Raw genomic sequence first — 72,089 nt, 5'->3', positions numbered from 1 at the left:
GGTGGTGTTGTTGATGGAAGCTAGAACCAAATGATGCTTGAGGAGAGAGGATAGGGGTAAAAGGGGTTTGGGTAAGGTCAAATATACATTTAACAAATTTAATTACAGATCAAAACGGTAAACCGTCATTATACTTCATAAAATTTTATCATGGTAAAAAGTTAGCTTGCTAATGAATCATCAAAAGTTTGCCTTATATCGAGAAGACCATGCAAAAGTTAGCTTATTTAAAACAAATTTTTCCAAATAAAATTCATATCTTGCAACAAAAATGATTTGTGTTCTTCATGAAATCAAAGAGACGACGAGGAAATGAAATTAAAGAACTGAAGGAAGGAGTACCATAAAGTACAACAACAACAACAGTAGTACAACAACAACAACAACAATAACAACAACATCAATAGCAGCAGCAGCAGCAACAACAACAACAACAACAACAACAACAACAACAACAACAACAACAACAACAACAAAAAGCATATCATGCTCAGACTTCATAGGAGGTAGTGGTGGTGGAGTCTCCTCCCATATCAGGGTACTTCAAGGGAAAAGCATGTTGAGCTCTTGACTAGATCAATTGCTCGAGTTTTTCAAACCTCATATTAGGCTCAGTCTTAATGGGAGGTGGTGGAGTCTCCTCTCATTTTTCTTCTAAGGTATCAGTTTTGGTGCATTTTGTCCACACTCATGCATACTCTGAGAAACATCCCAGGATGTCATCCATCCTGGACTACTCCAAGTCAAGCACGCTTAACTGTGGAGTAACTAAGGAAATGAGCTTCCTAAAAGAAAGATGCATCTTGTTAAAATGAGTAGTCTGCTAAATCTCTTTAAAGCAATCATTAGTGTATTATAAGCTTCTCTAGAACTCAAGGATTGGGCCATTATGTACTTAAGGAGGACTAGCTTCACTAGACTTAAGGGTTACCTTTGAAATTGACCGGGAATAGCTCATAGGCTAAGCTTTAGAATGGACCGGTAGTATTAGCACAAATGCTTGACTTTTAGATAGAATGGGATTAGCACATAAGCTTGACTTTGGAATTGACTAGATAAGCCCATGGGCTTAACCTATGCTAGGGTTAATATAGAGATGCAAATAAGCCTAGATTTCGACATGAGCTAGGCTTACATGGGTTTAAGATGAATGCATGAACTCTACTACAGATGGGCCTGAAATGATACGAAATGGACTTAGATTGGGTTGATTGGACTGGGTTGATAAGTTGATTGAATTGGGTTTAGAATTTCAAAAATTCATTTTATTTTTCTGAAAAAGATCCCTTTGTTTTTATCTTTTACTAGAAAATATTATGATGATTTTGAAAGAGATATTTTTGGAGCATGTGATAGGATGATAAATTTTTTGAAGAGATAATATAGAATAGAGTAGGATTGATTTTCAAAAAAAATAATTATAAGGATATGTTAGAAAAGATAGATAAGTTGGGCAAAGGGGATAAGATATGATATGCATGATGACTAAAAACTCTATCATGATCACTTATCACAATGGACTAAAAAGATAGACTCCATCTTCGATGTTATGCCTGAAAAAGATTTGACTTTTATATTTGACTCAAGTGAGCTTTTTTTCTAAAAAGATGACCTAAAGTTATCATGGATGATAATGTAAAGAATCAAAAGCGGTATAATATTTCATCCAAATAACAAATGTGCTTGGCGTAATAGTGATGCGTGCCTAGGAATGACAACGGGTCAGACTTGGACCGGATTATGTATAATCCAACTCTGACCCTAAAAGAAGTTGGATTTAAATCTGACTCTGACTCTGACATCCGACTCCGAAAATCCGAATCTGGCCCGACATAAAATCTGAACATCCAACTCTGATCCCAATCCGACATCCGACATCCGACTCCGATAATCCGAACATCCGACTGTTTTTCGCACGGTTTTATATTATAAAAAAACTTATATAATAAAAAAATGTAATCATTACTAACAAGTAAGCAGTAACAATCATATATTCATATGACAATAATTTCAGTTTAACTAAGCAGAAAAAATCAAATAGGTAAATACATGATTAAAAAGAAAGGTACATAAAACATAAAGTTCTGTCGCGTGACACATGCATACTACAGTGGAGAGTACTGTCATGTCATGTGGCACCTCCACCTACGCATCTTTCCTTTAATAGGAACGCCTTTGAATATAAACTAAGACCAATTCCCTTGAAAGTTAATCAAAGTGAGAGAATACATACATTATAAATTAATAAAAAAAAAATAAGACTCTTTGTTTCAAAGTCAGAGTCGAACATCCGTTGGAGTCCGACATCCGTCGGGGTCGGGTAAGAGGCGTCGAATTTTTTATGAGATCCGACTCCAACCCTACTCCTACTCAGAGTCGGACTTAATAAACGGAGTCGGATGCAGATTTCTTTTTTCTCGGAGTCGGCCGGATTTTTAGCCTCAGATCGGGGCGGACTAGGGTCGGATCCGGATTGGATTGTCATCCCTATGCGTGCCACATAACCTTGATACTTGCCATACAAGACTATGTATTTGGCTTAAGCAACGTGTGTGAGGCACTTGATTATTGCGCGCCACGCACGTTGCTCGGCGATACCATTTTTAGTTTTGATAAATTATTGGTCGTTTTATGTTTTTAGACTACTTCAAGGGGAAACTATGTTGAACATAACAAGTAAGCAATCAATAATGTCATATAGGCAAGAAATATATAGTACGGAGTTCCAACCTAAAGTCAAGATCTATGTTTGATGCTATAGTCAGGTTTAGGTTTAGGCTTGAAAGGGTGAATGATGATTGACGACTAAGAGATTGATCCCACACTTTGTATCAATGCTTAATAACATGGCCACATTAGGGTTTACGTATAACTAAGATCCAATACCACACTCAAGAAACCTTTTGGGGGGCGGACAAAGCGCAAACCCTGCGGGGTGGCCTCACGCATAGATAATGTGCTAATGAGGCAAGGACAATAACTTCTAGTGGGTCTTAAAAATAGATATGCATATGCAAAAGTGTAATGTTATTTAAATACATAAAAAAGTATGAATCACGTTTTTCGAGTTTCACCCACTCCCCAAAAATTAAATTTTGAATCCTCCCCAGTGAAGTCACCAAATTGTAGGCATATTTTTATTGCCTACACGGTATGAGCACGGATTTGACTACCTCATTGTAAAGAGTTTTAGTTTTGAAATTCGTTTTGGAAAAGAAGTCGCCAACAAGTCTTTAAAGGAAAATTTATAAACCTGATTGGATATTGAAAAATCATAGGGACATCTTATGGACTTCTCCAATGTAGATCTTCCTGTCATGACTTCATAATTGGTAAATAAATCAAGATTGAGTTCGGGGGGAGAGGGTACAAATATAATTAGGAATCAAATTCTCCATTGTTGGCATCTACATAATAGGAGTCATACACACACACACACACACACACACACACACACACACACACACACGATCAGGATCGGGTGAGAATGGATCCTTATGTGAGAAAATGTATTATATGTGAGAACAGATTTATGTTTACAACATACGCCAATACTTTTTAGAACATATGTAATACTTTTTAGAACATATTCAACACTTTTTAGAACATATGTTATTTCAAGTATGTTTTAAATTATTTTTAACATGTTCCAAAGAAGAAAACAACTAATTTTCAAATAATTTCGAGAAAGTTCAGTTTGTTTTTGGTGATTTTCAGTTGATTTTTTTTAATTCCGAAAATGCATAAATAAAGGATACAATACTATTCATATTTAATTTTTTCATAAATTTATAAATTAGGAACATCAAAACTCTAGTGCGACTATTTAGAACATGACAATAACTATATAGAACATGACAACAACTATTTAGAACATAGTAAGAACTATTTGAAACATAATAAAAACTATTTAAAACAGAACAAGGATTATTTAGAACACTAGAACAACTATTTAGAACATATGTTTTACTATATTTAGAGCATAAGAACAACCACGTAAAAAATCCTTTTTTATTATCAACAAAATAATCACAAAATTAACACGGGAGAAAAATATGTTATGAAACATATGCTATAAAAATATAAGTATATACTTCCTCAAAAAAAAAGTATGTATCCTAAAAAAAAGTATAATTAAATATGTTGTTCTAAAAAGTATTGCGTAAAAATTTAAGTTTGTTTCTTTAAAAAAATTTAAGTATGTTCCCTAACAAAATTATGTTGTTATTAAAAAATGTTACATATGTTCTAAAATGTTAAGTATATTTCCTAAAAAAAGGGTTAAGTATGTTCTAAAACGTGTTTGCATATGTTCTAGAAAATGTTACGTATGTTCTAACCCTTAGTCTGTTCTCATATAAATAAGTCTTCTCATATAAGAGATGTGTTCTCACAAGAGCCACACAAATTCAACACCCTAAAAAAGATGAATCTAGACCGATTAATTAAATACATAAAAGAATAACTTTCTAGTGACATGTTTATAAAACAATCAAAAAACTGGGATCCTAAATGAATTGTTCAAATTATCTGAATAGGCGTTAAAACATTTATTTATGTCTTGTAATTAGCAATAATAAGCATGTGCAGTGATGAGTTAAGCATGGATTTGATTTATAGATAAATACAAAAAAGAAATAGTGAAGAGGATTTAGAATATACAAAAGAGCATGAATTGTTTAGGGATATACATCATGAAAAGAAGATTGTTAGTATAAGATATAAATTGAAAATGAACCTTGATATTTATACCTTTGTTGCCTAGGTCTTGAATAACATTTTGCATGAGGAATAATCTTGAAGCTTGGATGAAGATTGAATAGAAATTGAAGGTTTGTGAAGAGTTAGAAGTGTTTGAGAAAATATTGTAGAGGAACTTCGTGATATGAAGGTGTGTGGAGATATGTCTCGAAACCGAATGGAACGAGGTCTATTTATAGTGAAAATCACATAAACTAGATAGGATATGTGTTGTGCGGGGACAAACACAATGGGGGACACACACTAATGATGCACGACACGCATCACAAATGTGTGACACGCAACCTGGTGTGCGTGATATATAAGGCTCCACATCATGCAATGACAAATTTTAACCGGGATTTCTTTGCTATCCGATATACAATATCATTTGAATTTGAAAATCAATTATCTTAATGATAAAAGACTGATTTTCATAATATCTTCTGATTTAGGAAATCTATCTCTATTATATAAGGGAAGGGGGAGTATGGTGTCCCCCAATAAATTTACTTAATTACCCTTTAGTAAATCAACTACTCTACCAAAAAAAGATGAAAGAAAATCAAACTCAAATATAGCATAAAAAATTAACAAAGAAAATTATATCAATAAAATATTTGATCAATCAATACACAATCAAGTAGTAAACCAAAAAGAAAAATACAATCAATTAATAAAGTGAAATGATTTAATTAAAACAAAATACTTTGTTGATAAAAAATATAAGAAATTCTTAATAAATCTGCGTAACATTCTTTTGTCGCTCATCAATTTTAATTTTAAAAATCTTAAAGAAAATATAAAAAAATAAATAATAAAAGACGAATTTGATTAAGTGATATAGGCTTAATCAACAAAATTAGCTAGCCCAAAAAACATGTCTAACGTTCAAATTTAACATTTGTTATGCCCAAAAAAGTTATAAATCTATATCTATCTATACAAATATATTAAAAGGCGTGCAAAAACAAGAAACTGTGCCACGTGGCGCTCCCCCTAGGGAGTTTTAGTTCATGTAATCCATGTACAATAAAAAAAATTAAGAAATTGCATAATATAGGATTTGATCCCGAGACCTCAAGTACAAATACTAAAGTTCTAACCACTAGGCTAAGTTGTATTTAGTGTTATTATCATAAAGTACTATATTAATAAATGAAAATTTTTTCTTATCCGGGGCATAGCCCGGGTCTAATAACTATTTATGTTCTAAAAAAAGTGAGGCGCGCATCGCGTGCTTAAACAAGAAACTGTGTCACGTGACGCTCTCCCTAGAGATTTTAGTTCATGTAATCCATGTATAATAATTTTTTTTAGAAATTGCGTAGTATAGGGTTTGATCCCGCGACCTCAGGTACATATACTAAAGTCTTAACTACTGGACTAAGTTGTATTTAGTGTTATTTTCATAAAGTACTCCCTCCGTTTCCTAAAGATCTTCTCACTTACTGTTCCTACAAATACCAAGGAAAATCAAGTTGTGTGGGGCATGGTGTGAGTAAAGTAGGAGAGAGAAAGGGGTTAAGATAAATAAACAAATATAAAGGGGTTAAAGTAGGAGAGAGAAAGGGAGTAAAATTGAATTAATAATGTAATGGTGGACCATATGATAGTGACATGAGAGGGTAAATAGGAAAATTTGTTTTGCCAAATAAGGTATAAAGCAAAAGAGGGAAGATCTTTTGGAAACACCCTTAAACGGAAAGAGGGAAGATCTTTAGGAAACGGAGGGAGTATTATATTAATAAATGAAATTTTTTCTTACCCGGGGCATAGCCCGGGTTTAATAACTAGTAAATATAGAAAATACGATTAATTATCAAGAATAATTAATTAGGCTTTTCAAAAATGGGCTTTAAAAGTAAAATTAATTATCATGAATAAGTCAGGGTTTAAAAATTGACCATATTTAATTACTATTATGTAAATATATATTTCATTATCTTAATTTATTGGGTTAATGTCAACATATGTTTACAAAATATTATTCTTTCTATAATTTTTAATAATACATAATCAATAATATTGATGGTCAAATTGTGCATAGGCAAGTTCCCAGTTAAGATGATAAATCTAGGACTATTGGTGGGTTAGGTTGGTGTGGTTTGAGATATAACCCAAACCAAACAACAAACATACAATTTGACATTTTTCCAAACCAAACCGCATTACACTTTTACCCAAACAAACCCTAATCGCACCACGTGAAATGGTTTGGTGTGATTCTATTTAACAATCTTTTCATTTGCGATATGAGTTTGTAATCTAAGAATTAAGATAATTGTTCATAATATTTGTGGACTGTGGTACAATTTCTGTAAAGTTATTGTAAACTTGTTGTTGCTGGAAAATAGTTAATTAACTACAAATTTTTGGAAATGTAACTCATAAATAGGGATGGCAATGGGCAGGGTCTGGGTAAGGTAAGGCTAGACCCATACCCTAATTTTTGGATATAGACCCATACCCTACCCATACCCATAGGGTAAATTTTTTTAAGACCCGTGCCCGTACCCATAGGGCCCGATAGGGTTTGGGTAGGGTCTAGGGTCTAAACTGGGTCCAACACAACAAATAATTCCACGTATATTATCATATGTATATATAATCGTTAAGCACAATTTTATATACTAATTTTGCAATTAGCTTGTACTAGTTCTACACTTATGTTTATATCTATAATTATTTTAATTTTAAAAAATAAAAAAATATATATTTTATTTAAATGGGTCTATGGGTAGGGTCTGGATATTTGAGGAGTGGACCCATACCCTACGCTTACCCGATAGGACCAAGACCCATACCCTACCCTTACCCATAGGGTCCAAAAAATTAAGACCCATACCCTAATTTTAGGGTAGGGTCTAGGCGGGTCTAGGTAAGGTCCTGGACCCATTGCCATCTCTACTCATAAATGACTAACATATGTTGTTGGAAACCCAATACATAGTTCAACTAAATAATTTTTGCAGTTTATGTTGCAGTTTGGTTTTATAGAGATTCAAAACCTAACCCAAATTGCATTCTACAATTTGGATTATGATTTGATATTGTCTAGATCATACTCCAAGCTGCCGTGGATACATCTGTTGAAAAACAAAGGTTGTTATATATCGTTCTCTATGGTCCTATTTAGAAATTAGCGGATAGTTACTAGCTGTTAGCTGATTGTAGTAGCTACTTTTAGTCATTCCCAAACCTCTAATGTCAAAAAGCTCATTTCAAAAGAGCTTTTTGGATTGAAAATAAGCTAATTAAAACCTATTTTTACCAAATACTCAAATTAGAAGATTGATTAGTCAAGTCCTCTAATATAAGCTCAGAACTCTAATTCTGTCCCAAACAAGACCTACATATAAATCGTGCAAAACAAACTCCAAAATGCACGGGCATAGGTGACTAGTTAAGAAACAAAGCTAAAATGATACGATATTACACTCCCATCCCACTTGCCACTTGCCAGTTGCCAGCGTCGGACCACTTTAATTCCTTCTCTTTGAAGAGAGAAGCCTCTTTTTGCGTTTTCTCTCTCCTCCTCTTTCTTCCCAAGTTCTTCAAGGGTCTTCTTCATCGAAGTCGAAACCCTCTTCAAACTCCTTGAAATCATCATAAATCACGCTAATCTTTTGAGAATGCACAAGTAGATACATACATAGATAAATGATGAATCCTCAGCAGCAAGCTCTGATGCAGCAACAGTCTCTTTTTTACCCTACCCTTCTTGCAGCTTCTCAGGTTACTTTCTTTTTGTGATCCATAATTAGCTCGTCTTCTTCTTGATCGATTAAGATTTCAATTTTTGTTTCTTGTTTCTCATCTCTGCTGATTGATTTTTTTTTGTGTTTTTCTATTGGTCTGACGTGATTAGGGTTTTTCGATTTTGTGATTTTGGGGTTGTTTTCCGGTGATTCAGTTTTGTTTTACATATGTAGAATAAGATTTGAAGATTTTAGATTGTAGATTTCACCTAAAGATTGGATCTTAACTGTTTGTTGCTGTAGTTGCGATTTTGTGGTAAATTTTAATTTTATTTTATTCAACATATGTATCATATACAGCAAAAAAAAAAAAAAAAAATACAGCATGAAAACTTAATTAACTTAACTATGGTTAGTAAGTCTCTTTTTTTTTTTTCCTCCTACTGTCTATTTATTAAGTCGAAATGAGTTCCAGAAAGAGTGAGAGAACAGCCAGAAAGATGAATACAACGGAATTCAAGATTAGTCGTGGTCGTAGGACTATAGGGCAATAAAAACAGCAGCAATCAAACATCTCAAAAGTTGGAGTAAAAAGGGTATAGAAAGCAATAGCTGGGGTGGTAGTATAATTCTGGCGAGGGGCAGGCTGTGGGTCGTCTGTGTGGACCGACGGGAGTGGAGTGGAGTTGGCTGGGGGTCGTCAGCAATAGGCGACGGGGAGGGTGGGGGGCCGTGGCTATTGAGCAACGGGGTCAAGTACCCAATTTCATGGTGCCTTTAAGTCGCGCGGGGGAACGAGGGTTGGTCGCCGGCGTCGAGCGGGGGACGAGACTTGACGCGGGCATCGTGCGGGGGACGAGAAGTGTCGCCGGCGTCGTGTGAGAAGGAGGAGCGGCGATGAGCAAGGTTGGCTGTTGTTGCTGGGTATCGTTAGTGTGGGTATCATTGAGTTGGGGTTAAATTTCTAAGGATAGGTTAGTCTTTTACTCTTTTTTTCTTTTTTTTTTTTTTTTGGTATTTAGCCTTTTTTTTTGTTGCTGTATACCTCTTTTTTAATACTATGGGAAAGAAAGGAGGAAGGTGCAACTTAAAGGTTAACAACTAAATTCAAGTGTTTGAAAAGTAAATGAAGTAGTTTTCACTTTAGTGGTTAAAATTATCATGATCAGTACGTGTATAGTTGACATCTAAGTTTGTTGTGCTTCTTATATAATACAGCATTTTGATAACTGAAATATGAAAACTAAAAATTGGCAATGTTAAAGGAATAGTCCTTATAAAGTTGGCATTCCGAGAAATTATCTAAAAAAAAAAAAAAGTTGGCATTCCGAGAATGTATGTGCGTCTTTTAGTTAAAATTTCTTTTTGGGTGTCTGATTGTTTGCCAATGATAACTATATACCTTGTTTGAGAATTTAAGTTCTGTTGTCCTTTTTGCGTAATCTGCTTTTCCTAGTAATTTCTTATGTATCATGATTAGCATTACTTGTATCGTTGCAGTTCATGAATACCTCCTTTAAGCCATATCTGTCCTGCAATTCTTGGTCACCAACTTGCTGTAGGGATGGGTGCCTTTCTAAAGTTGAAAATGCTCCCTCTTTCGTGAAGTCTAGACATTGTTCTTACTCCTCTTTACCTCTTTTAGCATGCCTCTTTATCATCCTCATCTCAGCTGGATGCAATGCTACTATAACATTGATTTAAGGTCTAAAGAGTCCAAGTTTTAGGATCGATTTCCTAAGCTTCGAGCTGTATGATCAGCCTGATTTGTTAGTCTATGCTCCTTTGACCTTATTGCAGGAGCTTATTACTTATTCTTCTTAGATTAGATCACACTAGACTCAAAAAAATAAAAACAAAAACTAGACCACACCCGGCCTTATTTTTTTTTCTCTTATTACTTATTATGTTTGATTTCGTATTCGTGGACTTTATTGAAATTGGATTTTTGAAAATATATGTCGAGCGGAGTCCAATTAGATCCCACATGATAGCGTTATATCTTACTTCCTCTATTTCTTAATAACTGTATCATATTGACTTTTAACACTATTTGGTTATCAACTTTGACCATATTTAGTTATTATTTTGTAAAAATAAATTTCTTTTTTTTTAATACTTGTTGGGTTATTCTCAATGTATATTTTCACAATATTATTTTTTATAATATATAATTAAAGATATTGATGGTCAAAATTATGCATCGGCAAGTGTGCCTAGTCAATATGATGCATCTATTAAGAAACACAGGGAGTATAAACTAAGGTAATTACACCAAAAAGACTATTGTTAGATCAGACTACCTTATTTCATGTCAAGAGAGCATACTTTAATCAATTCAATAGTATGAACAATCTTTAACTAAATAACAATCTTCTGACTTTGAGAGTTTCGTGTCCGATTCAAAACACAATTGAATTTGTGATCTAAAGACAACAATTTTTAAGTTTTTCAAAATAATATTACTCACATAAGATATGTGCCCGTAAAAATATTAATGAATTATCAACAACACAACTATGGAACTAAAGGATATTTTTTTTAGAGTAATGCATACTAGGGCAATACTTGCTATAATTATCTCACAAGTATCACCAATTTTTTCTTCTTCGAATCCATTGAATAAAGCGTGTTTAAGAATCCATAGTCTAGATCAAATGTATTGTTTTATTGCAATATGCGTCATATTCTTGCAGTTAAATTTTGGTTGCTAACATGTAAGCTGTATGTATCTTTCTGGCTGGTTAGTTCCATACATGCTGTAGTTACGATATCAGGTACACAATATTCTTTTTGATCTGTATATCAATAGAAATTCTTGTCTCAACAGGTGGTGAGTGAATCTAGGAACCCAGGCATTGTTGGTTGTACACATTCTGGATCTTTCTCTGCAGAAGGTTAGTATTATCGAACCCTTAATTCGTTGTGGAAACCCTTAATTCGCAGATTGACGTGGTAGTGAATGATCTTTACTCTCAGAAATCGTGTTTTGAACATGCAAAATAACCTATATCATATCATTCAGGGAGTACATCTGTTGTATGTCAGTCTTATTGATTTTGTATCCAACGTCACAGTCTGCCTATCCCTCCCCCTTCTTATTTAAGTATAGGGACACTATCATAAGAGTACAAGCTAGTCATCACTCGTACTCCACACTAAGCTTAGTTAAGAGTTATTCTTTCACTAAGATTTTACTCTCATACATAAATCCACCCTTAGGTGGAAATTTCACACCTGATTATATTGGTGCAATTATATCGTTAGCAACTTGGGATAAACAATTCTATTTGTGCAATTTATGTCCTTAACTTGAGGTTTTTTCAAAGAATTTAATATTCCATCCGTCCCATGCGTCATAAGAATTGTTGTCAATTTTGTCTTAGTTCTAAAAAGCAGCGTGCCTAGGCGCCAAGCAAGTGGAGGTGCAGGCCAAAACGCCTCCTAGCAAGTCAATTGCAGCGCAGTTTAAGAGGCGTAGGGAGGCGATTTATGGGATGAGGCATGAGAGAGAAGATATGAGTTTAGATTCACAAAAAGAACCATGTTTTTCAAATTAACACTTACCCAATATTTACCTTGCAAAATCGAGGAAAAACCCTTATTTGATTGCATGATCTTCATTTCAACCCACAAATTGAAATCTATAACCCAAAATCGCGAATTGTGAACCAATATCGCAAATCAAGGAAAAATATCGCGGTTGTGGTCGTGATTGCGTTAGCGTTTGGTTGTCGCGAAAGCGGCTTGTAATGGATTAATCGAACACATCGTGGCCTACCAGGCGTGAATTCTTTCAAAAAATTCACATTAATATGTTCGAACCTTATTTGCATTGTTTTAGTTTATGAAGCATTATTACAACATTATATAATCAATTCTATCATAATATCATGTTCCGTCAGCTGTATAATTAATTCATAACATATTTTTGGTCAATGTTTGAAAAGAACGGATGTAAGGGGGATAAAAACGTTATGACGCAACGAGTTCGCGTTATGGAACGGGCAATGCGGCGAGAAATATGTGTTTTTTATTATGGCGTTACGTAACGGGATTTCGCTGAATGGTAAATCCAAAATCCGTTACAGAACGGCTGTTGCGTAACGGAACGGGAAGTATTAATTCCATGCCGCAAATTGGTGGTTGTTGGTTTGACAGAAGTTGTTGGTGAGACTTCTCTGGTGGCCGATGGGACCATCTGCCATCTCCTGTGGCCGTTGACTAATGTTGTCTTCAGATTAGGGTAGTTTTCAATTTGTCCATCTCCTACCCTCTCTTTCTTCTTTTTTTAATCTATACCTGTTCCTCTCTTTCTCATTCGTCTCTTTAGGTTGTCCGTCCATTTTCCTTCTTATCCCTTCCTCTTCTAACTATTCTTTTTCTTTCTCTGGTATGGTACTTAGTGTTAGCATTCCGTTAATTTTCTTTTTCTTCTCCCCCTATTCTCATGACAGATTTCTTCCCCCTTATCTATAATATATGTATATATATATATATATATTGTTTATTTATTGAAACTTAATTTTTCTTTAAGTCAAATAAGGAACTCATTTACTGATGACTGTACCTATAAAAAACAAAAGATTAAAAAAGAAGTGCTTCGCCTACAAGATGTGCACACCTTTGCTTTACACCTTGCACCTCCCTTTGCCTTGCACCGTGCGCCTTTTAAAACTAAAAATTTTGTTAGGTGTCAAATTTGTTTTTCTTTCAGATGTCCAAAACTAGTTGCCAAGTTTCTAATAATCATAAGCTAAAGCATCTAATTACCGATCTGAATTGCTATTGGTCAGAAGCAATTTAATAGGTGGGAAACATCAAAATAAATGTTGTACCCTTTTTTTATTATTTCCTTAATTTTGAGAACTAATAGGATTTGGACGGTGTAGCTAAGACGTATTACAAGTTGTAGAAAGAAACTTATTCGATATATCTAATTGCTGTCATTATTTCTTGTCCTGATGTGACACTTTGATCTTTAAATTTGCTGCACTTGTCAGGTTTAGGACTCATTTTCTATCTGAATCTTAAGTACAGAAAATTACCCTATTCATCTTGCACAACTTTTATCTGTGTTACTCATGAATAATCTATCAATAAAGCTCTTAATTTTATAATGTTTTGACTCGACCAGGGTATGGTTAAGACTCAACTATTTAATGCCTCTGCCTCACCCAAGCTGACCTAAGTACAACCGTGGGAATGGCCCAACTTTACAGAAAAGTAATTGCTTTTTTAGCTGAAAACAAATATAGGATGCAAAATCAAATTCTTTTAGAATATATTGTGGATATATGGATAAAAGATGTAGGGTTCACATTTAAAGCCTTGTATGCGAAGATTGATGCTTTATAATATGAGGAAACAAAATGATTCTTTGATTTGAAAAATTCAGTTAATTTGGAGTATATCATAAAAAAACCTCAGAATTAAACTTTAGCTCAATTGGAAGAAGCTCTGTTTTTTCTCTTAGTTAATATTTCTGAAATTAGATAGCAAGGTTTGGTAGAGGGAAGTTCTCTCTTAGAGTTCAATACTTACTACATGCTATTTTGGGTTAGTCGTGGTTTGTTTCATAATTTAAAAGTCCTATTGCTATTGTGATTTGTTGTTTGCTTCATTTTCCAAAATTGCTGACGGGAGTAGTGGGGTGAACCAAGGGGGCGTTTGGCTCACAATAATCTGGTATGAGGTATGAGTTTGGAATGGTAAAACCCATACTTGGTTTTTGTTCTAAAACATCGCAATATGTAAACCCATACGGCCAAACCTTAAACCTCCAAGGTATAGAGTTTAGAAACTCAAGGGGAAAGAAGATGAGAGAGGAGAGGGACAATAGTGCTGGGGTTTCTTGACATTGAGGGGCTGCACCTTTTTGTCAAGCACTACCTCCTGATTTCATTGTTATCTCTGATCATTTTCCACTTTGTTTTATATTTTCCTTGCCTTAGTTAATATGTTTTTTGCAATGCCCTTCAAATTTTGTACTATGGCATTCAGAAGTTGCTTTGTGATCCACTCTTTCTTACTAAATTTCTCTAATATTCTGCAAGTATCTTATGTTGGTTCTATATTTGCGTACCTACCAAATTAGGATATAACCATACGAGTTGTTAGTAGTAAATCCGGAGTGGCATCAATGATAAATTTTTGATGGCACGTTAATAAACGCTACTCCCTTGTCCTGGAATAAATACGAATACAACAGTTTTGACTTTTCCAATATTCAAGTCTTTCACTTTGGCCAATTTTTTTATCAATATATTGAAACAAGTTTTAGTATATATAAGAATGTTCTTTGATTTATCTCGATGTATAGATTCAACATCTCAACTTTCCAAAATTTGACGCTAGGGATCCTAAGTCCCAACTATTGCCACATATTTTTTAAGGTCCCAACCATTGGACGTCCCAACTATGGAATAGTGCTTTTGGGTGGACTTAACTAACTTGTAATGGTTGAGTTGGTAAGTATTTGTGTGTGGGGCCCACTAACTTATCCCAAAATAATTCCGTCCATGAGCCAAATCTCCTATTGCTAGAAATTGACACAATGAACTGCTTTTGAGGAAGCAAAAAATTGAGAAGTACTTATATATAAGCCAAAATCCAGGTCACACCCAATTTTTATAAGCCAAAATTCGACATAATTCATCCGACTTTGATCAAAGAAGTTTCACACCATAGAGAAATCTAGCTTTAAAATGATAACCTTTTCCTGGGAAGATATAACAAACAATTAGTGAGCAAGATGAAGCAGTAGTTCAGATTGAACATTAAAATCCCCTAAAATTTTCAACTTCATCAAAGATAATAGAGAATCATAAACAATAGTAATATATTATTTGCGTTTGGTAGGCTTTACTAATGTGTGTGCGCGTGTGCGTGTCTATATCTTTGGTTTAAATTTTTTTGACCTTTTTTGTTAATTAACTGATTCCTTGATGCTTGCACAAACTTTTTGACCTCCTCTATTAGGCATTGAGATGATTGAAGATAACTTTTTTCTTTGATGATGCAGATAATTCACGATTTGATGCTTCTCAATATGAATTTTTTGGTCGAAATGTTGGTGAAGAGGTTGAGTTGGGGGGCCTAGAAGATGATCGAGATGACATATCTGTAGTTCCCTTGCATACCGATGAATATCACTTGTTTAATAAAGATGAGGTATGACTTGCTGGCATTTATTGTGTATGTGTGTGTGTGTGTATATATATATATATATGTATACATACATATTCCTGTGGATGTGGTTGATATGGAAGAGAATGAAGCATTTTTGAACTAAAGTTATAACTATCTCTTCGTTGAATTGCTATCCTGCTCCTTCATTCAAAGTGGAGATCATGAGTGATCTGCGAATTCAGTTTTTAGCTATGATTTATTTTGCGGATCTTGATTCTGTTTTAGAAGATATCTTAGTATGTAGTAGTCATTTCACTTCCTTGCTTTGGCCTCATGTCAGAAGGGATGGAAATGTTGTTGCCCATCACCTTGCTAAGTTAGTACCTTTTGGGGTTGAACAAATATGGGAAAACTATTGTCTTGTGGAGGTTAGCCCGTATGTATTGATGGACACTTTGTCTATGAATGAATGAGAATGGTACTGACTCTACCTAATACCATACTAAACTCTCAACATAATTTCCCTCTTTCTAATCTCCTATATTTATAGAATTTTTTTCCTCGCTAACTCCCCAATTTATTTCTCAAGTTACTACTAATTAAGTGATACCAAGGGTGCCCCTCTCCTTAGGCCAATTCATTACATTATATGCTGCTCTCTCTCTTATATGTATCTTACTCTTTTAAGTCTCCCATTCTGCCAGGTCACTCCCAGTTTAATTGAAGTCAGTATTTTCTGCTGCATCTTTTTCCTCAATGTCTATACTGCTTCTCCTTGTCTTCTAACATGCCATCTTAGCTTAACTAGATATTCATTCATGATGATTGATGTTCTAGCTCTCATCTCATTCTTTATTGCCTTCGTATTCTCCCCCTCTAATTGAGGCAGCTCATCCACCTTATATGCCATGTTATTTGCAAGTTCATTTCTGTTTTCCTAGTTGAGGGAGTAGGGAGTTTAGTTATGTCAGTTATAGAAATCGTCTTATGGTTATTTATTCTCCCGGTGCATGCCTGTGCTTTTCTTATTGTAATATGTTGTTCGATATAAGACTCATACTGTTGGCAGTTGCTCCTAGCTTCAGCTTTTAAGCTGAATGAGTTGAGTATATGGCCTCCTTGGTCCTAATTATTTCTAGCATGTGCTTTATTCATAAGTCGAATTGGCCCTCCATCTTCTTCTTTCATGTGAACGTCAGGGAGTATACGATGCTTGGATTATCGTCCTACCTTTACCAGGATCTGTTGTGTTGTGTATTAAATTGAACTGTTAAGCCCAATAAAACCATGAATCTTATTTTATCTGCATGAAACATGTAGAAAATGAGTTCTATAAATTATTGCAAAGCTTCTTCGTCTTCTGAGCTTGTTAATCTGGCTCATAAACTAAGATTCGCTGCCGATCACTCCTTTGGTTATCTACAATTCAGATGTGTGGGTCCAATTTGTGATTCACTCATCAGTAAGCAGATTTTCTGAGAGTTGGGAATTGTAGGTGTGGGTTTCCATGATGAAGTATTGCTAGAGACTTCCTCCATTTTATTCTTTTTGTTTGCTTAAGTAACTTCTTTTATTCCATATTACATATCACTCAAAATATCTAGGTTTTACTTTTGAGTTTAATATATCAAGCAACTTACCTGTCAGTCACAATTCAATGACAACAGTTTCTTAATATGTGTAAAATACTAATTTGGAGTGGAAGGAATATATATTTCTCTTTGGATAGGAATGAGGTCCCTTGGCTGTGCTTCTTGGCTAGTTATTAGAGCTTAACTAAAAGGTTTTTGAAATCGAGTACTGTTATTTGAGGTGCTTATGTGTTTGATTCTGTGTTAGAGTGGTGTTGCTGCGTTATGCAACATCTTTCCTAATTTATGAAATTACTACCATAGTAAATGTATATAAAAAATAAGGAAATAACTTATCAGTTGGTGATTGTGGTCAAACTTGGTCTCTTCGGTTTAGATGCTAATGATCTTAAATTCTATGTTGAACTCCAATTCTTTGTGGGTATTACATCTTAAATGCTCACAGGCTGCTTGATTTTCCGTTTATGTTGACACTAAGATGAAATAAATTTTCACCCAAGGTTTAATATTCCGGGTCTTCTCAAATAATTTGAGCAACCCATGCGATGTGTTTGTTACATGTTGACCTGGTGTTGTAATCTTGTAGCTTTATACTTAATGCCTGACTGAAGATTGCGTTTATGATTGATGAAAAGTTCAACCCATGCTATATTGACACTGAGACTCCAATTGGTCGACCTCTTATATGTTATTTTTATGCTGTTTCAGGGGCAGGATGTTAGTTTAGCATCTTTGTCTGAAGCAGATGATCTGGAAACAACATACTTGAAGGTAAGATCCCATGATGTTTTCACTTTTCTAGTACTGGTGGATGGTGATGTTTTAGCGTATTGTATTTGTGGATAAAAGGTTGTACATAAATGATTGCTAATGGTATTTTCTTTTATGAAAGAGACGTGGAAAGGGTGTCTCAAGTGTTTATGAATCTCTTGTGCATTGTTTAGTCTTCTCTCTGAACTTACCTTGGCTCTTTTGTAGTATGACAATGAACAAGGCTTTTTCAACATGTTGACATTGTGAAAAAGTGGGACTTGGCTTAATATGTGTCAGTAGGTTGGTAGTTTAGGCAGACCTTATGAACTCAGTTAAGAGTTCAGCATAATCCAGGAATGCACGCGTGGGATGTCATGGGGGTGCAAGGAGGGGGTTGGGAAATTAGATATGAAGTTAGTATTGTGAAACAGAGGGGAGTGGAAGGAGCCTTGGTCCTAAGGTTTGTTATGTAATTCCTTTTTCGCTTTTGGTTTTTTATGTGTGGAGGTAGAGGGAGTAGAGAGAACATTGACTGTTCCATTAGATGAGTTATGAAAAGTTGAAAACTCTTGGAATACTCCCATTGATAAAGCTTTTCCTTTGTACCCTCCAGGAAAAGCTAAAGAAGAATTTCTAATCCTTGCTTGTGGATATAGGTCTCAATGATTGAACCACGTAAAAATTAGACGAGAGAACATTTCAAATTAAATCAAATGCACTGCCCATGCCCCAAGCAATAGTCTAACATTCCTGAAAAGGTTTAATCGAGTGTAAAAAATACTTAATACCTAACCTGAGACGAAAAAACATGACCAAAATCCCTTATCACCAGCTTGATCATCTGAACAAGCAAAAGTATTTATGCAAGGGGATCAATTCATGATAGGGTGTGAGGGGTCCAGATTATGTTAACTTAGCAGTTACTTTGTTCAGATTGGGAATACTCCTGTTTTTTCATTTGTTACACTTTCCTTTTTTGGCTGTTTCTATTTAATTGTTACACTTTCTTTTTTTCCCTAATATGGTAACCTATCACGTCAACTTTTACACTTTTCTCCCTCATACCCGACCACCCATTTTATTTATTAAACCACCCAAAACCTTCCCACCTACCCTATTTTTCTCTCTCCAATATTTTAGTGGTTCTTTTAGATTATTCAAAAACCAAATATTCTTTGGTTGTACTTCTTTCATGCTTTTTGCATAATTTCCTTGGTTCTCCCCCCAAAGTGAAGTGTAACAATTAATTGTAAACGGAGGGAGTATATAAGAAGTATAGTACCATTGCTGAGATGTTATTATTGTAATCCAAAGATTTACTTTTGACCTCAAGATCTGTCGGAGCTCTAGTTTTGATGGAAGTGGATATGCTATCCTTTAAATCATGACAATCAATGAAATAGACCTTTGGGCTCAAGTGTTGTTTGCTAAATGCTAACTGAAGGGTTCTCCTTGACCTCTTAAATATATGGAAGTTGAATATTATCATCCTTTTTCTAGGTGTTTGTAGATTCCTAACTCGAACCTTTCATGTTTAATTTCTGGGTCTGCAAGAAAAAACTTTAGGATCTAAATATCTTGTCTTGGGTGGGTGGGTGGGTGTTTGTTTTATTCCCCTATACATAAAAGGTCTTTTTACTTACAGTGTATTTTCTCTTACTATGATCTTTATTTCTGTAAGAAAAGAAAGTCAATGTAGAAGATAATTTCCAGGATTGCTAATGCCTAGTGTTTTAACCCACTATGTGGAAACTGGGGCGCAGGAGAATTTGAGATCTCTGTGTCATTCCTTTATTTCAGATACATCTTAGGAGATGCATTTTAGTCAAACATAATGTACAAAGAATGTTGACCGCTGTCTTCTCTCTATATTGTATTATTAGGTATAGGGCCTTTGCATTTGTCTTTTGTATCTGTATCCATTTGGCAGGCTTTATTGTTGTTAATTTGCATAGCTTCTGGGTGTTTGTAAACACAAGTTATCAATTTTCTGCTTAACTCTTCCTAACAATGAATTAATTTGTCAACAGCTGAACAGAGCTGTGACGGGACCAAGGAATCCTGGGGTTATCGGTGATAGAGGGTCTGGATCTTTGTCAAGAGAAAGTAAGTCGGGCATCACTTGGAGTTATATAGTTTCCCCAACGTAATTCTAGATGGAAGTTTACTATGAGTTGATAAATATGATTGTCTTAGTTTATTTCCAGTTCCAGGCTATATACTGCTTTCAATACCTTGCTCAATTTCTCTTGTAGTTTTTAATGTTTTTTCTTTTCCTGTTTTCCTCGCTTCCTTGTCAGTATGTGTTACTTCTTTCCTTTTTGGGGTTTTTCTGTCTGTTTTCTCTTATTTGTGGATTTTATTTTTTATCTGGTCCTTCTAATTAGAATTATACTAGTCCCTTACCGGACTTTGATATCATAGGGTCAGTTACTCAATTATATATACCAGTGTACATAATTCACAAATTGTTTCCCGTCGCTGAACAAATTCAGGAACGGGATTCATTGCATAGAGTATTGATTTTGGGAAGGAGCCCTTTTATCCATGAATTGCTAATTGGTGAATGCCAAATTGGAATGCTCAAACCAATTAGCATTTCGCAGACCCCCAGCGAATTATGTAACTGATATAAACGGTATGTTAATTTGAATCTTCATTTTACCTCAAGCACCAATGTTGGATCCTTGGCACCCTGACACTTCGACTCTTCATCTCAGGGAAAAGTCATTTTTTTTGAAAAATAGCCTAGATCTCATGTTTGACATGATTACACGAGTCAAACTTACATATGTATGTTCTTTTCCTTGACCTTTTTGCTGTCCCTTTGCTGCTTACTCTTCCTCTCTTTCTCTAGAGGTGAACTATTTCTTCCTTTTCCTCTCTAGTTTGCATTTCTTTGTTTTATTTATATATTTGTATGCGATATTCCCTCGTGCTTACCTTTTTTTTCGTAGAAGATTTTTTGTAAAATTTCCAAAGTGGCCTTTTCATCTAACCTGATATTGTAGATACATATTAATTTCATTGTATGAAGATTTTGTGGAAATTTTCCAACTGGTGTTTTAATACTCTCTGATATGGAGTTAAAGATAGGTCGAATCAATAGCATTAGTTGAACCTATATTTGATCTATATGTTGTGAATCTATATTAAACACGGAATATAACATCAAGTCAAAACTCGAAAGAGGTTCATACAACTTTTGAAAGATGTCACTTTTGGATGATTCCCTTCATCTTCTCATGTCTATGCAAATGCAGCTCCTATTCACATTCCATGATTAAAAAAATTCAGGCTCCTATACTGGAGTAAAATTTATAGCTAAAAAAGGTCCCTATTGCTTCTATTACATACTCTCTGTTTTTCTGTTTAAGCTACACACTTTCCTTTTGGATTTCTTTTTAAGCTACACACTGTTGCTTTTTTTTTATATATATATTTGGTAAAATGTCTTGTCTATTTTCTCCTCTTTTTCGACCCGTGTCCATTTTTGTATATAAATCATATAATACTCTTTATCTTCCTTATTTTCTGCCATTAGTGATGCTTAAACTTGTTGATTCATAGCAAACGGTATCAGGTCAGAGCAGTATTCAGGGAGATTAGGATGCTGGTTTCGAATCCCCATTATTTCACTTCCCATTTTCTGTCCCTTGAGACCAAAATTTCACCAAATTGCAAATCCACGTTTGAAAACCCTGCATCGGAAATTGACCTCACTTCTCCAGCTTATGTTCCTATGCCCAAACCATCAAAGGACTTCTCCTTACCACATTCCACCAGAGCTTTATACTCTTCCATGAGAACTTCCATTTACCTGCAACATTCAACAAAGAGGTGCTTGAACGTCTAAGGCAGCAATCTGATACTTCTGTATATAGCATTGCCCCACGTTGCCAAGGCTGAGAATCGAGTGCGGACTACTACCCACCTTGATGACAAGGTGGAAGTTTGGGGGAACCTGTAATGCAGTGAACCGACCTAAGGGCGAGAGGTATTATTGGTACTGCATTATTACTCAATTTAGAGGTTAGCTTGAGGAATAGTTAGAGAGTTATCGAAGGAAGAAATCTTATAAATAGAGCATATTAGGGAGAAAAAAGTATATTGAAAATAGATGAGAAATTGGGTGAGCTCATAGTAGTTCAATTGGGAGTAAATCAAGCCTCTTCTTCTTCCTTATTTTCTGCTACTAATGATGCTTGAACTATGTTCAAATGGTACTGGAGCAGTACAATTCTGGGAGATTTAGAGTGCTAGTTTATTGCCAAAAAAAGTCTGTTATTGGATTTAGCCGGAATACTTGCTGCGCAACAGATGCAAGTGTGGATCAGAGAGGAGCCTTAAAATTTTTCTCTACGTTTTTAGTTTTCTCTCTCCACCTTTTTCGGTTTCTCGCTCGTACTTTTGGACTTCCTCATTGGTTCTTCCCCCATTGTGGAGTGAGTAAACTAGAAAGAAACGGAGGGAGTAGCACACAGCAGATAGGTTCTTAAAACTTCGAGCTTCTCCAGCATTGCGCAACTCTTTGGAAGAAATTTGGTACTCATAAAGTTGGATCACCATACATGTAAGTGTTATATTTGTTTGACTTAATATCACAAGATACAGATCAAGTAAAGTTCAACTACTACAACATATTGAGTGCTACCAATAGTCTTCTGTAAAAACTTTACAAGCACGTAATAACAACTTGTGGAGGAAACTAACGATGGAGTATGCATCCCCCTCATACTAAGCTTGTTGTTTGAGATCAACTATAACCTTTTGCTTACACTGTCAACTTCAGATACTTCTGGCTTACCTGATCTTCTTTATATCATAAGCGGAAATTTGTTTTTCACTATGATGTTTCATTATTTAAAAAGGTTGCAAATTTTGTTTTACGATTATTTACTGTACGGAATCTTAAGCATGTGTTTTGGTTTCTTGTCATTTCAGGTTCATCTGCTGCGGATTGGTCAAGGGATGGCTGGTTGGACCATGGTGTGGGGGATGTTGACAATGGTTTGGAAAATAAAAGGTGGTCCTCTCAGCCCCATTGCTTATCTAATCATCCCGGTGAATATAAACCTCTGCATAGAGCATTGTCTTACCCGGAGCAGCAATTACAACAGCAGCAGTATCTTCAGCAACACTTCTCAAGCGAAACAATGTCATCTCCTAAATCATCTTTTACCTCTTTTCCTCCTCCTGGAGGCAGAGCTCAGCCGCCTTTGTCTCATCGCCATTCACTTCCTCTAAATATCTCATCTCTGAATTCTGGTCCTGATCTAACTCTCTCTGCTCCAAATCTGTCACCTATGTCTGATTCGGGTCGTCAGTTCTCTGGCCTATCTAGTGCCCAAGGATTACGATATGGTGGAAGCTTTTCAGGTATAACACCTGGTCATGGAATCAGTAACCAGCCACGAAGCCAGTGGAGCAACCATGCTGGTTTATTACATGGGGATCATTCTAGGATTCTCAACAATGTTTTGCAACAGCATTTTACTCATCAAAACGGTTTACTACATTCTTCGCCATTGGTGTCGCCACGGCGACAGCTGCAACAAGGACTACGTCAGTCGCTACCATCACTGGCACATTTTTCATTGTTGCAGTCCCAGCTCATTGGTAGCCATCCATCACTGCCCACTCATCTTTTGAAAAAGTACGACACAGCATATGCTATTGGTGAAACAAGGGATCAAAGACCTAAATCAATGCGTGGTAAGCATCATCGTTATAGTCAGCAAGGATCTGAGTCTGCTAGCCAGAAGAATGATTGCATTCAGTTCAGATCTAAGTACATGACCGCTGAGGAGATAGATAGTATACTGAAGATGCAGCATACTTCTCACAGCAATGACCCATATATAGATGATTACTATCACCAAGCTTCTGCTGCAAAAAGATCATCAGGTACAAGGCTGAAACATCACTTTGCTCCACTTCATATGCGTGATCTACCTTCTCGTGCGCGTAATAGTGGTTCTGATCAGCATGGTCATCAGTCATTTGATAGCTTGAGAAGGTTGGCCTTGTCATCCATTCGGAGGCCTAGACCTCTTCTTGAAATTGAACCCCCATCCTCAGGATGCAATGATGGTAGCACAGAACGCAGGTCACTAGAACAAGAACCAATGTTTGCTGCCAGAATCACTGTTGAGGATGCTTTTACTCTTCTTCTTGATGTAGATGATGTTGACCGCTTTTTACAATTTAGTCCACCCCAAGATGGTGGTTCTCAACTTAGGCGGAAACGGCAGGTTCTGCTAGAAGCCTTGGCTGCATCCCTTCAGCTTGTCGATCCTCTTGGAAGTGGGGGACATTCAGTTGGTCCAGGGGATGATATTGTGTTCATGCGGCTTGTTTCCCTTCCGAAGGGTTGGAAGCTTCTCGCCAAGTATCTCGAGCTTCTTACAGTTGGCCCTGGGCCTGCAAGTGAGCTGGCTCGAATTGTCTGCATGGCTGTTTTCCGGCATTTAAGATTTCTGTTTGGTGGTCTTCCAACTGACCCTGGGGCTGCTGTGGCCACTGTAGATCTTGGAAAGGCAGTTTCAACTTGTGTCAGTGGCATGGATCTCCGAGGTCTGAGTGCTTGTCTTGCTGCTGTTGTTTGTTCTACGGAGCAGCCGCCACTCCGTCCTCTTGGAAGTCCTACAGGAGATCTTGCTTCTGTAATCTTGAAGTCACTGCTTGAAAGAGCCACCGTGCTAACCAAACCAAATCCACAATCCCCTGGCAGCTGTAATATTCCTCATTATAACTTCTGGAAAGCTTCTTTCACAACGTTCTTTACTCTGCTCACAAAGTACTGTGTTAGCAAGTATGACACTATAATACAATCAAATTCTGAATTTTCAAGTTCTGAAGCAGCAAGGGCTATCCGCAGAGAGATGCCAGTGGAGCTCCTACGTGCAAGTCTTCCTCACACCGATGAGCACCAGCGGAGGATGTTGATGGATTTTGCTCACCAATCTATTCCGTTTTCTGGCACTGGATTCAATCTTCGTGATGAGGAAAACAGTGGCTGGATAACTTCAGAATCGGTTAGGAGTTAGGAGGGGCATGATTAACTGAGGCATAGCCATGTTGGTTGCAACATGAATGAGAGGTTTGACATGGGAAGGTTCTATGTTGCTTTTGCTCCGAATGGCTTCGTTGTGTTGGGAAGTGGTTGCGATAAGTGCCATCTGGTTTATTTGGGTGGTGTACTTGTTTGACTTTGTGGAGTCACAATTAATGCCTATTTGAATGAACTGAGTGTTCCTATTGTGTATAATTCAGAAAAAGTTCATGTGGTCGAAAATAGTGATGTTTCCTCTTGTGCAGGGCCTTATTTTTGGAGCCCTGTTAACCCTTAGGACAGAACTAGCATCATAGGGGTTGAAATTGTACAGAATGTAACCGAATTGATTTTCCTTCTGCCTTTCTTACAGATTGTTCGACTATGTTGCTATTGTTAAAGAAGGGCCCTGTGTATTTTAGTCAGAAAATATCTCTAGTCAGCATAATTTATGAATTTATGCTGTTGCTGTTCAAGTCCCACCTATTTGTTTGAAATTAGCTATGTAATTTCAGGTTAAAATGTTGGCTAAAGATGTTAGTTGAGATTATTGCTTTTTGATTTGTGCTTTCTTAAGATTAGGTGGGGCTTATTTCTTATCTTAGGGGTGAATTCTTAGTTGATCATTTTTTTTTTGGATGAAACATTATTCTTACATTGTTATGAAGTGTTGATGTTTCCAATCTAAAAATAAGTAAGATGTTTATCTTACTATCTTGCACAAGAATCTGCATTTGACATCCGTTATTATTCCGGCTAGCTACTTGGCGGATGTTTTTAATCCCAGGAGTAGTGGGGCCACAAATAACATGAATCATTAGCTTTTGCATTTCTGAGAGCACCCACAATCTGTTTTAAGAGAGTAAGATTCTTATGAGTTTCTATAAAATGGTAGAAAAAAATTATGGGAAACTGAAATCACGAAATCATTTATCATTTGATCCATAGTCTATCTTGCTTCTTAGGAACCGGCCAAAAATATTTTGGAAAGGCCGCTTGGTTCCATACGGTAAGGTTATTAATATTCCACCTTCCACAAAGTTTTTAAAGCAAAATCTTATCCAAGACACCATAACTTTGTCCGAAAGAGTAATTTTCAGTATGAAGATAAGTTCTGCTAAGGCGACACAAATATATTAGAACCCCTGTAGAAGCGAAGCACGTTGGAGTCAACCAGAATAAGGAGTTTTCTTAACGAATTGAGTTTGAGATTCGGCCACAAACTATCTATGCAAATATATTAAAAGGCGTGCATAAACAAGAAATTGTGTCACGTGGCACTCTCTCCCTAGTGAGTTTTAGTTCATGTAATCCATGTACAATAATTTTTTTTAGTAATTGCGTAATATAGGATTTGATCCCGAAACCTCAAGTACATATACTAAAGTCTTAATCACTACGCTGAGTTGTACTCCTTTTGTTTTTTTTTTTTTATCTTTCTCACTTTCCGTTTTAGTGTGTTTTTTTTAACCTTCTCACTTTGAATCTATCTATTTAAGGTAATGAAATCTTCCAATATTACCCTCATCTATTCACTAATATTTACATCTAATACCTAACCAAAATAATAAAATAATTTCTAGTGGGCCTCAATTTTTCCATTAGATTCCACTCCATCTCTCTCCTATCTCAATCATTCTGGATCCTTCTCCAATGTTCATATAATCTTTCACTACTATCAGCCACCCATTAAAAATCTCATTCAATGAACTGTTCCCAACCACCCATTAAATCCATTTCAATGCACTATTCTCATTCTCCATCCTCATACTCCTAACATATCTCTCTCATATAATTCACACACTCTCTCTCTTTCTCTCTCATATAATTCACTTACACTCTCTCTCAGAACCCTTGATCTAAAATCACTGTTCTTCATCTTCTCTCTCTCACACACAAAGTTTTTCGCAAATCACTTTCTTGCAAAATTCAAACACCTAAATTTTCTATTAAAGATTTTTGCGATTTGTCTGGGTAATTTTCTGGGTTTGTGATTTTTAAAGATCATGGCTGAGTGATTTTAGAGATTTCTGAGGAATCTCAGAGTGTTCCAAACTCTCTGACGATGAAGTTGAGGAACTCTTTGTTCCAGACTCAGAGAGCCCTGAAAAGTTCTTTAAACGAGGCTTTCAACAGTGAAGAAGACGAAGAACTAATTGTACCAGACACACCTGACAGAGAAGTCTCCAGATCTGAGGTCGAAGTTGATGAATTTCCATTACCGTCGCCGGAGGAAATTTACAACAATTTGAAAATTTATTTTTCGGCGGTGAAACTTAAGCATTGTCAACCTTCGAGGGAGTTTCCTTAACTTTTTTTTTATGTTTTGTCAATTAATTTTTGTGATGATTGAATGTGGTTTTGCTGCTGGTAGATTTTAGGATTATCATGTTTTTATTTTTTATGCTTTGTCTAATGTTTTTTGCTGCTGCTGAAATTATGTTTTTTTGCTGACATGCATGATGATTAAATGTTCATGCTCTCTATTTTGCTGCTTCTCATGTTTGTCAATTAATTTTTGTGATGATTGAATGTGGTTTTGCTGCTGGTAGATCTTAGGATTATCCTGTTTTTATTTTTTCTGCTTTGTCTAATTTTTTTTGCTGCTGCTGAAATTATGTTTATTGCTGCTACTGAATTTTTTGTTTGCTGTTGCATAAATTATTTTCGTCTGGTTTTTGGTGCTGAAACGAACTTGAATGTGGTTTTGCTGCTGGTAGATCTTAGGATTATCCTGTTTTTACTTTTTATGCTTTTTCTAATTTTTTTTGCTGTGTTTTTTGCTGCTGCTGAAATTATGTTTTTTGCTGCTAAAATTATATTTTTTTCTGATATGCATGATGATTAAATGTTCATGCTCTCTGTTTTGCTACTTCTCATGTTATGTTGATGTTAATTTTATGTTTTTCCTATGTTTTTTTTCTCTTATTATTTGTTATTCATGTTGTTCATCATATTATTCTTTATGAGTGTTGTTGATAATCTTAGGAGTATCATGTTTTGTCAATAAGTGACGATTGAATGTTCATGCTCTCTGTTTTGCTGCTAGTAGTGTTGGATTAGGGTCATGTTGGTTCCTGTGTTGATGATGAGTTGCATATGGCCATTGTTTTAGTCAAATGTAGTGCGGCTAACTAAGTGTATCCTACTTAGAATCATGGGTAGCTCTGTGATGCATAGTAGCCACCGCAGTAGCATAAAGCTTGATTCAAGTGGGTTATGCTTGTGTTATTACCACCTCATTTGACAACCTCAATGACCAAACATGTGAGAGGTTCATTTTATCATTGATATGCTTCAATTCATTTCTAAGTAAGATGATGACTTGATTTCAATAGATACAGACATGCATGATGGACTTGTAAATATAAAAATGTGACTACCCAAGCAGAATATATATCATATGCATATGCTTTCAAAATGTTTATAAAAAGTTGTATGTTTTCCATTAAACTTCCTACCTTCACAAAAACTTTCTTCTTTCACAAAAACTTTCTACCTATTCTTAACAATAACTTTCTAGATATTCTTCATCTTCTTGTTGTAAGATGTTCAATTGCCATTCATATGTTAAGCAATGCATTGAACTGCTTTATGAACATCTTTAACAGATGAACCAACATTTCTTTGAACAACATTTCTCATATCTATGTAAGTGGGATTTGTGTACAATATGTTTCTTTGAAGTAAACTGATGACCCACATACACCTTCTTAGCTTTTTCTTCATGTCCAAATCTGGTTTTAATGGACTTGTATGAGGTCTTAACCCCCGCCCCCCTTTTAACTATCCTCCATAATGTTGTGTAATGCAAATCAAGTGCATGAGCTAACACTCTTAAACTTGTCCTTTGACATAAAGGTACAGAGGATACCTGATGAAGAGTGACCTTTGCCTTTTGTCTTCCACATTTGTGTTTGTTGGTTCTGACATTGATGGGCTGCCCTTGAGCTACTTGATTCATGGCTTTTTTCTAGATGTTGTAAATGGTCCTTGTGGTGACATTGAACTTCTGTGCAACTTTCTTCTTCGCCCCCATGGAAGATTTCGAACCACTATTTGACTTAGAATTCATTCAGCGATGATTTGGCGTTTTTCATTGCTGAGCCTAGGCCCGTGATGTGGCTATTGAACAGATACTACAAGGGCAGATGCTTCACCTTCTACACTTTCATCAAGCTCTGAGGCCTATAATGACAATGATGCCATTTTTTTTTAAAAAAAATCTTTCTGTTTTTTTTCTAAGTTAGCAAGTGGTAGGGGATGAGTTGAGAGGGTATATTTAGTTAAGATATCTGAAATTTTAAGTTTGGAGGGAAACTTTTAGTTTATGAAATTTCATTACTTTTGCCTCCTTTATTTTTGCTTCAATTTTAAACTCGTGTAAAGTTGTGTATGTGCAGTAAAGTACTCCTCCTTATTGAATTTATAATATTTAATTATAAAGGACCCACTTGCATTGTAGTAGTACTTTTTTCTTTTTAAATTGTTTAATGAATTAGATTCCAACCCATGTGCAAGAATCTTCTCTTTTCTTAATATTTATGCAAGATTCTAAGTAGGAAGGATGAAAAAAATAAAAGGAGTATTTACAGTTATTATCATAAAGTATTATATTAATAAATGAAATTTTTTCTTACCCGGGGCATAATCCGGACTTAATAACTAGTTAGACTTGAAATGCAGGGCGAACTCGTAGATATCTAATATGAGTGGAAAGGAGCCAATAGGAATGTCAATCAATTGTTTCGAAGCACTAGCCAAATCCCAAGACACCCCCAACAAAATACATCATACTCTTATCCAGATTTGCTTCTATGCCAGAAGCACGAGAAAATGTGAAAGCATAATCGAATATCCAACAAGATAGAATTCGTATCAGGTAGGATAGTACTAAAGTACGATATCATGATGACAGGGTCGTCTCATAAAATTAGGGATCTTGTGCTAAATTAAGTTATAAAAACTATTTTGTGGTGAATAGGAAGAGATGGGAAAGTCATTAATGGTCTTTTTTGGAGAATAGAAGGAGAAGAAACATCAATTACAAATTAATCTCTTTATGTGTTGTATAATATGAGCACTATAAGAGGGGGGGGGGGCTGAATTATAGTGAGAGAATAAGCACTACTTTTTACGGAATTAAAAGTAAACTTGGGAACAAACAATGGGAACACGAGAGATTTTACGAGGAAAAACTTCCTAGGCCTAGTAGGAAGAAACAACCTCGACCACAAGGGATTTTAAACAACTTTCCACTATAATAGGCCAAAACAACTCTGATTACAACCTATTACTTTTCTCTCGATTCTCAACTTAAGTCACTCAACTCAAGTTCCCAACAACTGACGTTTTCTCTCAAACTTCACTCGAAGTTCCTTTCTCTTTCTCTTTCTCTTTCTCTTTCTCTTGCTTCACTCAAAGCTTTCTCACACTTACAAGAGTTCACTCAAACCCTTTTTCTCAAAAGTACATTTTGTAAAACAATGGAAGAGTAATAAAAACTCGATTAACGTAAGTATGAATTCTCTTAAGGAAAGGCACTGACACTTTAGATAACTTAAGACAAATTAACTAAGTCAGACAAATTTTACTCAAATGAATTAGGCGCCTATTTATAGACTATTAAGACAAGACATGATTTCCACTAACTTAGACCATTATCACATGTTCTCCATGATGTTTAATTAATTAATTAAATTAAATTAATTATTCCATGTCATGTAAAGTATCCACTAATCCACTACTTCACTTCATAGAAGCAGTAACATATTACGTGGTTTTGCAAACTTGGAGAATAATTAATCTTATTTAATTTAATTAAATATTTGGAGGATAATTAACTTAAGCCACTAAATCCACTAACTACATAAACATGTAGCAGTAAACCTTAGGCGTGTAATCTAGATTTTAGGAAATGAATAAATAAAATACTTTAGCTAGTTTTTAGGAAAAATATCTTTTTCAAAATCTTTTATAAAACCGGAAAACAGTTTTTATAAATTAAAAATCCGAAACATTTTGAAAACCGGAAATAATAAATTTTTCGAAAACTAAATCTTTTAAATAAAATATAAAAGATAAAATATATTTTAAAAAGATAATATTAGAAAAACAGTTATTTTAAAATCAGAAAATCTTTTTAAAATCTTTTCCTAACAAACTTAAACTAACTTCCTAAAATAATGGATCTTAGTCAAAATATCCCTAAAAACTCTAACAACTATATTGGGCACTCAATAATCTTAGGCGCACAATATTAGTCACTTAGAAGTTCCTAAATTAGTTTTAAGTCTTGTTCCCTAATTATTAAGTCTTGTTCCTAAGCCTTGTTCCTATAGTGCCAGGTCTGTTCCTTTCATGGGAACAGATTCAAGTTCCTTTGAGAATTCACCACGAATTTAATAAAGCTATTACTCAACCTTAACAAGAAGATTAATAAATACCCTAATGTATTCTAATCTTCATTCCATGCTTGATTCTTCATTTCTCGAACATCTTTACTTCGATCTTGATTAATTCTCCGCTTTAATCTTCAATCAAGTATTCTCTTAGCTCGAGCATGAATTACCTTGCAATCAACATAAATAAAATATACTATGTCTTTTGTGGTTAGGTCATCTTCAAAACTCAAGGATCAACAATTTCCCCCTTTTTGAAGATGGCAACAAAAGGCATACACTAAAAATAATACATATAAGTCATATAAAAATAATTTTAACAAAGTATGTAACCAAGTTAAATTAAGTATTATAGACTCGTTATTTTATTTTGAAAATTTACTCTGATTTGCCTTATCTTTCCCCCTTTGGCATCTTCAAAAACATAGTCCACGATTTCAAAAAGATGAATATTATTCACTAAACACATCACACCACCAAACTTGTAAGAATAAGTTGGTTAGTATAAGCAAATAAAGCATTCAACTCTCAAAAACCGCAATCCAAGAATATTAGCCATTCATTTAGACGCACACATGCAAAAAGATCAAACTTAGAATTAAGCAAACCAATAAGTTCCATTGTAGCATGATTAAAGGAGAAGGATAGAAAAGACAAATATTAAACAAAGTTCATGTTCCCACACAAAAAAAACAAACTAAAGAGAAAAGTTTATGATTTAGGAGAGGGAGGTTGTTCTACTTCTTCCACCACATCATGAAGCTTTGCCATCACTTCTTGATGATTTTCGGCCAATGTATCATTTCCCTTGAGCACAATGTCTTCCAACTTCAACAATCTGAGTTCATAGCTTGAATGGAGGAAGAAAGTTCACCAAGCCGAGCCATAATCTTTGTTGTCCATCCAAGGCTTTGTCAACTTTGCTCATAACCCTTTTACCAACCCATTTAAATCCTTAGCTTCCGTAGCAAACTCCATCATTGCTTCCGAATGACCCATAACCAAGGAAAACAAAGAATCCAACCTTCTAGCATGAGCTAGAGTATATGTAGAACCAATGGTAGGATTTTGAGAAGACGAGGGAGCTGTAGAAGGATGGGGTTTGCGGTTTGTTCCTTAGGTTTGGGAACAACATGTTGTTCCTCTAGAATGGGAACACCACCTGTTTTCATAGCTTTGGAACAGAACAGGAGGGTTTTGAGGTAGAGGGAGGGATAGGATCATCTTGTGGTGCTAGGGTAGAGGGTGAGGCAGATTTTGTGGAGATGGAGGAAAAGGAGGATTGGTTTCCATGGGAACAGGAGTCGGTTCCCTAGAAGGAGGTAGGTTAGATTCATAATCTTCCCTATCAATCACCTTTACTTCATCTTCCTCACAACTTTCTTCGGCATCAAGATAGGAAAATTAAGCACTTTCATATTTTGAACCCTTTGACTAGCTCTAGTGCTTTTCAAACCGGTTTCACCACCTCATCAACCACCTTCTTCCCTTTGTTCTTAGTTTCTTCTTTTTCTTTTTCAATTCTCTTTTCTTTTTGATTTTTCTTTTCTTTCTTTTTCGGCCTCTTCAACTTCTTTTTCTTCTTCTTCTTCTTCTTCCACTTCATCATCCACATCATCATCCTCATCATCATCAAGATTAGCACATCCCTTAATAACTTCTCCATTCACAACACAAACATTAAGTTATTCAAGGCACGCACATTCAACATATTTCCCGTGGATACATCCAATGGACTGAGTTCCCGAAATTTTCACTTTAAACTTAAGTAGAATTTCGGTTACTAAGCTCCATACCAACAACAAATCCATTTTCAATGCAATGACTCAAATGTTGAATCATTAAAGAGGAAAGTTTATGTGTTTTTGAGAGCTAAACAATGAATGTAAATTAAATCCAACATGCTAACTTGAGCACGTTTGGAAAGACGAGGCAATAAAGCTTTCTTGAGGATGTGAAACAAAATTTTGTGATAAGGGGAAAGAAGATTATGATCAAGAAATGTTTTTCCCTTTTGACCACCATACTTAACAATCAATTGATCAAAAGAAATGTCCGAAAATGGATATGAACCACGTTGTTTTTGAAATAAACATCTGTTCCTCTCACGGGAACACCAAGCAGTTTACCCAATGTTTTTGCATTAAAATCAATTTGAGTTCCTTTCACCAAGGTGGAACAATTTCCTTCTTCATCCATGGAAAAGTTTTCACAAAATTCGTCCATCAATTTAGGAATCAAACTATTTCCATAACATTTCACAAAAAGATTTTCCCAACCTTGAAACTTAATCATATTAAGTAATTGACGAAAGTTTACTCTTTTGCACCAAGAAACATCAATAAAAAGTCCATGCACATACCTAGTTGCCGTGGAATTTTTTCGAACAACCGAGTTGTTCCTCTCTCGGGAACATCTGATTCCCCCTCACTAGTTGCATGAGCTTCTTCAACCTCCATTTCAACCGATTCTTCTTGTTTCTTCCTTTTCCTTAGAATTCTTGATGAAGAATTGGGAGAAATATCCATGGGTGTTGGTGATTCAATTTTAGAGGATGAAGGAGAGGGTTTTTCGGCTTTGTGGGAGGAGAGAGAGTGAGAAGTGTTTTTGGTAGTCATGTTTTGTGGAGATATTTTCGGTTTTATGAGAAGGAAGGAAAAAAATTTGTTTTGTCTTAAGGAAAGAATAATATAAAACCGTGTATTTACACGTTTTATGAAAAGAAAAAATCTTCTATAAAAAAATATCTTCAACTAACTTGAGAGATATAAGGAAAAATCAGATTTTTAGGAAATAAAATCTGAACAAAATTTTTTGGTTTTTCGAATTTTGAAAAAAAAAATCTAACTCTAATACGCTGGATTTGGAACAGCGTTTGGGAACAATGAATGGAAACAATGAAATTTTGCTACTTTGGAACTCCATTAATTCTTTTAATCCTTTGTCATCACTTAAGGCATAGAATTGTCCTATGAACAATAAGGGGAATATTATTGGACATTGGTGAGCAGTTTTCAGACATTTTTACTTATACATATGAAATAATCATATAAGATTGTGATGTATTTAAGCAAATAAAAACATCAAAATGCACATCCAGACATAATGCCAAAGAATTAACACAAAGGGGAATATTGTAGCAATCATTTCAATTTGATTAAGCCAAGTTCAAGTCTCAATTTCTCAAACCTATCTCTATTTAAGGGTTTGTCAAGATGTCTGCAATTTGACGTTCAGTCTCACAGAATTCCATTTTAATAAGACCCTTCTCAACATTATCTTTCAGAAAGTGATGCCTAATATGGATGTGTTTGACTCTTGAATGATGTACGGGATCTTTAGAAATACTAATAGCACTAGTATTATCACAATAGATGGGAACACATTCAAAGTAGATTCCATAGTCACGTAGTTGTTGTTTTATCCATAGCATTTGGGAACAACATGCTGCTGCTGCAACATATTCAGCCTCTGCTGTAGATAAAGCAACTGTGTTTTGCTTCTTGGTGCTCCAAGAAACTAAACTATGACTAAGGAACTGAACCATACCTGATGTACTCTTTCTATTGACCAGATCTCCTGCATAGTCAGCATCCGCAAATCCTTTCAATTCAAAGGTATCACTCCTCGAATAGAATAGGCTTAAATCATCTGTTCCCTTGAGGTATCTTAGGATTCTCTTCACAGCTGTGAGATGAGATTCCTTTGGATTGGCTTGAAACCTTGCACATAACCTACACTGAAAGCAATATCAGGACGACTTGCAGTTAGATATAGTAATGAGCCAATCATACCTCGATATTTGGTTTGATCCACACTTTTCCTATAGAATCTTCATCCAATCTGGTTGAGATTCCCATAGGTGTATGATTAACTTTGGATGCTTCCAAACCATACTTTTTCAATAGTTCCTTTATGTACTTTTGTTGATGGATGTAGATTCCTTCTTCTGTTTGCTTGATTTGCAACCCCAAGAAGAAGTTGAGCTCACCCATCATACTCATTTCAAATTCTTTACTCATGAGATTAGCAAAGTCCTTGCACAAAGATTCATTAGTGCACCAAATATAATATCATCAACATATATTTGAACAACTAATAAATGTTTTCCTTTTGATTTTAAAAACAAGGTTCGATCCAATTTTCCTCTTTTAAACTCATTTTCAAGAAGGAACTTAGAAAGTCTTTCATACCATGCTCTTGGAGCTTGCTTTAACCCATAAAGAGCTTTGTCAAGCTTAAAGACATGATTAGGAAATTCTTTATTTTCAAAACCTGGAGGTTGTTCTACAAATACCTCCTCATTAAGATAACCATTTAGAAAAGCACATTTTACATCCATTTGATACAATTTGAAACCCATGAAGGCAGCAAAAGCTATGAAGATTCTAATTGCTTCCAATCTTGCAACTGGAGCAAAAGTTTCTTCATAATCAATGCCTTCCTGTTGATTGTATCCTTTCACAACTAACCTGGCCTTGTTTCTTATGATAGTTCCGAACTCATCTAATTTGTTTCGAAACACCCACTTTAAACCAATAACCTTGTTATGTTTAGGTTAGGTTCAAGGTGCCAAACTTTGTTTCTTTCAAATTGATGAAGTTCATCCTGCATTGCTACGATCCAATCAGCATCAGTGAGAGCTTCTTCATGATTCCTAGGTTCCAACATAGAAAGAAAAGCATGAAAAGCACAAAAGTTTTTCAATTGAGATCTCGTTTGAGTTCCCTTATTTATGTCACTGATTATTAGTTCCACAGGATGGGAACGATGAGTTTTCCAAGGCTTTGGTTGGAAATCCTGGATGGAAACTTGGTTTCCTTGATCATCTTCATTTCCCTGTACTTGGGAACCAGGTTCAACAATAGTGGATTCATTCACTAGTGCATCATCACTTAGTTCCTCTTCTTCCTCATTGGGAACAGGAACAGGATGTTGTTCCCTTGGCTTTGTTCCCATGACTTCGTCTTCCAAAGTCTCATCAATAAGACTTAGGTTTTTTGTCAATCCTATTTCGAAGTCATCTTCAACCTGTGTGCTTGCATCAAATTTATCTGTTTCATCAAAAATAACATGCACACTTTCTTCTACACACATAGACCTTTTATTATACACTCTATAAGCCTTGCTACTAGAAGAATATCCTAAGAATACAGCTTCTTCACCCGCATCAAATTTTCCAATATTTTGTTTCCCATTATTATGAACAAAACATTTACATCCAAATGTTCTGAAATATGTAATATTGGGCTTTTTACCAAAATACAGCTCATAGGGCGTTTTATTTAATAAAGGTCTTACCATGGCTCGATTTATAATGTGACAAGCAGTATTCACAGCTTCTGCCCAAAAGTTTTTAGGAAGACCACTAGCTATCAACATAGTCCTAGCCATCTCTTCTAGTGTTCTATTCTTCCTTTCAACACACCATTTTGTTGAGGTGTTCTAGGGGCTGAGAAATTGTGATCTAATCCATTGTCTCTGCTAAAGTCATCGAACTTAAATTTTCAAACTCTTTACCATGGTCGGATCTAAGGTGAAGTAACTTATGACCACTCAAATTTTGTACTTTCTTTGCAAAGACAAGGAACTCATCATAAGTCTCGTCCTTGCTAGAAAGAAAAATAACCCAAGTAAATCTAGAGAAGTCATCTACAATTACTAACACATATTTCTTTCCACTCTACTTTGTATCCTCATAGGTCCACATAAATCCATATGTATTAACTCTAAAGGTCTTGTGGTACTACCACATTCTTGGACTTGAAAGAGGACCTAACATGCTTCCTTTTGCGCATGCATCCACACATGATCTAAATGAAACTTAGTAGAGGGTAAACCTAAAACTAGTTCTTTAGAACGCAGTTTGTCAAGCAAGGAAAAGCTAGCATGACCTAGACGCTTGTGCCATAAGAATGAATCATCATCAATAACACTAAGGCATGTGAATTTGTTTTTGGGAACAAGGTTGAGATCCACAACATATGTGTTCCCTTTCCTTGTTCCTTCCAAAATGATATCCTTTGTGCTATTGTTGACTATCAAACATTTTTCACTATTAAACTTCACACAGTTCCCTCTATCACAGAATTGGGAAATACTTAACAAGTTATGCTAGAAACACATTTTCTATGGAATGTGACGATGACTTACCAACTTTGCCCATGGCAACTATGTTACCTTTCTTGTTGTCACCAAAAGTCACACTTCCACCATTGTAGGCTGAGAGTGAGAGAAATCTTGATTTATCTCCAGTCATATGCTTAGAACAACCACTGTCTAGGTACCATGTGTTGTTCCCCCTCACTCCAACCTGCAAGAAAACTAATTGTTAGAGTTAGGAACCCAATCTTTCTTGGGTTCCTTTCCTTCAGGAACAATAGATTTCTTTTTCCAAATTACTTTACTTGTTTCCAAGTTCTCATTGATGCGACCAAGTCTTTTAGGACAAGAGTTCCTAAAATGACCAGTGTTCCCACAAAACATACAAACTTTATCACTTGGTAAATCAACTCTCTTTTTAGGTTTTTCAAATTTCTTTTTGGATTAAAACCAAGACCTTCAGTTCGTTTTGTTTGAGGGTTCTTAATCCAGTTTGGAATAGGTAGCATTTTCTTTTCATTTCTCATTTGGTGCAGTTCCCCTACAAGTTCCTTATTTTCAATTTCCAAAAATGAAACATGATTTTTCAATTCGTTTATTTCAGATTTGAAACTTTGCAAGGGAACTGACTTAATGTCAAATGAACTTACTTCAGGAACAAACTCTTTTAGTTGTGATAACTCAAGACTTAACAAGTAGTTCTCATTTTTAAGATTTTCGAAATCCTCTTTTAATTTAAGATTTTTGTCAAACAATTCGAAAAATCTTTTCTCAATATCAATCGAACACTTTTAAGCCAAGAGGTATGTTCCTTTGCTACACTTAAAGCATGTTGACATTGTTTTAGTTTAATGGTTCATCTTTGCAATCATTTACAGCGTCAACAATAAACTCAAATAATTTTTCTTTACTTAAAGAATTAAGACGAGTTTTGATGGTGTCTAGACTTGCCTCAAGAGATTCAATCTCTTCATCAGATTCGGAATTGTCAAGAGCCATAAGACAGAAGTTTGCAGTCTCCTCATTTGGTTGAGGATCATCTTCTTCCTCAGAGTCAGAGTCTCCCCATGCAGCAACCATAGCTTTCTTCATGTCAGATCGAGTATAGGAGTTTTTGTATTCTTTGTTCCTATCTCTGCTCTGTTCCCTTCCTTTGCCTTTTTCTTGTTCCCATTGGGGACAATCCTTGATGAAGTGCTCAGAACTGCCACACTTATGACAAACAAGTTTGTTAGAATATTTCTTATTCTTACCTTTGTAATCACCTTTCTTCATGTTCCTAAACATTCTTTTGAATTTTCGGACCATGAGAGCAGATTCTTCTTCATCTGTTTCTGAGCCTTCACTTTCATCAGCTTTTAAGGCAATCGACTTTTGCTTGGACATGTCTCCATTCTCATTGTCCAATTGCAACTCATGAGTCATGAGGGAACCAGCAAGTTGTTCCAAATTGAACTTAGTAAAGTCCTTAGTTTCCTGTAAGGCAGTTACCTTAGCCATCCAACGATCCCTAGGAAGGCTCCTTAGGACCTTTCGTACCTGTTCCTCAGATGTAATCACTTTACCAAGAGATGTTAGCTCATTAATTATATTAGTAAAGCGTGTAAACATGTCTTGGATAGACTCTTTTGATTTCATTTGAAAAAGTTCATATTGGTTCATCAAAAGATCTATTTTTGATCTCTTAACTTCACTCGTACCTTCATGAGTGACTTCAAGAAGATCCCAAATTTGTTTTGCGGTTTTACATCCCATGACACGATTGTGTTCATGAGGCCCAAGACCACAATGAAGCAATTTTATAGCAAGAGCATTAATTTCCATCTTTTCGAAATCAGCTTTATCAAAATCAGATATAGATTTAGGAATTACCTCATTTTGTCATTAGTGGTAGTGACTTCAAAATCACCTACCTCTATGACTCTCCATACCTGGTAATTGTCGGCTTTGATAAAGATCTCCATTCTGTTCTTCCAGTAAGTGTAAAACTTACCATTGAACATTGGTGGCCTCTGCGTAGAGTACCCTTCTTCCAGTTTCTCTCTAGTATTCATATTTTTCAAGATCTTGAACTCAACAGGGTTTCCTGAATATTAGAGTTCCCGCTCTGATACCAATTGTTGTATAATATGAGCACTATAAGAGGGGGGTGAATTATAGTGAGAGAATAAGCACTACTTTTTGCGGAATTAAAAGTAAACTTGGGAACAAACAATGGGAACACGAGAGATTTTACGAGGAAAAACTTCCTAGGCCTAGTAGGAAGAAACAACCTCGACCACAAGGGATTTTAAACAACTTTCCACTATAATAGGCCAAAACAACTCTGATTACAACCTATTACTTTTCTCTCGATTCTCAACTTAAGTCACTCAACTCAAGTTCCCAACGACAGTTCCAACACTGACGTTTTCTCTCAAACTTCACTCGAAGTTCCTTTCTCTTTCTCTTTCTCTTTCTCTTGCTTCACTCAAAGCTTTCTCACACTTACAAGAGTTCACTCAAACCCTTTTTCTCAAAAATACACTTTGTAAAACAATGGAAGAGTAATAAAACTCGATTAATGTAAGTATGAATTCTCTTAAGGAAAGGCACTGACACTTTAGATAACTTAAGACAAATTAACTAAGTCAGACACAATTTTCTCAAATGAATTAGGCGCCTATTTATAGACATTAAGACAAGACATGATTTCCACTAACTTAGACCATTATCACATGTTCTCCATGATTTAATTAATTAATTAAATTAAATTATTATTCCTGTCATGTAAGTATCCACTAATCCACTACTTCACTTCATAGAAGCAGTAACAATATACGTGGTTTTGCAAACTTGGAGAATAATTAATCTTATTTAATTTAATTAAATACTTGGAGGATAATTAACTTAAGCCACTAAATCCACTAACTACATAAACTGTAGCAGTAAACTTTAGGCGTGTAATCTAGATTTTAGGAAATAAATAAATAAAATCTTTAGCTAGTTTTTAGGAAAAATATCTTTTTCAAAATCTTTTATAAAAACCGGAAAACAGTTTTTATATTAAAAATCCGAAACATTTTAAAAACCGGAAATAATAATTTTTCGAAAACTAAATCTTTTAAATAAATATAAAAGATAAAATATATATTTTAAAAAGATAATATTTGAAAATCAGTTATTTAAAATCAGAAAATCTTTTAAAATCTTTTCCTAACAAACTTAAACTAACTTCCTAAAATATGGATCTTAGTCAAATATCCCTAAAAACTCTAACAACTATATTGGGCACACAATTACTTAGGCGCACAATATTAGTCACTTAGAAGTTCCTAAATTAGTTTTAAGTCTTGTTCCCTAATTATTAAGTCTTGTTCCTAAGCCTTGTTCCTATAGTGCCAGGTCTGTTCCTTTCATGGGAACAGAACCAAGTTCCTTTGAGAATTCACCACGAACTTAATAAAGCTATTACTCAACCTTAACAAGAAGATTAATAAATACCCTAATGTATTCTAATCTTCATTCCATGCTTGATTCTTCATTTCTCGAACATCTTTACTTCGATCTTGATTAATTCTCCGCTTTAATCTTCAATCAAGTATTCTCTTAGCTCGAGCATGAATTACCTTGCAATCAACATAAATAAAATATACTATGTCTTTTGTGGTTAGGTCATCTTCAAAACTCAAGGGTCAACATTATGTTTGCATCCAACATTACACTCTATAAAATTAGAAAGAAATAGTCTGTAATTAGAGTTAGGTTTTTTTCCTCTTTAAGAGGACAACTAATAGAATTTGGCCCTTATATTTTGGGGCCCTGTGGAGTTGTTCACCCTACACATGGCCTTAGCCGCCTATGAATGATGAGATGACTTCTATTATATAAGTCAAGGAGAGCAATGGTGTTCACCTATCAATTTACATACTTCCAAAATAACTCATTAAACCTATAGACTTGCCAAAAATAATTCAATCAATCTCTATTAAACCCAATCCATTCATATAACGAATAATCACATAAGTTGCCAATAAATTTTTTTAATCAAATTAAGGGTCTGTTCTCCTCGGCATAAAACAACTAGATTGATCTAAACTGAATTGATTGCAACGAACTGAATTGAACTGAACTGAATTAAATTATAACTAATAGTAATGATAATAAATACATTAGGAGCTGAACTGAATTGGACTGAACTTATTGGAACTGAATTGAGCTGAAAATAAATTGAGGAGAACAAACCCTAAATTCGCATCTAATCAATTAAATAAATCATTTACCAATAAATTAATACCGCGGATAGTAACAAAAATAGATGACATTCTCATTACATAGACAACTCATATTCAAATCCAGAAAAATGATAAATATTGTGAATTTTCTTGCCTTTGAAGTACAAAAGCCAAAGCTAATTTCCTATGAGAAAAAAGATGGAAGCTTTGGAAGCAAGCACGTAGCTCGAGAAGGTTAATTTTCAAAGATTTTTGCACTATTCAATTTCTATAATCAAGGAAAAATTAGCAAAAAGAAAATGAATATAAACTAAAAATTGAAGCTTGAATGCTTCTAAAAAAATTGAAGCTTGAAAATTTGTGCACTTAAAGAAGAAAAAAGAAAGAAAGAAAGATGGAGAAAAGTTGAAGAATGAAATCTTTGACAAAAAAACATAATGAGTGAATTTTTGCATGAGTTTGGGTTATTTTTGGTGTGTGTATTGTACGGAATACAGAGTTGTAGGTCTCTCTTTCTAAAATTCATATGAAACATTTTTTTTTTAGGTGCACTAGGAGAAAAATATACATTTCATTTTGTAGATTTATGAATCATTATTATATGGTTATTAGTTTTTTTAGATGGAGTTATTAATCGCATGTTGAAAGTAACTCGGGATATGACACTACTAGTGATATATAGACGCATATTATATTAACATAAATAAGAATGCAACTTTTTGTCTGTATACTAAATTTTGCAATGTAATTTTTTGTACTCTAGCCTAATATTTTACGATTAAACTATAATATATTTGAAGTATAAAGTCTACACTAAGAACTTTCGTTTTTAATTTGTTTTATTACCGAGGAATAGTTTATGCCCGAAATATTGCCGCATGCATAGCGTGGATAAAAAACTAGTAGTTATATAAACAATCAAGTTGATATTACTTATGTTAAAAGAATTTTAATTTTTTCAACACAATTTAAATTGAAGTATAGGTTATTTTAAGGGTTATTTATGGTTCCAACTTGCAATTCTGCTTTAATTTTTTTAGTTGATTTTAGTTTTCAATGCCTAAATTATAGTTATAGAAATCTCTCTGAGCCTTTTTGAAATATTGAGATGGTAAAACCTTCATATTTATCTTTTGATACTTCAAATTATAGTTTTTCTAGCTGATGAATTTAGGGCTGTATATATTTAAACTTAACTCCATGGTACTCCCTGATTTGTATTTTTTTTTTATTTTTCTCACTTAGAATCTTGACACTATTCACAATTAGAGAGAATCTTTTAGATTTTTCTCAATATATAAGAAAAAATATAGTCATGTGAGGTCTTGTTTGATTCATCTCAGTGAGTACTTTATTAATATTCAATTATTATAATTTTTACTAATATGTAATGAAAGATATTTAATGTAAAATAAGTGCATTGGCAAACGTGCAAAGTCAAAGTAGGAAAGAGAAAAAAATACAGAGGGAGTACCAACATACGTTGAATCTCAACACCCAAATATCGAGGTATAGCTATTTTATATTCGACTTGAATTTGTTTCGATTATTTCACGGTGTAATCGAATCATAACAAAGTGTTTCATTAACATATGGTTAATAACTGGTTCATATAAGAGATGGTATTGTGTCAGACTCGTCTGACAAGCCATTCTCTTCGGACGTCACACACAGAAGACCAAATGAAATAAATATAATACAAGTTGAAAGAATTTACACACCAACTGAAAGAACACAGAAGACCAAATGAAATAAAACAACGCAAGCTGAAAGAATTTACACACCAACTGAAAGAACACAGAAGACCAAATGAAAGAAAAACAACACAAGCTGAAAGAACACAGAAGACCAAATGAAAGAAAAACAACACAAGCTGAAGAATTTACACACCAACTGAAAGAATACAATAATCAATTGAAAACATCAAAAAATCAAAGAAAAACAAAATCAAAAATACCAAATGAAATATAGAAATGTCTAAATGAAAGAAAAACAACAACAATTAAGACACACCAAAAAACAATCTCACCACCTTTTCCATCTCCGTAGCCAAATAAACACACCAACTGAAAACAAATATTGAATAAATGACTTAGATGAAGACTTCTCTTTTGTTTCTTTCTAAATACCTTTCGTGAAAAACTACTTATGTTGCCTGTGTTTCGACGCAGCTACATGTAATGCTACAGAGCAAAGTGAAGACAATGAGCTATTGGGATTTCAATTCATTATATACAGGAAACCACTGGATTTGAGTCTAATAATCTGATACATGAAAATGTAAAGGGTTGTAGTTGCTAAACATTTTTGAACTTCAATCCGTCGAACTATGCCATCCTGTTGTTTTTAATTTTAGTATTGAGTTGGGCTGATCTGACCATAACTTATGATCAGACGGTCTGACCCAATACTTTCACCTCATATAATTGTTATTTATCTATTCATTTTTGTATTCCCTGTACATGTTTCACTTTTAACTTGCAGGTTGTTAAGAAAATAAGTCATTTATCCTACATTTGTGCCGTGTTGGGTAGGATCATTAATAATTAGACTATCTTGTGTTATTCATTCACTTTTCACGGTTTCAACCAAACAATGCTAAAAGTAGGACTGTAATGACAGTATAATTTACTAGTTCCATATTTCTCTAGATTTCGCATATAGTAGCTTTTCCTCATTATCAGGCATAAGTGCATAACATACGAAGAAATATAAGAACACGTAACATATTTATCTATATATTTAGATGAAGCTTGTAACTAGTATTTTTTATAAGGAAAGTTGTACAACTACTTCGAAATAATTCCACATTGTAGGCCGTCATCACTGCTCAATTCTCAAACTTTCCCCAAGAACTCCACTTCAAAAAGAAGCACTGAATTTGGAGGGATAATACATGTACCTATAGATATGAGATATTTTATTAAAAATTATCCAATTACTTGAAAAAATAGTCAAAAGAATGTAAATAATTCTGAATTTTTTCCTTGAATAATGCAAAAGTGGGTTTTAATTCCCAAAATATATCCAAAAAAAAAATTCCCTACGTACTGTCCACGTAGGACGGCACGCGAGAAACTTACTTTTTTTTTTCAACTTAATTAAAACCGCTACTTGAAGTAGCGGTTTACCAAAAAAAAAAAATATATATTTTTTTGTGTGTGTTGTGTAAATCGCTACTTCAAGTAGCGGTTCATTAATCAAGTAGCGGTTTACTGAAAAAATCCCCAACTCCAGAGTTTGATATGTGCTTGCAACATTTTGCCCAGGTAAACCGCTATTCAGAGTAGCGGTTTTCGTGGGCAAAAACAAAAAAAAAATCAGTTTCTCGCGTGCCGTCCTACGTAGACGGTACGCAGAGAATTTTATTTTTTTTGGCATATTTTGGGAATTAAAACCCACTTTTGCATTATTCAAAGAAAAAATTCAAATAATTCTCAATAGAAATATAGCTCTATACCTCCTTTGCAACCAGCTCCTCTCATTCCGTATCCGAGCTCTGGAGGAATTCTCAGTGTTCTTTTCCCCCCTATGTTTAGTATCACAATAATTAAAAGAATATTTACAAAGTCCTATGAAGATGATAGTGACAATTTTTGCTACAACAAAAGGTAAAATTTATGTTTGATAATACCAGCAAGCATAGGAGGGACTCCTTCACTTCCCAAGATACCTTCGTCCCAACCTTTGATAACCTTCAAGATGTTTAAGATTAGTTAACAACTACAACATAATAATTAGTCCCCATAACTATCACTATCTTTTATATTCCACAAAGAAGTGAGGTTATTGACCAACAATTATGTCTCTCCCTAGATGCTTCCTTTAATTTATATGCGAATTTGTTTACTTTTGGACGAACAATAAGGAGTTAGTATCCTTCTCTCAAGAGATACAAATAAAAGAATAACAAAAGATTTAAATTCGGGTTGAAACCAGCAATAATCTCTATTACATAAGGGAAGGGGAGCAATGGTGTCCTCTTTTGAACTGACTATTTTGTCCCCCTTCCCTTTCTAAATTACAAAAGGAATTTCAATATCAAAATGGGGTCAAACAAAGCCACCGGAAATTAATTTCAAAAATCACTCAGAAATCACTTATATGAGGAAACTTTACAAATCACTGATAGAATTGAGAAAATCACGTTATAAAAATCATGCAAATCACTCAATGATCAGGATACTTTACAAAAATAAAAATTAACTTACAAACTAAAAGTAATATACTAGGACGTCAATACATAAAAAAACATTCACAAAATTCACTTACAAATCATTGTTCTCAATAACCATTCACAATTACATACTCACAAAAATTACTTATAAACACAAATTTGAGAAAAACATAAGATTTTGACAGTGATATCACACATTCGTCCATCGGTGATTTGCGAACTTTCAAACAGGTACATAATTCTTTTAATTTTCAAAGTTATTTCACATTAGTCGACTGTTATGTAGTTGACAAAATGGAGATAATAGGAATTAGTTGAAAAAGACTTTTATATTATTAGACTTAAATTTGATTCATTTTCATATAAAATCTGAAAACAAGATGTGTATGAAATTTGATTCATTTATGACACTGACGAAAAAAGTTACAAATTTAGTTCTTTTTAAAATTCCAATATAAATTTTTGCCCAAAACTTTTGCAAAATATCCATGTCCAGAAATAAATTTTGAAAAACAAAACAATATCAAACCTTTTTTCGAACAACTTTTGCAAAAATCCATTTTCAGAAAAAAAAAATTTACATAAATTTGCGAAATCAGATTGTGTATGAAAAATTTAAAATATCATTTCACCTATAATTCTCAAAGTGTTAAAATTTAAAAAAGGAGAAAAATAAAAAAATGACTATTTTATGCGAAATCAGATTGTGTATGAAAAACTTAAAATTTCATTTCAAATATAATTGAAACTCAAAGTGCTAAAATTTAGAAAAGGAGAAAAATTAAAATGACCATTTCATGCAAAATTGGACTATGTATGAAAATTTTAAAATTTCATTTCAAAGATAATTGAAACTCAGTGTGAACATTTAGAAAAGGAGAAAAATTAAAATGACAAAAATTTTTAAATATCAATTTGTGAAATCAGAATATAGAAGTTAGACAAGGTAAAAAAAAACTGAAATTGTCTTATACTTTTCGGTTACAATTTTGAGATCATAGAGAAATTACTAAAATCCATATCAAAAACTATATATAGATTACAAAATGAATAAAACCAAAAAAAAGAACATGACGATATTTAGTAAAGAACATCATACTGATTATAAAAGAACATGCGCATATAAGACTTGAGAAACAAAAAAACTATTAAAGATCACAATAATGAATAACATAAAAAGAACATGAAAGAATCTTATTCACAAAATGGAGGTGAACTTAAATACTAACTTGCATTTTCAGTTTGTTTACAACTTAGTATTAGGCCTAGAAATATCATCGCACGCATCGCGAGCACAAAAGGCTAGTATCCATATAATAGATGATGTTTTTTTAATACATAACTAAATTTTAGGTTCGGGCTACATTCCGAGTAATTATATCTTTCATTTATTAATATGTTTTTTTCAAAAAAGATAACATCAAGTATCACTTATGAAGTCGAATCTTATATACTACGATTCGAAAAAGAAATCATGATGCACTATTAAGCGTTGCGTGTGAGCAACCCGTCATTGAAAGGTCGAAAAAGGGCTTTTTTTTCTTGTTCACCTTGTGATTGAAGCCTCTCCGTCTTATATATATATATATATATATATATATATATATGATATTATAATTATATATATATATTATATATATATGGGCAAGATCACATGAGAATGCTCCTTACATGAGAAATGAGAATAAATCTCAACCACAATGATTGAATTAGAGTTACAATACTTGTTCATATAGAGTTATACCCACCTAAAAAATTTAGAGCCAAAAAAAAAATTCAAATTTTGAATTTTGTTTTTCTAATATTCTTTTTTTTTGAGTTATATCACTCTTTCATTAGAGTTACATCATTATTCATAAGATTATAGCGCGTCAATATCATTCTCATTTCTCATGTAAGTTTGCATTCTCATATGAACTCACTTCTATATATATATATATATCTATATATATATAATATATATATATATATATATATATATAATATAATATATATATATATATAATATATATATATATATATATAGGGTTGGATTCTAGTGAGAACCCTCTTATGGTAAGAACCGTGAGAACCACCTAAAATGAGGAAAAACTTCCGTCCTAAAATGAGCAAAAAAAAGTTAAAAAAACGAACAAAGTATAAAATGAGTAGAAAACATTAGATTATCAAAAACGTAAAATGAACAAAAATGTAAAAGGAGAAAAAAATAAGATGAGCATAAAAAAGTTAAATGAGAAAAAATGTAAAATGTGTAAAACGTAAAATGAGCAAAAACGTTGCAAAATGAGCATAAAAATGTTCAATGAGCAAAAACATAAAATTAGTAAAACATAAAATGAGAAAAAAAACCATTTTGAAATGATCAAAATCTTCGTTAAGTGAGGAAAAATGAGCGGTTCTCACCATAAGGGTGGTTCTCATATGAACTTAAACCTATATGTATAGAAGTGAGTTCATATGAGAATGCATATTTACATGAGAAATAAGAATGAAGTTTACGCGATATAACTTTTATGAATAAGTGATGTAACTCTAATGAAAGAGTGATGTAATTCGAAAAAAAATGAATATTAGAAAAAAAAATTCAAAAATTTTTTTTTTTGGGCTCAAATTTTTTTTAGGGAGGTATAACTCTACGAACAAGTGTTGTTACGCTAATCCAATCGTGTGGTTGAGATTCATTCTCATTTCTCATGTAAGGAATATTCTCATGTGATCTTGATATATATATAATATATAATATAATATATATATATATATATATATATATATATATATATATATATATATGAGTAATTGCTTTAGAAGTATTGAGGATACAAATTTTATCATATACCCGAATGTACATTAAGCATGATATACCCAAGTCTATTATTTTTGCTCATAACTCATTTGAAATCATGTAAATGAGCAAAACATACTCAAAGCGAGAGTTTCAAATTAGTACAAATTAGTATTGGATGTACCATGCACAAGATATACATGGATGTATGATGAATGAACTCGTATTAAGGGGCTGTTCTACTCAACATATTTTGACTTATATGAATTTATGTCATCTAAATTTATATTGCCTTATCTGTACAAATTTTTATGAAAGTAAATTGAATAGACCGCTAAAGTAATCGTTTATATCTATGGTCGAATTCAACATTAAACATGTATATACGTGTAACTAAAACTTACTTCCTGGGCACCAACGCGAAATGTCAAAGGCTTTCCACGATTGTAGCTGCTATCGAAGACCTTCCCATTTTCTAATTTTCCTGTGTAATGAGCCTGTAGAATTATTATTTATATTAAAAAATCATCAATCAATCAATAGCTTTTACTAAAACACAAGCAGCTAAAACTACAAATAACACATGTCAGCTTGTGGTTATTAATCATCACACCATGAAAAAAATAGATGTAAAAAGAAAAATGATTATATTATCTTAAATTAAGGAAGTAATCTCATTAATTTTTTTTTTTTTGGAAAAGTAATCAAATTAATCTAAATCAATCATTATAATTGAAGATATGAATCACCCCGTCCCTATTTTCATATTTTACCTACTTTAACTTTGCACACTTGTCAATATAATTCTTTTTTTTACTAGAAGAAGTATATCATTAATAATAAGTTATACGTCAAATACAATGATAATTAAGATCTGAAAAATAAATTTAGCAAATCACAACAATTTTCACAATGGAATGATTAATTTTAAGTATACTCGAGCACAGTTCAAACTCCAATGCTTCAAACTTGATGTAAAAAGTGTATTTCGATAAATTGCTGTCAAAAAACCCCTAGAGAGATGAGAGAGAAAGAGAGAAATCCTAGAGAGAGAGACGAATCAGAAAACCAATGGAACGTTGTTCATCGCCGAAAATCCAAACCCTCTCATGCCCAAGCCTCAAAAACCTGCTTCATAAATCACCTACCCCCATCAACCACCATATCTGAAATTGCACAAATATTTCGAACTCATGGTGCCATTGCAAACATCTTTATCGCAACTCAGCAGAAACACTCAACCCACATCTTTGCTTTTGTCCAGTTTCGTTATCCACAATCACTACAAACCGCCATTAGAGATGAACATGGTAGAGCTCTAAGGGGCTTCAATCTCACAGTCTTTCCAGCCAAATATGACAAACCAATACCACAAATCCCCCCAAACCATGCACCCGTCACAAAACAGCCTCCACAAAACACTCAGCCAAAACCCAGATACCAGATGACAAAAACGCGAGATCAAAGATCATACAAAGAAGCTGCAACACCATTACATACCAATAATGGATGGAAAAAACAAGAAAAAGCCATCCATCAAACAAAATTAACCACACCAAACCCAACCAAACATAGAATAATGAGCTCAAGAACCCTTGGAGAAGACACAGAGAGAATTAGAAACTCACTAAGACCACTGGAAGTAGATAGTGAGTTCGCTGCGGCAATAAAAGGAGAAAGATGCGAGGAAAACTCTGAAATGCTTGAAAGAAGTGCCATTGCAATCACAGAAAACCCACAATCATCAGAATCCATCATGGACCATATATTGTCAGAAGGAGTTAATTGCTTGCAAGTTAAAACAATGGGAGGCCAGCAACATCTCATTATCTTTGGCTCAATAGAAGATAAGAACTCAATGGTAGAAAGTAAATGGCTTGAAAGATGGTTCATAGCCATAAGGAATGTGAATAGTCAGAGTGCAGCATTGTGGAGAGAGTCATGGCTTAACATTCATGGTGTCCCACTAATAGCTTGGGGATACAAAAATTTCTATGACATAGGATGCATTTTTGGACGTGTGATATCGGTCAACTACAAGGAGTATGATAGTGCACATGTATTGGTTCAGACAGATTGCCTCTTTGACATCAATTGCACAATAAAGCTGGAGATTGAAGAAAAAAATTATCCCATTTTTATATCTGAAAAGAAGCAATCTTGGCTGCAAAAGTCAGACGCAATCAGTGAGGAGAAAGAAAATACACAAAAAAACCATCAATCAAATCCTAGTCAATCTGTTCCAGGTATGTATCCATCTGATAAATTCGAACTTTCTGGGCAAAAGGAGATCAAAAGTCAGAAATCAGATGATAACATGTTGAAAGATGGGACGGAAAAGATGAACAGTCATGCAATGAATCAATCGACTTCATGCGACAGCCCCAATAAATCATTTAATGCACTGACGTTATTGGATTCCCCTCCCAAAGTTTTCATTAATAACCAAAAACAATCAAGCCAACCAAACAAACCAGAAGCCAAAATGATGACCTCACCCTTCCATATGTCACCAAACATAAACATCACATCACCTGACAAATATCCATTTCAACAAATCAAAAGCCCTGACAAAAACGCACACAAAAGCCCAATCAAAACCAGCCCATCTCATACCAAATCATTACAAAAAAATCATCAGCTATCACCTGTCCCTTTGGCTAACAAATTTGGCCCACTTCTCAAATCAAAAAATCCAAAATCATCATCAACTGAGTCAAACCTAGGATCCACATCAGTATCGGGGCCCCTCTTTCCTCCAGGTTTTGAGGATACCATACCCACCCCAGAAAAAGTTAGCAGGGAGAAAAAAAGAAAGAAAAAAAATGGAAAAAAAGAAGAAGCTAAAAGCCTCTGCCTATCACAAGCAAGCAGAATCACCAATGATCACCAGCCATCAATTACCAAATGCCATATGTGTGGATGATGTAATCACAATGACATCCAAAATGGGATTAATCTTCAATGGTTCTCTCTCAGAGCTCAGAAAAAGAGTTGGAAATGTACTAGTTTCTCAAAAACACCAATGGGAATCAAACCTTCCCTGAAAAAAGACAGTCTGTCTCTCATCTCAAATTAGCAATATCAATGTCAATAGTGTCCTGGAATATACGTGGGCTGACAGCAAGGCCAAAAAGAGTTTCTCTAAGGAAACTTATAACCTCTCACAACCCAATTTTTGTGTTCATACAGGAAACAAAAATGAGTCAAATCAATGAAAAAACAATACGAACATGCTGGAAATCAAACGAGGCAGAATGGATTTTTTCTCCATCCATTGGAAACTCAGGGGGATTGCTATCCTTATGGAAGAAATCCAACTTCGTCATCAAATCCAGCAATATTAATCAACACTGGATCGCAATAAGTGGTCAATTTCAGGATACAAAGTTTGAAGGCACGCTCATAAACATATATAACCCCTGTGATATTGCTCTAAGGGCAAATGTTTGGAGAGAGATCAAAAACTTCCAACAAACCAATCCTCTTCCCTGCCTAATCATCGGGGATTTCAATGAAGTACTCAACTCTAATGAAAGAGGAAGTCATGTTTTTTCTCAAGGTGGATCTAACGATTTCAAATCTTTTATGCAGGATTTGCATCTTCTTGAAATACCATCCTCCAGTAAGGATGGAAATGGGTGATGGATGATCCATCACCCGCTTAACCCGGTATTTTAAATGGATGAAAACCCGAATTTAAATGGATGGAAAGTGGGTGGTGGGTGAGAATTTTTTCATCCGTCACCCGATCCATCACCCGCTTAACATCCAACTCATTACCCAATTATTAAATTTTACATGTAAATTACTTATATTTTATGTTTTTGATATAATTATTTAATATTATGTCACTAATTTCATTTAAAAATATACTAAATATCATCACCCGTTTAGCACCCGATCCACCCGTTTCACCCGATGGATGACGGATGGATGGATGCGGGTGGAGTAAACAATTGCGGGTGGTGGATGCGGGTGATGTTCCACCCGCCCCGAATCCGATCCATTTCCATCCCTATCCTCCAGTGGTGGATACACATGGTTCAGGGGAAATTCCAAAAGCATCCTTGATAGACTTCTTGTAAATCCTGAATGGATCTCATATCTACCTTCAATAAAAGTTTCGCTTCTTCAAAGAGGGCTATCAGATCACTGCCCTTTATTAGTTCACTCTGACTTGAAGAATTGGGGACCGAAGCCTTTCTGGTTCCAAAATGATTGGTTAAGTGATCCGAATTGCCTGAAGATTGTAAAGCAAGCATGGCAAGAAGCGAAAAATCTGCCCACAATTGCAAAGCTTCGTGAAGTGAAGCACAAACTGAGATCGTGGAATCACAATGAATATGGCAACATTGACACAAATATAAAAAACCTGGAGAATGAAATTCAAGATTTCGACAATCTTAGCAATCAAAGATCTCTCACTGACTCAGAATTGGAAAACCGCAAGAAGGCCCAGTCCGACCTTTGGACTTGGATCAAAAGGAAGGAACTCTATTGGGCTCAAAATTCACGATTAACATGGCTCAAGGAAGGTGATCGCAATACAAAGTTTTTCCATGCTATTGCATCAAACAAGAAACGAAAGAATTCGATTACTACCATGGAAATTGATGGTGTGAAATCCGAAGATCCATCTCAAATAAAAAATGAAGCCTCCCGGTTTTTTAAAAAGATATTTAAAGAAGACTTCCAGTGCAGGCCCGTGTTTGAGGGTCTCAATTTTAACAAGCTGACACAAGAACAAGCCTCCAATCTCACACTTCCATTCTCCAATGAAGAAATTGATAATGCAGTAGCTTCTTGCAGCCCAGACAAAGCCCCTGGGCCAGATGGATCTAATTTCAAATTCATCAAGAACGCTTGGGAAATTATAAAGCACGACATATATGAGATGGTTCGTGAATTTTGGGCTTCATCGTAGCTTCCAAGAGGATGCAACACAACTTTCATTGCCTTAATCCCGAAGGTTCCTAATCCTTCAAGCTTCAAAGAATATCGCCCCATTAGCATGGTGGGGTGTATATATAAAATCATAGCAAAGTTGATGGCAAAGAGACTTCAAAAAGTGATGAGCTCACTAATTGGCCCCCTTCAAACTTCATACATAGAAGGGCGTCAAATTCTTGATGGGGGTCTTGTTGCAAGTGAAGTCATTGATTCATGGAAAAAAGGGGAATTGATGCCACCCTTTTAAAACTAGACTTTCATAAAGCCTATGATAGTGTATCTTGGAGCTTCCTCATGTGGATCCTCAAGCAAATGGAATTCCCACCACAATGGTGTGATTGGGTGTTAGAGTGTGTGTCATCGGCTTCCGCATCCATCTTGGTCAATGGTTCTCCTAGTCCCCCTTTCAAACTCCAGAGAGGTCTTCGCCAAGGTGATCCGTTATCACCTTTTCTATTTATGTTCATAGCCGAAGCCCTTGATCAACTAATTCTAAAGGCCTCAAGCATGGGCTTATGGAGTGGAGTTGAAGTGTGTAAAAATGGACTCAAAGTCACTCATCTTCAATATGCAGACGATACCCTCATCTTCAGTGATGCTAACATTGAATCCTTGAAACACATCAAATGTGTTCTCATTCTATTTCATCTGGCGTCGGGACTTCAAGTGAACTTTCATAAGAGTTCACTAATTGGGATAAACACTTCGAAATCTTGGCTTGATGAAGCTGCAAAGACATTACTTTGCAAAGTTGGGTGCATCCCATTCACTTATCTTGGCCTTCCCATTGGAGGCAACCCATCCCGTATTCAAGCTTGGGACCCGATACTTGAAAAATTGTCGAAGAGGCTTGCAACTTGGAAAGGGAGGATGCTCTCAATAGGTGGAAGAATCACTCTAATCAAATCATCCCTAGCAAGTCTTCCACTATACTACATGTCTCTCTTTACCATGCCAAAAGGAGTTATAGAAAAAATCAACAAGCTTATGAGAGCTTTTCTTTGGTGCGGTTCATTGGAAAAAAAATCAATTCCTCTTGTTGCTTGGAATATTGTTCAATTACCAAAAGCTTTGGGAGGGCTTAACATAGGTAATATCATGCATAGAAACTTGGCAATGCTTTTCAAATGGATATGGAAATTTTTTCAAGATCCATCATCCTTCTGGAGCATAGTGGTGCGCGCAAAATACAAATACCAACCTAACACATCAATCCGTGAATTGGCCTCCACATCTCAAAGTGGACCATGGAAGAATATATGTGCTGCAATATTCAAGAATTCTGAGGCTTCACATATTGCTATAAATGGTATGCGGAAAATCATAGGAGTGGGTGATAATACCTAATTCTGGCACGACCCTTGGATTGCATCTCAACCGTTAAAATACACCCTGCCTAGATTATTCTCTATCACAACAACTCCAATGGCGTCAGTTGCTTCCCAAGGATTTTGGGACGGTTTCAACTGGATGTGGAGTTTCTCATGGAATCGCCAACTCCGTCCACAAGATCAAATTGAAAAAGCATGCCTCGATGAGATGCTGCAGCAGGTCTTCCCTGCGCTAAAAACCCGTGACAAATTTATTTGGTCACACTCGAAATCAGGTAATTTCTCAACTAGGTCATTTACCCTTGAACTTGACAAACTTCGTCCTCCCTCTCATCATGATGCAGTGAAAGGTGTGTGGAAAGGATTGGTTCCTCACAGAATAGAGGTTTTTGTCTGGATTGCTTTGATGGGAAAAATTAACAAAAGGAGCAAACTTGCGCGAATTGGTATAATACCACCAGATTGTGATAAATGTCCCCTATGTGACTCTGAATCTGAATCTTGTGACCATCTTATGCTTCACTGTAGCATCTCATACCAATTGTGGAATTGGTGGATGGATTTATGGGATATTAAATGGGTTTTTCCGTGCACGTTGAGAGATGCTTTTGATCAATGGTGTTGCGCAAAGAAACCACCTTTCTTTAAAAAGGTGTGGACTGCCATTTTCTTCATCATGGTATGGACCATCTGGAAAGAGAGAAACCTCCGTATATTTGGAAGCTCGTCATCATCTTTAAAGAATCTGAAAGAATTGATCCTGCTCAGGCTCGGATGGTGGATATCGAGTTGGCCAGATGACTTTCCATACTCTCCAACAGACATTTCGCGCAATCCGGAATGTCTGTTATGGAATGGCAGAGAAAAAAATGCACTCTCGCATGCCTCGAATCAGATTCCAATATCATGGTGCCCTCCTGACATAGATTGCATAAAGTGGAATGTGGATGCATCTGTAAATCCGCTTGATTCAAGGTCAGCTATTGGAGGTGTCTTGCGAAATTTCAAAGGGATTTTCTTATGTCTCTTCTCGTCTCCCATTCCGTCTATGGAAATCAACAGTGCAGAGATATTGGCCATTCATCGCGTAATCAAGATTACACTGTCAAGCAACATCTACAAAAGCAGCAAAATAATCCTAGAATTTGATTCATCAAATGCTGTACTATGGAGTAATAGTGATGCTGGGGGGCCTTGGAACTTAAGCTTCCACCTCAATTTCATAAGAAACGCAAGATCAAAGAATCTCAATATCAAGATTATTCACAGGGGCCGTAACGCAAACTTTGTGGCTGATTCTCTAGCCAAACAAGGCCTGCATAGGCAATCTGAATTCATAGCGTGGTTATAAGCATGGATGCGCAAACTGAGATCCAAAGAATACCCTGAAGATGCAAATATGGCAGCTGTAGCATGATGGAGTAAAACTGGAAGATGCAACATGCAGTTGAGCTAATGGGGAATTAATTGAAATGCTTGTAATTTTCTTTAATCTTGAGGCATGATAGCCTATATTTCCATGATTCTAAACGTATGATGTAACAAGCTCCTTGAATTGGATAATAGGTTGTAATTTTTTGAATGGGGATGGACTCCTCTCTATGGGGTGTGCTTAAGCACTATGAAAATGCCGCCCACCTAGTGGGGGGATACCCCGTTTTGAGTAGAGGCCATCACCATTGTACTTTGAATGAATGAATAAAACTGCGAATTATCAAAAAAAAAGAAGTGTATTTCGATAACTTTGCATCTTTCCACGTGGAGACTTTTTACAATCTAATTCTATGATATAACTGTTTCAAAGATAAAGTTGTGTAAAAACCTAAACCCTCATAAATTCATATCATGTTTCAAATTATTGACAACATGAAAAGAAAAAAACTCATACAAAGATGAAAAACAACCTGCCATAAAAGGAGAGAAAAACTCTCACAAGTGGAGATATCAAAACAAAAGAAAGCATTATAAAAGACAATAAACTAAAAGCGAACGTAAAAGGGTCGAAAAAAGTCTAATATCTCCAGAAATTAAACTATTTTCAACCTAGAAAGCATAGAAAATTAGAAACCCTAAAAATAAAATTGGAGAGGAGGAGAGCATGGACCATGCCAATGTACTTCTTTAAAGTCAAATATCTTTCATTGCATATTAGTGAAAAATTTAACAATTTACTTTTAATAAAGTACTCATCGAGAGAATCAAACAAAATCCCACATGACTATATTTTTTTTTCTTATATATTAAGAAGAATTCAGAAGATTCTACCTAGTTGTGAATTGTGTCAAGATTTTAAGTGGGTAAGATATAAGTGGTTGTTTGGTATTCATGAAAATTTATTTCTCATGAGAAGTTTCATTTCCTAGGAAGTTATTTTCCTTAATGTGTTTGGTTGACATCAACGAATTTAGACTTCCCATGAATTGATGTGAGAATTTTTGAATGACCAAGAGGGTTGGTTGAATAAATTCCTACATTTTGTGGGAATTTCAATATCACAAGAATTTTCATTGCCTCCATTTCCACACTTCTTGTCAACCAAACAACCCAAATGAAAATATAATGAGAATTTTCATTGCCTATATTTCATGTATACCAAACCACCACTAAAAATAGAGAGAAAGTGTCAAACAAGAAAGTAATCTATTGTAATCAATCATATTCATAGCTAAATCATTATTAAACAGAGAAAGGAACCTATTGTAAATGAAATATATGAAAATTTTATATTTTTATATTTTTTGTGTGATAACTATTACTCCATGTGCTAATATTTCATACATTGGATGATATATAAATATATTTATTTGAAATCAACTTGATATCAAATACATGTGCATAATTTTAGTGTTAGAATTGGTAAATCATATAAACTAAAGAAATGAGCTTTTAGAAAGAATAAAATAAACTAAATCACATGCTATAAATCATCAAATTCCATATAAGACTTATTTCTAATTTTACAAGGGAAGAGGAGAGGAACACCAAACATCCGTAAGAAAACAACAGCTCAACTATACGAAAAAATTAAAAAAATAAAATTAAACCCAATACCACATAAAAATGAACATTATCAACTTCATTTAAAAAAAACTCTAATGACACAACTCCCTCAACCTGATTGACTGTTGCAAACAACATTCTATTTTTTACTTTAAAAATAGAAAATGTTGGAAGTAAAGATGCAAAAATGGAAAATAACGGGGAGCCCGATGGAATCGTGTGGGGATCGGGCGGTCACTATTTTTGCCCGTTCGGGCGGGGTTCGCTTGGTTGGGCAACCCGTGTAAGGTATTGTGATTTTTGTCTCGGACCTGATCGGGCGGGACTCACCCGACCCGATCGAGCGAAGGCCCAGAGACGTTATTTCTTAGGTTTTTTGTTATTTCCTTGAATGCTTTTGTAACCCCCCTTTAATTACGTGGTTAAGGATGGTTTACATCCTTATTATGTTAATTTATTTTATTCCATTATTTCTTTTTGATGATGAGGGTTTCAATTTTCAATTTCAATAAATTTTATCATTGGATTCCTTGAAGTCGTTTGATTGCTTTAGGGATGTTTTTCTCTTTCTCTAATCTTATAAATTTGATTCATTTCTGATTTTGTTAGACACATCCTTCCATTCTCTCTCTTCTTCTTTTCTTAATCTCTTTTGGGCATAAGTTCTATTGACTACATCTCATACCCAAGAGTGTCATTCTGTGTTGAGAGTTGTGTAAACCTTAGGTAATGAATCGATGATTACAATAGTGCACCCCGGTTCCAAGGCAGTGGTTTGTTTACCATGGCACAACAACTTCTAATATTTTTTCTTGTTCTTCATTCTAGCTTTGAAAACCTTTAAATACAACAACTTGAAAATGAGATGATTAAGTCGATGGTTTTGGCTAATCTAATGTTGAACAAGAATCCTCCCGACATCTCTAAGTTGGAGCCTCTTGATGGCAAGAATTACAAGAGATGGTAAAAAATTATTGATATATTTCGAGCAACTTGAAATAGATTATGTCCTCTATGAGGATGTGATGAAGCAATTAAAGCAAACGATTTAGTAGCCCGTATCCCTCCCTTTCGACAGAAGATCTCAAGAAAGCGGCCAATGCATTGACCAAGAAGGAGAAAGACAACAAACTTGTTTGGGCTCATATTCTCCATAATGTGAGTGAAATTTTGTTTGATCTCCTTATCACTAATCGATCAAGCATGTCCATTTGGGACACTTTGCAAAAGAAGTATGGAGCCGATGATGCCGGTAAGAAAAAAAATACGTTGTTGGTAAGTGGATTAACTTCAAGATGACGGATGACAAATCAATAATGGATCAAGCTCATGACTATGAGAGCATCGTCACCAATATCCTAGGTGAAGGAATGAGAATGTGTGAAACTCTTCAAACTAATGTGCTTTTGGAGAAATTTCCACCTTCATGGAATGACTATCGATGTTCGACACGGGAGAATCAAGGCATATTTGTGCTAACAAGGCTCTGATAACGGACTTTGAAGATGCTACCGATGGAGACCATGTTACATGGAAAATAGTAGCACCGCGGGAGTTCTTGGCAAAGAGAAGGTCCACCTTAAACTCACTTCCAGAAAAACTTTGTTTTTAAATAATGTCTTGCATGTTCCTTCCCTTATGATGAATCTTGTTTCGGGTGCCCTTCTCAATAAAGGCGGTTTAAAGCTTATCTTTGAGGCAGACAAGATTGTTATCACTAAGAATGGAGACTTTGTTGGGAAAGGTTACCTTCGCGGAGAATCGTTTGTGATAAATGTTTTGAATAATAATGAAAGTACTTCTATGGATGTTTGGCACAATTGATTAGGACATTTAAATGTTTCTTACATGAAAAAAACTAAAGAACATGGACTTAATTTCTTTGACTAAATTGACAGCCTCTAAATGTCCTATTTGTGGTGAGGCCAAACATACTAAGAAACCATTCAAGCAAGTTGTATCAAGAAGTACTAAATTTTTAGATTTGATTCACTCGGATTTAGCGGACTTTAAAAATTGCACTTCTAGTAAAGGAGGAAAAAATTTCTATATAACTTTTGTCGATGATTCAAGATTCACTAAAGTTTACCTTTTGAAAACTAAGGATGAAACCGAAAGCGCATTTTTAAAGTATAAAGTCGAGGTTGAAAATCAACTTAATCTTAAAATTAAAAGGTTTAGAAAAGATAAATATGGTAAATATGGAAAATGGTCTTTAAAAGAATTGTTCGAAATTAATGGGATCATCCATGAGCTAAGCTCCATTTACACTACACAACAAAATGATATTGTCGAAAGGAAAAATAGATCTTTAAAAGCAACTAAGGAAATTTTCTCATGTACCCTGAGGTTTGACGTAATTCCCAAATTACCCCCTACATTTGGGGAATTCCTCAGATACCCCCGAGGTTTGTGTTTGAGCTCAAGATACCCTTACTATGGACGAAACCCTAACGCCGTTAAGTTTTCCCTCTATCTCTCCCCAATTTTCTCTTTCCTCCCATTCCCCCACCCATTGCCAACACCCCTCCCACAGCCGGCGGCCAACAGCCGACGACCATCACCCACTCCGGCGCCGGCAACCCTACCCTATTCCTTTGCCGCCAGAACAACAGCACTCCCGGCGACCCTACCCCATCCCTTCGCCGGCCAGAACAGCAGCACCCTCGGTGACCCTACCCTCTCCCTTTCCCCACCCTCGACACCCCACCCTAGCCGTCCTTTCGCCGGCCAGAACAGCAGCACTGCCGACACCACCCCCTTCCCCCTTTCCCTCTATAAAAAATGTCCCCCTTCCCTGTCTCCCACCGTAGTCAACCCCCTCCCCTTCCCTACCCAGATACGCCACCCCAAATCCTTAAACTCGCCCTCGAAACCACCCTAGGCTGCTGCTCTGCTATTCTAGCCGACGCTAATGACGAGGGTGAGGAAATCGGGAATGGGGAAGGGAGGTGTAGGGTCGCCGGCGCCGGAGTAGGGGAGAGAGGGTTTGGCAATGGGTGGGGGAATGAGAGGATAGATAAAATTGGGGAGAGAGAGGGAAAACCTAACGGTGTTAGGGTTCCGTCCATAGTAAGGGTATCTTGAGCCCAAACACAAACCTCAGGGGTATCTGAGGAATTCCCCGAATGTGGGAGGTAATTTAGGAATTACGCCAAACCTCAGGGGGTATCTGAGGAAATTTGCCAAGAAACTATGAATGCAATGCTTTTAAGTTTCGGATTATCCGACAACATGTGAGGAGAGGCGGTTCTATGGCTTGTTATATACTCAATAGAGTGCCCAATAAGAAATTGGATAAAACACCTTATGAACTTTGGAAAGGTTATATACCTAACATGAGTATTTTGAAAGTGCGGAGGTGCTTAGCTAATGTTGCTTTTCCAGATTTTAAGAAAACTACTATTGGATCTAAAACTTTTGATTATGTGCTTATTGGTTATGCTCATAATAGTGCCGCACATAGATTCATGTTTTTGAGTGATTATTCTATTTGTGAAGCTAGAGATGTAGTTTTCTTTGAGTATACTTTCCCTTTATAATCATCATCATCTTTGCATATGAATGAGTCAAGTGTTGATGTGTTCTTTGATGCTTCTTTGCCGACTTCTAGTCTTCCTCCTCCTCCTTTGGTGGTGAAAGAAGTCCAACCTAGGAATAGTAAGAGGGTTAGGGTAGAGACTACCTTTGGACCGGATTTCTTGACTACTTTTTTTGTTGAGAACATTGATGTGAATTGTTTAAGTGAAAATGTTATTAGATGTTTCTTTTAGAAGAAGACCTAAAGACTTATAATGAAGCTATGAAATTTATAGATGTCAGTTTTAGATTCAATCATGTATAATCATACTTGGGACTTATGTGATTTGCCTAAAAGGTCTAATCCCATAAGTTGTAAATGGATCTTTACTAAAAAGAAGAAACCTGGTGGCTCTATTAATAAGTTTAAGGCTAGACCTGTTATTAGAGGTTTCACTCAAAAAGAAGGAATATACTTTTTTTTGATACCTACTCACCCGTGACTAAGATTGCCACCATTAGGAATTCGGTTGCTTTAGCGGCAATCCATGATTTAGTAGTCCATCAAATGGATGTTAAAATGGTTTTTCTTAATAGTGGTCTTGATGAAGAGATCTACATGATCAAACGGAAAGTTTTGTAGTTAAGGGTCAAGAACATAAGGTGTGTAGGCTTAGAAAGTCATTGTATGGTTTGAAACAAGCTCCTAAGCAATTGTATGAAAAGTTTGATAGTGTTCTTAAGAGTGATGGTTTTATGACTAATTCTTCATACTCTTGTGTATATTCTAAATTGTTTAATTTCTCTTGTGTTATTATTTGTCTCTATGTTGATGACATGCTTATTATTGGTACTAGCCTTGAGGTTGTAAATTTCACTAAAGATTTTCTCTCTACTAAGTTTGAAACAAATAACTTAGGTAAAGCCGATGTGATCCTTGGCTTCCGGTTGACCAAACTCAAGGATGATTTCTAAATGAATCAATCTCCCTATGTGGAGAAAATCTTGAACAAGTTCAATTGCTATGATGTGGAGCCTTGTAAGACTCCATATGATGCAAGTGTAAAGCTCATGAAGAACAAGGGTACTAGTGTGTCTGAAGAGCAATATGCTAAGGTAATAGGAAGTGTGATGTTTTTGATGAACTGCACACGTCTCGACATTATTTATACGGTAAGTAGATTAAGTTGTTATACTCATAATCCTAGTAGCAAACATTGGAATGCATTTTATCGGTTGCTTAGGTATCTTAAGGGCAACATGAAAATTGGTTTGCATTTTCATCGATTTCCTAATATCTTGGAAAGTTTTTGAAATGCTAATTGGGTATTCAATAATGATGAAGTAATCTTTACTAGTGTTATGTGTTTATGTTGGGTGGAGGTGCTATATCATGGAAGTACTCAAAACAACAATGTTTAGCTCGCTCCACCATGAAATTTGAATTCATTGCTCTTGAGTTTGCAGGTTAAGAAGCGGATTGGCTACTAAGTCTTCTTGCCGACATCCCATTGTGGGGGGACCCTGGTATCTTTGTATTGTGATTCTTAAGCTGCAATTGGTGTAACTAACAATAGCAATTATAATGTTAAGAAGCGGCACATACGCTTTAGACATAGTTCGATGAGACAAATACTCAAGAAAGGAGTTATTGCTTTGAACAATGTAAGGTCCGAAATTAATTTGGCGGATCCTTTGACTAAGGGGTTGGCCAGGAACCATGTTCTTGATTCGTCGAGGGAAATGGGGCTCAAGCCCATGAAGTGTATATAACTAGCATTACTTATTTTGCATCCATATGGCATTTTGTGTTGTAATGCTTGTAGTAGGATGAATTCGTTGAGAATTCTTAATGGATCTATACTTACGTGGTAGATGCTCTAGCTAAGCATTTAAGAAATCCACTGTTGTAATTTTTGTAGCTTGTTTAAACTCTTAATGAATCGTAAGAGATGTTTTGTGCTATTGAGAAGCACAAGAGATTCACCTATATGGGTGTGAAGATTCGCCATCTTCTATGAAAACTTGGGCGGTTTCCCAGAGCTTCCATGAAAACTAAAGTAAACTCATGGCTTGAGTTCACTTTGCGAAGTTTACTAGATTTTTGGAGTGGTGTATGTGTTTTGGGGGGGGGGGGACTTAAATCTTAGAGTTTCAAGGTTACTCCATTATTTGATAAAAAGTTCACAGGTTTCAAGGATTGTCCCACCCTTGGGCTTGTAAGTCATTGTACCACTTCACTAAACATTTGGTTTCAATTTACTTAAATGTAACACAGGATGTTACGTATTGATCTCCTCTTATGCCCTGAAATTTCCTTTCTCCCATTTTGTATCTTTTTCTCATCTTTAGTGGGGGATTGTTGGAAGTAAAGATGGAAAAACGAGAAAAAACGGGGCACCCAATAGGATCGAGATGTCGCTGTTTGTGCCCGTTCGGGCGGAGTTTGTCCGGTCGGGCGACCTCTGTGAAGTTTTGTGATTTTTGTCTCGGGCCCGCTCGGGCAAAGTCCCATAGACGTTATTTACCGCGTTTTTGATTATTTCCTTGGATTCTTTTGTAACCACCCCTTTTCAATTACGTGGTTAAGGATGGTTTACATCCTTATGATGATATTTTATTTTATTCCATTATTTCTCTTGATGATGGGAGTTTCAATTCTTCATTTTCATGAGTTTAGTTGGAATGATATAAGCATTGGATTTCTTTCAGTCCTTTGATTGCTTTTGGGACGCTCTTCTCCTTCTCTAATCTTATAAATATGATTCATTTTTCTGATTTTGTGAGACACATCCTTCCCTTCTCTCTCTTCTTCTTTTCTAATCTCTTTTGGGCATAAGTTCTAATAATTGCATCTCACACCCAAGAGATCGATTGTGTGTTGAGAGTTGTGTAAACCTTAGGGAACAAATAGTTGATTATAATAATGCACCCCGTTTGCACCGAATCTCGTTTTCAAAACAATGGTTTGTTTACCACGACATGAAAAGTTCTTGATATTTTTCATATCTTGTTCTTCATTCAAGCCTTGTAAACCTTTAAATAGAACATACAACACCTAAATAAGCTTCTTTCTATTATTCCTTCCATAATCTTCTTTCTCCTCAACTTTTCAAAAATTGTTACTCACTGAATTTTTATGTAGAATTTCACATAATTTGGCACGCATTGTGTGCATATAAGGCTAATGGTAATTTTGTTACAGGACATCTTTATACCATGAGAAATAATCTTATGTCTCACTTATTTGTATCATTAGTCCATTACGATCCCAATCTTTTGAAAAGAGAGAAAATAAACTGAATTAAAATGAAAATTGTGAGATAAAACTAACTGAATTAAATTGAACTAAATTGAAATTAACTGAACTAAACTGAAAATAAATCCAAAAGAATAGGATAGTGCTACTCAATCTTATTGCTCAATGTCCGTTATTGTTTGCTTTATAAATTTTTAAAAAGTATGTATTTTATTTAAATATTGTGATATGGATAAATAATATTGAGTGATCACATATAAAAAATGAAAAGTGGAACAAAAGATTTAGAAGAATAAATTGAAAGTAAATTGGTACCTTGATTAGTTGGCCTTTAGAAGCCTGAGGACCAGTTCCAACGATTTGGTCACAGAAAGCAAGACCAGAAGGAGATGAAGTAAAGTCACAAGAAGCCTCTGCAAACTCCGATGACACAAGAATACTAGCTAGTATCCCAATAAACGCTCCACCCTTAATTACATCTCTTCTTCCCACCACGTCTAGCTGCGTCGCGTGTTCGAGGAATGACGAAGCAGGTAATGTATGTGAGGCAATCAGATCGTTGTGTTTGGCTCCAACTGCTAATAAATGTAGATCATTATCTTTTTTCTCGAGGTTTTTTTGTGTCAGATAATATGTGTTGGCTTGCTGGTACTGCGTCCTTGGGCTGGGGAAACCAACCGAAACTGCCAACGACTTCATTTTATCAATCAATCTTTCCAACAGTAGGATAAGGGAAGGAGGAATGATGAAGAAAAATAAAAAAGTAGTATCAAAGTATCGACAAAGAGATTTTTTATATGGTGGGCATTTATTGTCGGCTCAACTAAGATAATGAAAATCTAGTACAGATTTCCGTTATAAAATAAAGGGTCATTTAGTTCAAGATATGGAATGGAAAGGAAATGGAAATAAATAAGGGAGAGGTATAGTAATGAAAATGGTTATAGTTATTAGGTGTTTGGTTCATGCTATAGAATGAAAATGGAGTGGTAACCATTACCACCAACTAATGGATTTTTTTACATGAGGGGAAGGGGTGGGTAGCAAATTGAAGGAGTCCATTACCACCAAGTAATGGAATGGTTTGGTGAGGGGTTGAACCAAACATGAAGAAAAGGAATCGATAATTGATTACGTTTTTTGGAGCCTGAAAATAGTGAACCAAACATGCTCTAAACATAATACTTACTCCCTCCGTTTCATTTTAATCTACACATTTACACTTTTCAAGTATGTCAATGTAAAATTTTGAGGACATATATCTTTAATTTGTATTTATAGAAATTATAAAAAATACATATTAATAAAAGTGAAAGTATTGGGTCAGACCGTCTGACCCAATATTCTCGTCAGACGGGCTGAGCCCAGTTCTCTCCTCTCATCCTGCTACTTACTTTTTTTTTGACGGGCATCCTGCTACTACCTTACTCCCACAATCAATTCAATTTCATGGCAATTAAGCAACTCCTTCGCAATCTTCATTACTCCTCTCAGTCTCACCCATCATCTTTCTCTCTCCTCTTTAAACATCTCTTCTGCACCTCCAATTTCCCCCAAATTCTTTCACAACCCACCAAACCATAACAGACGCGTACAAGAATCTGATTACCCATTCTACTACGTTAAAGTACAGAAATTATTCCACTAAATATGCTTAGCTTTTAAGCTACAAATTAAGATGATAGAGAATCCATAATCCCATGATGATTGATGCTATCATGCTATCATGCTACTTTGTTACTTTTCATAATCCGAAGCATGCGATGCGATGCTACTATTGCTGGGGTATTTGGACGTTCTCATGGGACGCGTCGAACACTCAGACCAACAGACAATGATAGATGAAAGTGGAGTGAGCATATGAAAACACTAAATTTGGAGGAAAACCAGGGCTTTGAATTTTTCAATTCTAAGAGGAATGAAGAAGAAGGAGAAAGTGAGAGAAAGTGAGAGAAAGCAGAGGTTAGTGTTTTGTTTTCTTTTCAGTTGGTCTTTATTTTCTTTCAGTTGGACTTTCTTTTCTTTCAGTTAGACTTTCTTTTCTTTCAGTTAGACTTTGTTTTCTTTCAGTTAGACTTTGTTTTCTTTCAGTTGGACTTTCTTTTCTTTCAGTTAGACTTTCTTTTCTTTCAGTTGGACTTTCTTTTCTTTCAGTTGGACTTTCTTTTCTTTCAGTTGGACTTTCTTTTCTTTCAGTTGGACTTTCTTTTCTTTCAGTTAGACTTTCTTTTCTTTCAGTTGGACTTTCTTTTCTTTCAGTTGGACCAACTGAAAGAAATAATGGGCCAACTGAAAGAAATAATGTACTAACTGAAACAAAATGAAGACTACCTGAAGAAAAATGTAGACTACCTGAAAAAGAATAAAGACCAACTGAAACCCAAGTAAGTCTAACCGAAACACAAAAACCCACTGAAAAACAAAGAAGACTAACTGAAAACAAAATGAAGACTACCTGAAAAAAAATTTGGAACCACCTGAAAAAAAATGAAGACTACCTGAAAAAAAATTGGAACCACCTGAAAGTCGTCCGACCAAGATTATGGTCGGACGAGTCCGACACAATACGTTCTCTTAATAAAATACATGTTATGATGAATCTAATAAGATCCCACATGATTATATTTTCATCTGCGTATAAATCACAAATTATGGTTGAAGTGAAATTTGTGAATGGTGTAAAATATCAAAGTGTAACAATTAAAATAAAACGGAGGGAGTATTATTTTAGGATGTTTTAAAATAAATGAAATATTATTATATTTGGTATTTAATTCTCTCTATCTCTCTCCTTATCATACAAGTCTCTATTTGTCTTTGTCTTTCTCTTCTCCTAAATTCTCGTGCCAAATGTCCTCCGTTTCATTTAAAATACAACGGATGAAGTATTTTCCTTCATAAAGAAAAGAAAAATAACTTCTATACAGCTTGTGGACTAGCTACTTAATTTTTAAAATTTTATTTTGCCAAGAATAAGACCGTCAGACAATTAATTTACCATCATAAGACAGATATTATCATGTTTGTTATGTCCTAAAAATCTTGCTAAGCTGAATTTGCAGGATATACATCCGTCCCAGCTAGAAGTTACCAGGTAGCAGCTACAGTAAGCAGGAATGAAGGGAGTTGAATAAATTCGATTCAAAGAGCATTGGATACTGATCAAGACCAAGTCAAGTAATGCTGTTGCGCCTACAAAATAGGGTTGACAGAGTCATTAAGCAGAAGTGGAGATACTCCTTGATATTAGGAGATCATGGCATCATATTAGGAGATTAGTTATGCAACGTAAACATGAAAAGCAACGTTACAATAAATGTATGGATATAAATAGGAGTAGAAGTATTGGGGAAAAGGCAGTTCATTAACATTGCTTACATTAGAACACTTCCATTTACTTTCACAAATATTTACAAGTGTATTCAGATAAGCTACAAGCTGCTAGCTACTAGCTATAAGTTGTAATCTTCCTACATAGTGGATTGGTGGACTCAATTCCACCCGCGGTTTTTACCCTCTTCTTGGGGTTTTCCGCGTCACCATTTCTTGGTGTCTTCGCCTTTGCTTTGCATTCTCTTTAATTCGTAGCTAGTATCTTTATTGTTTGTTAGCTGCATCTCCATTAGCTGTAGATCCTCAGCTAAGTTCTGCCTGATCAGAATTTGGCATAAACAGTTTGGCGCCCACCGTGGGGCTCTACAGCTAAACTCTCATCAAAATCCCAAAAGAAACACTTCAACCCAACTTTGAAATGGCTGACGATTCTGCTGAGGCAATGAAAGCGGCTTTGCTGAAGGCTCAGGAAGACCTTCACCGCACTCAATCTGAGGCCCAGCAGACCATTGACAGCCTCAGGAAAGAGTTGGATTCTGTCAAAAGTAACAAAACCCAAACAGCGTATCCGGAACATAATTCCTAAGCGCTTATCTCGAAGATTCCGAGGCCAGCGAAGGTGAAGATGGAGCAGCTAGATCCGACGATGAAGCAGATGAAGCTGATCCCACAGCCAGGAAAATGGCGCTCCTAGAATCTCAGAACAGGAAAATACTTCGCATGCTGACGAAGCTACCTGGAGCACCTACCCCTGTGGCTGAAGAATCTCCTGATGGCTACGCCCAATCCCCCTTCGTGGAAGAAATCGCAAGAGCCAGGATTCCCAAAAAGATCAACGTGACCCAGCCTCACAAGCTGTATGATGGAGCTGCGGATCCCTATGACCATGTGGCTCAATATAAACAGAAGATGTGGACTCTGTCCATTCCTGAGCATCTGCTAGAAGCCACCATGTGCAAGTCCTTCGGGGCCACCCTATCTGGACCTGCTTTACAATGGCTGATAAGTCTTAAGCCAGGTAGCATTCAAAATTTTGCTGCTTTAATTAACAAGTTTTATATGCAGTTTGCAAGCAGCAGGATCCTAGAGAAGCACACCGGCGACTTGTACCGCATCACCCAGAAAGCCAATGAAGCTGTGAGGCAGTACCTGATCGATTCAACAAGGAAATGATCTCTGTCAAGAACCTGGATGTTCCCACAGCTATCGAAGCATTCAGGAGAGGACTAACCTATAAATCTAGATTGTATTATGAATTGACCAGGTACCCATGTGGCACATTCGAAGAGGTCAGGGCCAGAGCTATGGCTGAGATACGTGTTGAAGAGGACGAGGCGTCCAGGTACGTGAGCGAGCCTAGCTACGATCGGAAATCCCAGAACCAGAAGAAGACTGATTGGCGCCATCAGCCATATCAGAAGCGCGAAAGTAATAACGTAGCCAGCAAGGCCACAGGTAAATCGTCTAACAATGATTACCCTTCCATTGCTTCCTACTGTTTTAACGTGGATGCAGGAGGCGTAGTAAACGCATTAGAAAAGCGGGAACCACAGTTAGGTGGCCTCGCAAAACGACAGACCAGACAGCGAGAAGGACACCACCAAGTGGTGTAGCTACCATGGCGACCATGGCCATCGAACAGAAGAATGCAATGCTCTCAAAAAGGAGGTGGCTGGCTGCTCAAGAAGGGCTATCTCGAGCACTTGATGGGGAAAAAGGGGCAGCAAGAAGATAAAGCTGGCCCCAGCCAGCAACAGCCTCATCCACCACCTGAGCCCCTGCACGATAAGGTAATCAATTCTATCTCTGGAGGTTCAGAAATATGTGGACTAACATACTCTGCAGCCAAGAGATTTGCTCGAGAAGGTTCCAAAATGCACCTAGCCCGCTGAGGAGTGCTGAAGAGAAAAAGCTCAGAAGCATGACCATCAGCTTCGACGAAGAAGATGGAGATGAAGAAGCTGATAATCATGACGGCCTCGTCGTGCTCACCGTCAGCAATTGCCTCATGAAGCGAGTCTGATAGACAATGGCAGCTCAGCTAATATCATTTTCAAAAGTGCTCTAGAAAGCATGGGGCTGCAGGAAGCTGATATCCTCAGGAAAGCAACCGTTCTGTTCGGGTTCAATGGCGAGCCAGCTACAACGCTCGGAGAAATCGTATTGCCCACCTATGCAAAAGGAGTCAACCTCCAAACCAGGTTCAATGTGGTAGATTGTCCCTCAGCATACAACATCATAATGGGGACACCATGGATCCACAAAATGCGAGCTGTACCTTCCACCTATCACCAGACTATTAAATTCCCTACCAAGTGGGGAGTACAAGAAATCAGGGGCGATCGCAAGCTGGCTAGGGAATGCTATAGCATATCTCTAAAAGCAAAAAAGGAATCTATCTAGCAATTACAGCAAGGTCCAGCGCCAGCCAAGCCAACAGATCAAGATGTAGATGAAGTGGCGTTGGACCCAGCAAAGCCAGAGCAGACCGTGCAGATTGGGGCATCCCTGCCAGCTGAGAGAAGAAGCAGCGGATTATTGAATTCTTAAAGAAAAATGTAAGCTGTTTTGCATGGAGCCATGAAGACATTGGTAGGCATTGAGCCTGACATCATCACCCATAAGCTAAACGTCGACCCAACTCAAAGCCCGTGAAGCAGAAAAGAAGGAAGTTTGCTCCAGAAAGAAAATGATAGTCAACGAGAGGTGGACAAGCTACTCAAAGCTGGAAAATCCGAGAAGTCAAATATCCCGATGGCTAGCTAACGTGGTGGTTGTTGGAAAGAAAAATGGCAAATGGCGGGTGTGCATCGATTTTACAGATCTCAATAAGGCGTGCCCTAAAGATCCATTCCCACTGCCACATATTGATGCATTAGTGGACGCTACAGCTGGCCATGAAAGGCTAACGTTCCTAGATGCTACTCAGGTTACAATCAGATACTAATGGATCCTGCAGACCAAGAAAAGACCGCCTTCATGACTGAAAGAGGCATCTATTGCTACAAGGTAATGCCCTTTGGGCTAAAAAATGCGGGTGCCACCTACCAGCGGCTAGTCAACAAGATGTTCGAGAAGCAGCTGGGGGACACGATGGAAGTCTATATAGATGACATGCTGGTCAAAACAAAGAAAGCAGAGGATCATGTGGACCACCTGCAAGAAACCTTTGAAGTCTTAAAGAAGTATGGGATGAACTCAATCCTAGCAAGTGTTCCTTCGGTGTCCCAGCAGGCAAGTTTTTGGGCTACATAGTCACCCAGCGAGGAATAGAAGCCAATCCCAGCCAAGTGCAAGCACTAATCAACATTCAGTCACCACGAAACCTGAAAGAGGTCCAGAAGCTGACAGGAAGGGTAGCTGCACTGAACAGATTCATATCCAGATCATCCGACAAGTGCCACTTGTTTTACAACGTGCTAAAAAAGAATAAAGGATTCAACTGGACAGATGAGCATGAAGCTGCATTGCAGGATCTGAAGGCCTACCTGGCTCAACCTCCCCTCCTATCAAAGCCATCCACAGGAGAGACTCTCCAGCTGTATCTAGCTGTTAGCAGCAAAGCGGTAAGTGCGGTACTAGCCAGGGAAGCTGAAAATCAACAACTCCCAGTTTATTACGTTAGCAAATCCTTGCTGGATGCTGAAACCAGGTACACATCACTTGAAAAGTTAGTATTAGCTTTATATATGGCATCTCGTAAGTTGAGGCACTATTTTGAGTCTCACCCCATTCATGTTATGACTAATTACCCCATCAAAGCAGTATTACGAAAACCTGAGCATTCAGGGAGAATGGCCAAATGGGCCATATCCCTGAGTGCACATGACATTAGGTATCTACCCAGGACAGCTATAAAATCGCAAGCCCTAGCTGACTTTGTGGCAGACTTTAGCCCTGACTTAGCTGCTACCGCTGAAGAAGAAGCGCGCCATGTTAACAAAGTAGGTAAATCAGGCTCATGGCAGCTGTATGTAGATGGATCTTCAAACTTCAGAGGGCTGGTCTAGGTATAGTGCTAAAGTCGCCACAAGGGGACATGATAGT

General features: G+C 35.8%; 2 protein-coding genes across 3 annotated transcripts; one reads left to right on the top strand and one right to left on the bottom strand.

Annotated features, from left to right (window-relative positions):
• Window positions 1-8,190: 8,190 nt before the first annotated feature.
• Window positions 8,191-25,532, top strand: LOC104898860 (hypothetical protein). Of its 2 annotated transcripts, none has more exons than XM_010685987.4 (6): window positions 8,191-8,478; window positions 11,272-11,338; window positions 15,466-15,614; window positions 17,873-17,935; window positions 19,948-20,023; window positions 22,862-25,532. In XM_010685987.4, exons 1-6 carry the CDS (start codon window positions 8,404-8,406, stop codon window positions 24,964-24,966), a joined length of 2,535 nt encoding a protein of 844 aa, XP_010684289.1. In that variant the 5' UTR covers window positions 8,191-8,403; the 3' UTR covers window positions 24,967-25,532. The 2 variants fall into 2 exon arrangements, with proteins under 2 accessions (XP_010684289.1, XP_048504474.1); XM_048648517.2 differs by having other exon boundaries at window positions 11,254-11,338.
• Window positions 25,533-44,304: 18,772 nt separating this feature from the next.
• LOC104898861 (peptidyl-prolyl cis-trans isomerase FKBP13, chloroplastic) lies at window positions 44,305-65,490 on the bottom strand. The gene is made up of 5 exons (XM_010685989.4): window positions 65,025-65,490; window positions 49,052-49,144; window positions 45,323-45,383; window positions 45,149-45,217; window positions 44,305-44,590 (listed from the first exon to the last, which is right to left on the bottom strand). The coding sequence occupies exons 1-5, from the start codon at window positions 65,406-65,408 to the stop codon at window positions 44,526-44,528; spliced, it is 672 nt and encodes a 223-aa protein (XP_010684291.2). The 5' UTR covers window positions 65,409-65,490; the 3' UTR covers window positions 44,305-44,525.
• Window positions 65,491-72,089: the final 6,599 nt, after the last annotated feature.

This window comes from Beta vulgaris, chromosome 7 (assembly GCF_026745355.1).
Source record: "Beta vulgaris subsp. vulgaris cultivar EL10 chromosome 7, EL10.2, whole genome shotgun sequence".
NCBI classification, from domain to species: domain Eukaryota; kingdom Viridiplantae; phylum Streptophyta; class Magnoliopsida; order Caryophyllales; family Amaranthaceae; genus Beta; species Beta vulgaris.
Note: the sequence above shows the minus strand (reverse complement) of the source record. Positions and strands in the feature narration are given on the sequence as shown.

Bases quoted from the DNA above. Each gene is read 5' to 3' on its own strand.
- LOC104898861 (XM_010685989.4), bottom strand. From the start codon at position 65,408: ATGAAGTCGTTGGCAGTTTCGGTTGGTTTCCCCAGCCCAAGGACGCAG. The intron at 45,384-49,051 runs GTAAGTTTTAGT...AACATCTTGAAG, and splicing joins TTCGCGTTGGTGCCCAGGAA to GTTATCAAAGGTTGGGACGA. The intron at 45,218-45,322 runs GTATTATCAAAC...TACTAAACATAG, and splicing joins AGTCCCTCCTATGCTTGCTG to GGGGGAAAAGAACACTGAGA.
- LOC104898860 (XM_048648517.2), top strand. From the start codon at position 8,404: ATGATGAATCCTCAGCAGCAAGCTCTGATGCAGCAACAGTCTCTTTTT. The intron at 15,615-17,872 runs GTATGACTTGCT...ATGCTGTTTCAG, and splicing joins ACTTGTTTAATAAAGATGAG to GGGCAGGATGTTAGTTTAGC. The intron at 17,936-19,947 runs GTAAGATCCCAT...ATTTGTCAACAG, and splicing joins TGGAAACAACATACTTGAAG to CTGAACAGAGCTGTGACGGG.